Raw genomic sequence first — 71,824 nt, forward strand, 5'->3', positions numbered from 1 at the left:
GGAGGCAGAATAGTAGTGGCCAAGAAGGACTGCCAGATTTCTGGTTTGGGCCATTTCTTGAGAAACAAAACATTGGAGGAGTACCAATGGTGGGTACTCCTGACATAAATTCAATGGACATGTTGGAGGTAGGGCACCTACAAGCCATGTAAGTGGACAGCAGGCAGTTGAACACAGAGACCTGGCGCTCAGAGAAGCTTGGGTTAGGGGTGTACATCTGAGAGTCATAGGTGTGGAGATGGTATGTGAGAAGTGGCTGGGATTGCCTAGCAAAAGGAAAGTGTGTGGGGTGGGAGGGTGGCAGGAGAGAGAGGGCCTAGGATCGGACCTGATGTAGTCCCACATTGGAAGTTAAGTAGAGGAGGAATGGACTTGGCAACAGAATCTCTGAACAAGAGGCTGGGGAGAATCTTGAAGCCCTTCAATGTTCATGAAGGTCAAAAAAGATGAGTTCTGAAAAACGTTGATTTGGAGCCTGCATTATGGGAGGTAAGGCTAAGAAGGGCTTTGGTAAGGTTACAAAGAGCTGAGGATCCAAAGTAAGGGATTGGAGTTTCACCCTGTAGGCTGTTTGAAGTCATGGGTGCTTCTGAGGCAGGAGAGTGGTACAAGAGTTTTTCAAAGGCTGACTCTGGGGCAGGCTGGATGATGGCTTGGTTAGGGAGAGCGATATGTGAGGAAAAAAACAGAGGCCAAGGCAATTGCCTCGAGAGAGGATGGTGACTGAAAGTGAAGATTGAGAGTGGTTATGAGAAGGGAAAAAAATGGATTCAAGAGACAGCTGAGCAGTATTACAGGTTTTCCAGCCAGCCCTCTTGGTTGTGGCCCAAGGGGACTCCCCTGATGAGGAATCAAGCTGGGGTGTTGGGTATTTTAAACATTGGGAGGAAGGGCAGTGTGGAATCTCCCCCACATGGGTGGGGGACGGGCAGCTGTTTTCGTCTTTGTGACATGAGCGTGTGCAGCGGGGGAGCCTCTGAGAGGGTGGGTAGGTTATAGGTGGGCCCAGTTGTTCAGGGAAGGTGGGGATTTTCATAGAGCTAGAGGAGCATTAGGAAAAAATGCAGATTTTTGAGAAGCCAGTGAAGGGTGGGCTGATTCAGAGTAACCAGCTCAATAGGAAAACTTAAAAGGTAAGAGGAGGAGGAAACAGGAAGCAGAGAGCTGCTGGGTGGAACCCAGGCTGGGTGGGACTGAGGTAGAAGTTCAGCCGCAGAGCTGAGTGACAGGGCACGAGGCCAGGCAAGCCAGCTAAGCCACGGGCTTGTGGTGGGCTGGGGGGCCGCCTGGGGCAGGGTCATAACCACTTGCATTTATAGCATTTGGCAATGGGAGAACTTGTCCACATGGGTTCCATTGTAATCTCACAACAGGGTAGAAAGGCAGGCAGGGCAGGGGTCCCAGCCTTCACCTTCATGTGAGAGGTAAAGAAAGAGAGGCTCAAGGAATGCAGGTGACACATTCATGGTTATGCAGCTAGTACATGGCTGAGTTGGACAGTGAACCCGGGGTACCTTGGTCCAGGCCAGTGCTCTCTCTGCTTCAGCGTGCTGATTAAAATGAGCAGGGTGCAGACTTGGAAGGCCCCACTCCTCCAGGGGTACAGATGGACAAAAGAGAGAGTGCCTGCTCGTCTGAAGCAGCAGCAGCAAGGAGAAGAATCCCAGAAGCTGGGCTCTGGAGCTCAGGAGAAACGAAGACAGACGTGTGAGTCATTATGGAGATACAGAGATAGCTGGTGGAATCAAAGTGTAGGAACGCAGGGGGGCCTCTCCAAGGAGACATGGGAACCTGGAACCTGAAGCTGTTAGGAACCCCAAAGGCAGTCTCTCTTCCTCTCTCCCAATACCCCATCCCCTAATCTCTCCCCGTCACCCCCAGCCCATGTCAAGCTCTGTCTCTGTCTCAGGCCTTACCTCCTTCTTTCTCTCTGCACATCTGCTTTACCCACTGTTTCCTTGGCTTCTGTGTATGTGTGTATGTGGGCTGCACAAATGGGTGCACCCTGTGGCTCTAGAGGCCACGTCACAGCTCTACCTGAGAACAGACCAGACCACTATTAGAATCTCCGGGGCAATAGGATCCAATAGGCCGAGGGAGAGCAAACACAACTGCCACCCCTGTGACTCCTAGAACAGGGGATCACTGTGAGCTGGGGCCTGAGAACTGGAGGCCACAGCAGGGAGTATAAGAGACTGATGCCATACAGAACAGTGACTCATCTGGCCAGGCCTGCTCCTGGCCTCAGGTCTTTTCACTTGCAGTGTTCACTCCCTGGAATGCACTTCCCAGATGTCCCTGTGGTTCTGCCCCTCAGGTCTTTGCTATCTTTTCCTATGTATCTTTTCCTATGACACCTTTTATGAACACCCGCCTAGAATTGCACTCCTAACCCCATTCAGCATTCCTTATGCCCTGCCTCATTTTTTCCTGTTAAATATCACTATCATTTTTTTTTTAATTGTCTATTCCCTTCTTCTAGAATGTAAGCACCACAAAGGCAGGGATTTTCAACGGTTTTGTTTACTTTTGTATACCCAGTGCTTAAGCATATAGTAGGTGCTCAATGAAGATTTGCTGAATGAATTAATAAATAAAATATCTCTTGTCTTTCCAAACGTCCTCTCCCTGGAAAAGTTAATGTAAAATGACTGTCTTGTGAGTGGGGTTCCCTGAATGAAAAAAATAAGAAACATTATGAGCCCAGGGACAGATCTTTAGAGAGGAAATCTTTCCTTTTCTGATTCTTATGGGTTGGCAGAATTAGCTAATGGTTTGGGAATGAAAACAAATAGAGACTTTCTAGGTAAAATAAGAATAATTAGAGATGTGACAAACTCCATGAAATGGAAGAAGTGGTGTAAATGTTATCAGTGAGGGCTGCCATGGGGAGGGGTGCACCATGGCCCTTCCAGTGCCACCCCATAGGCAAACACCTAGCCTTTTTATGACTAACGTTGGCTTCCCTCAGCCCAGACTCCTTCCCTTAGTAACACAAAGCGTGCTACCAGATGAGGAACTCTTGGCCTCAGGTGTCATTGCTCAGATGCCAGGAAGAACCAGGTCAAGACTCGGGCAGGGCCAGGCCTAGGGTAAGGCAAGCCAGGTGCCCAGGACACAAAATTTAAGGAGGCACCTGCTCTGGAGTCAGTCACAGTGCAGGGTCAGTCCTTCCAGGGACCTGAAAATGAGAGCCTCCTTAAATCCCGTGCTCATAATAGGATCTTACTCTTAGGGCAGGATCCATGAGGACTTCCTTAAAAAATATGTATTACAAATTGTATTTCTGAATTGCATTGATATAGAGACAAATATCATCCAAGCCAGATTATATTCACTTTCTTTCTTCTGATTTTAAAATAAATTAAAACTCTTCATGGCCCCTAACATTGTCCTGGACCCCAGGCACTGTGCTCACTGTGTGAGCCCTGGGGAGGGGGTCGCACAAACCTGAGAATGAGGCCTCCGTTTTGTACCCTGGATGCCTCACTTGCCTCACCTTGGTTCCCGCCCTGGGCACAGGAATATTTACAGTCCCTAAATTAGCAACCTCCATTGGGTGATTTCATTTCCTTCATTCTCTGAGTTTCAGTATCCTCATGGTTAAATTGGTTATAATTGAGTCAAGAGTTATTTGTCGCAACATAAATAGGAGAATGTAATAAAATCACCGTATGATCCAGAAATCACACTCCTGGTAAAACCCAAAAGAATTGAAAGCAGGAACTCAAACAGATACTTATACACCCATGTTCATAGTATTATTATTCACAATAGCCGAAAGGTAGAACTAACCAAAATGTCCAAAAACCAATGAAGAGGCAAAATGCAGTACTATATACGTACAAGAGAATATTATGCAGCCATAAAAAGGAATGAAATTCTGATACAGGCTACAACAGAGATGAATCCGAAAACATTTTGCTAAGTGAAACAAACCATACACAAAAGGACACATACTATATGATTCCACTTATATGAAGCACCTAGAAGAGGCAAATTCATAGAGATAAAAAGTAGTTCTATGTTTCTGATTGGGATGATGAAAAAGTTCTAGAAATAGATAGTGATGATGGTTGCACAATATTATAAATGTACTTAATGCCACTGAATCGGACACTTAAAAATCGTTAAAATGGTACATTTTATATATATTTTACCAAGTACAAAAAAGAATATACGCATACACACTTTACACAGGGTAAAATGTCATGCAAATGTAAGAAATCGTTATTATCATTATTGATAATTACTGTGCTGCTTGGCACACAAGCGCTTCAAAGTTCCCAGACAGACAGGCGGGCATAAAACTGCTTCGTAAACACAGACTTCTCCAGCCTAGACCTGTTCCTCACCGCCCGCAGATTTAATGGCCAAGTCGGAGAGTGAATGGACAACAGCCGAGATTCTAGAAGCACTGGGTATCACAGCGTGCACTTTCATCCTGGAAACCTGTCTTTCTTTGCCCTCCATTAGCATTCCCTTTGGGGGACCAGGGATTATGGGCTTGGCCAAGATATCTAAGATAGTCTTGGTGCTGGTGGCACGGGGAGTGACCTGGGAGAGGCCAGGCCCTGAGAGTGAGCACTTTGTGCTGAGCTTGGCCTGATCCGATTTCCCGGTGTGGAAAGAATGTCCTGGTCTCTGAATGAGCTAAAAGGGGAGCTCTGGGGGCGTTATGACCTGGGACAGGGAGGGACCCAGAGGCCTCAGTGTCGGAGCAGCTTCTCTTTCCACTGGCAACCCCTATTGGCCCAGATGAAATTTTAGAAAACACACAAAAGAGGTGAAGTGGGAGAGGGATCCCCAGGAGAGGAGGAGACTTCGCAAAAAATCCACCCGGGGTTTTGCAGATAACAAGTCTGTCCAGTACGATTTGGGGTCCAGGACACCCCGCCTCTCAGGGGAGCCTGTGAATTTCCTGGAATGTGTAAGCAATATGTGGTGTTTGAGGGGAGAAAGTCTATAGCTTCCCTCAGATTCTCAAAAGAGTGTATGGCCCCCAAAATGCCACTGTTTCTGTGAATTTATAATGTGATCTTAGAGATCAGTGTTTAACTTCTAGCCAGTTTTCAGGGGGCGTATTGAATTTTTCAAATGTCTTAGATGCACACATCTGGAGTCAGAAGAGGTACAATGCTTGGGGTGGGGGGCAGAGACTGCTCAATCCTTCCACTCTCTTCTCCTAAGGGAAGCAACTGGTTTTTAAACGAGCAAGCTTTACATCTGTGCACAAATGCTCACCCCAAGGGACAGCACATTTCCTTAACACGATTCCTCCCGACTTTTGTACCTGTGTGTAAATGACACGCCCAAATCACCAATCAGACCAGAGCACTGAGCCCATAAAAGAATGACCCTCCATGCGCCACTGATCCCTTTCATAACTCTTTGAGGTCTATGTTAAGTTCCCCCAAACAGATCTTAGTTGATCCGTAGGGACTTTTGTCCAGGCTAGCAAGTGCCAGGCAAAATCCCGCTGGCAGGGCCCTGTACTTTCCTGCACAGGGAGGAGAAGGGTCGTATCGAATGGGTACTTTACAGGCTCTAAAGAGTGACTCAGACATTCCAATGGGGCTTTTATTTTTCCTTTTTGTTAATGTGTGAATGTAATCGTAGTAATTTTTTCCAACAAGTTGAGTTGATAAATAGTGATTATGGCAGCTTGTGAGCTGGAGACATCACCATGAATGAGTCCATGGGCCAACATTCTTCTCTCTCCTACCCCCACACCTAAGATAACCACCCCACGCCTGAGGCTAGAAGTTTCTTGGCCCCAGGAAGTTTAGCAATGGTGCAGGCTGCCAATGTCAGAGGAGGCTCTCTGGGAAGGGTGGCCATAGAGGAGGGTTGGATGCTTGTGAGCTCAGGCCTGACCTCCAGCACCCCCCCTACACACACACACACACACACACACACACACACACACACACCTTTTTTTACCAGGGATGAAGGAAACGTGGATAAATGGCTTGTTCTACATCAGAGAGATGGTCATCAAGAAAGGGACAGGAGACACAACATTTGGTGAGCACCTTCTGTGGGCCAGGAGCTCAGCTAATAGACCCTTTTCACATGCATCTTTTCATGTAATCCTCACAGCAGTAAAGAATTGTTTAAACCTGAATGCATACTAGATGCCAAACATTATATATACCTGATCTTTGCAATAATTACCCCCACTCAATTATTACCATCTCCTTCTAATTTGCAGACAAGGAAACTGAAACACGGAGAATTAAGTCACATGGCCTGTGAGTGCGTGCTGGGGGAATCGGGATCTGAACCCAGGTCTGTTTAACTCTAAAACCCATCCTCTTGCCACTGCACACGGCTGGCCCCCCTTCTGAGAGCTGGCCTTGCTGGCCCATGATGTCCCTGCGTGCCCAGCTGTGGCAATTTGTTAGCACCTTCCAAAGAGGTCATGACGTGTAGCTGCTCATGTTTCCCTCCTACCAACCACAGAGACACAGTCTCCCAAAGAGCACCTGCTTTTCTCCTCACTGGTCCTGGTTAACAGACCTGCTAAGGAATAACAATGGGCAAAACTAGCTGGGGCGTCCTGCAGGGTGACATTGCTATCTGCTGTCATTTCTCCTGCCCTAGGGGAAGGGGCAGGAGAGCAGTTCCTTAAATTGGTATCACAATGCCAGGGACATAGCCCTCATCACCGTGGAGAAAGTCTCTTTGGTGGCAGGACTGTTGGGGGACCCTCAGGCCAGGACTCCATTACCCCAACTAGCCAGTGGTGTTGGTGGGGGGCGCGCTGTTTAAGGGCATTCGAGCTGGATGGCTCTGTCTAACCTTCTTGGTGAGCCGCCCTGACATAGCAGTGGGGTCAGGCTAGTGGGGAGAGATGAAAGGGGCATTTGGGAAGGAAGTGTTGGTGAAGGTTTGACGGGGCCAAGCAAGGAATCAGGGGACTCAGAAGTGAGCACAAGGTCTGAGGCAGAGATTAGAAAAGTGGCAGGACCTTTGGCTAGTGAAGTTTGTACTAAAGACTGGGTGAGGTTTGGACCTCCACGGTCAATTTTTAATTAGATCCAAAAGCTTAATACTCACAATTTTACACACAGATGGGTAGGGAGGGGCAGGTGATTTAGTCAAGAGAGTCTTGGTGCTTTGGAGTTAAAACTGGCAGTAGCACTGTGAGTCTCTGCGCTGCTGTTTCTCGTCATCAAAATAGGGTTACCACTCCTCCAAGGTGGAGTTTTTTGGGGGTCTAGAGGTGGTTCAAGAGTCACTTTAATATTAATTCCACTGGAGTTACTATTTTTTTTTCTTTCTGGCTGCTTTTAGGATTTCTTCTTTGCCTTAGGTTTTCTATATTTTAATTTGTTGTGTTAGGTATGTATTTCTCTTTATCTCTTTGAGGAGATTCAGCAGCCTTCTCAAATCTGTGGAGTGTTGTAGCTAACCACGTATGACAAGTTCTCATCCATTTTCTTGTTAACTATCATATCCCTTTCATTCTCTTTCTCATCTCGTTTGGAAGCCCCACTGGATGTACATTAGATATTCTTTCTCTGCTCTCTGTGTCTATATTCAATGGTTTCATATTTTTAACCTCTTTATTTCTCTACCCTCAAAGTTGTTGACAACATCTGGCCCATGGGAAGCACATGATAAATCATTGTACCCTTTCCTAGTAAAGGTGGGTAAATATAAAATTATTTGGGTGGGTGATTGAGCCTTATGTTTAAGAGACCAAGTGAAAGACGCATCATTGCAAAATATACTTATCTGAAGAAGCTTTGGGGCGGCAGAAGGACAGGGGCAGAATGGTCCTTTGTGTCTTTGCTCCTCAAGATATATTTCCTAGACCTCACCAGTAACACTGGCATCTCCAGGCAGGTTTGCAGAAGTGCAGAATCTCAGGCCACATCCCAGACCCTCTGGAATAGATTCTGCATTTGTGACAAGAGCCCCAGAAGATTCCTATGTAAAGTTTGAGAGGCGCTCTGCTTTACAAACTTGGGTAAGAATATTGGAACCGCCCGAGGAGTTTTAAAAACTACTGGCGCTTGGGTCTCCCTCCCAGAAACACTGATTTCCCTGGTCTGGGGTGAGGCCTGGGCTCTGAGATTTTTTTTAAGCTTGCCTGTGATTCTGATGTGCAGCAAGTGTTGAGAACCACAGCTCTGCCGCCCTGTAATTTCAGGCTCCAAGGGGCATCTGGTGGGGGAGGAAGAGAAAATGCTTGTGCAGCCTTTCCCAGGCAAAACCCTCCTGGACTGAGAGTCAGCCTTGACTTTTGCCCCAAGGAGGCAGCAGGGCTTAAAGGAAGGATGATGCCCTGGGATTCTGGGTTCTAATTCCAATTCACCTCTCCGAACAGGCTGTGTCCCTGAGCCCATTCACTGCTGGTCAAATGACGGATCTGAACTGTGCCTCTCTGAATCCTGGAATGAAGATTCAGGATTCAAATGAGTCTCACTTGAAAATGAGGCTATTTATTCCCTCCAGCCATGAGGCCTAATGTTTCCCTACATTCTCTGTCCCGTCCTGTGTCATGATCTTGCTGAAGGGGACTTCTCCCAGCCGGGCTGTCAACACTGAGACCATTAGCAGCTTCTGGCGTATTCATATAAATGGACATGATTCCATTTATATGAAGGTGGCTGGGGTCAGAACAGTGTTACCCTTCGGAGGAGTAATTGACAGTGAAGGCACACTTGGAAGCCTTCTGGGGAGTGCTAACATTCTATATCTAGACCTGGGTGGTGGTTTTATGGGTGTATAAGCCTTCAGTGAGCTATTCACATGGGAATTGAGCTCTTTATGTAAATGATGCCTCAATTAAAAACAAAGAGAAAGTAGAGCTCTACAGGCACCCAGGAGAATGAAAAGTTCAAATCACTTGACAGCCAGGAGCTGGAGACTTCTGCTAGCTTGGGAGCTAAAGCAGAAGTTGGGTAAAAGGGGAGAGAGTGAGAGTCAGAGACGTGTATACACAGAGATGGACAAACAGACAGAGAAGGTACTTATGGGAATAAGTTGACCCAAATCCTAGGCAGTTGAATTAGTCCTAGGTAAAATGGGCAGGGGGGCTTCCCATGATCCCTAGTTTTACCACCAAAGTCTGGGAAACGTCTCAGGCCAAAGCAGCTTATCACCATAATCCCAGGCCAGGGACCATGGCTGGTAGGGAAATGGAGCAGGCCCAGGGAGAGATGACCCTACCCAGGGCCCCACGACTTTTCAAGAGAAGCCATCAAGGGGTTAAGTACCTGGGCTCTTTCCTCCTGGGTCAGAGGTGACTGTGAATTCACCGAATCTGAAATGAGGCAGTGGCTCCCTGCTTTGTGGCCCTCTCAGGTATTCCCCAACTATGTCTGTCTATACAGCTCTCCACCTGCACAGCACCCACCAGGTTAGTTTGCAGTTGTTTATTTGCTTATGGGTTTTTTGTCTTGGCTTTGAGCCCCTGGGGGTATGGGTGAGGCTTCCTTGCTTTTGCACTCTCTACTCCAGCTCTGCTCAGGCCCCAGCACCAGTCTCAGGGGGGTTTTAATCTTTTTGTGCAGTGGATCCTTTCAGCAACTTGAAGGAGTTTTAGCCCTCTTCTCAGAACAATGCTTTAAATGCATAAAATAAAATGCAGAGCGTTGCAAAGATGATGAGACCCAGCTATTAAAATATTTTTAAAAAACACATTTGTGATAACTCATAATAAGTGTCCTCCTTTATTAATGCTTTACCTAATGCAGCCCAGTAGCAGGTATGATGTGGAGATAGCAGTGACTGAATGGCAATTCGTGACACCTGCCACAAGCGTACTGGGAAGACAAAAATCGGTGTGGCTCTTTTGGTGACAATCACAGGTACTACAGACACCACTGTGCTTTGTTCTCTACGTTCCTAATAGCAGGAAATGTTAAATTTCACTTCGTAGTTAATGAAAATGTAGATGTGATTTTTGCCCAACCAGATTCACACACACACCTCAATTCTACCCATGTGCCAGGTGAAAAAAATGCTGTGTAAGCTTTTGCAAACTGGAGCACAGTGTTCTTGTGAATACGGTGCGTCCTCCAGGGGTGTGGGTGCTTCTCAGATAGGCAGGGGGTGCTGAAAAGCAGACTAACACCAGATTACTAGCCTGCAAACTGGGAGGCCAGAAACAAACAGGGGAGCCCAGGCTCTGTGTTTCCAGATCTGGCTGCTGATCCTCACTATGCTTTGTTGTGGTAAAAATAATACTTGGCGTGACCCTTGCCTCCTCCCTCCATTTCCCAGTGTGAGGGAGGATGGATGGCTTGCAGAGCTCGAGCACTGAGGGAGCCTGTCTCTTTCTCCTGGAGAGGGGCCTTCGGGGAACAGCTGGAGGTGCTTTGGGGTCAGCCCAGGGTCAGTAGCCAAGGAAGAGGCTTTGAGGGCTACTGGGAAGACCTCCATCCTCACAGGGCCCTGAACATACCCGTGTGAGACAAGCTCCGGGGGTAGGCCCTCCTGGGACCCTCTTTTAGGATGAAAGCCCATCTGGGAGAGGTGATGCATTCAGAACGTAAGGTCTTAGCATGAATGATTTTTCATATCCCCCTGTGCAAGAGAGCAGAAGAGCAGAAATCCTGGGGGCAAGGGGCCCCACTCCTGGCACCAGCCCACATGACCTCCAGCTGAAAAACTGCCCTCTAATTAGCAATCAGGAAATCAAGGCATAGCACAGCACCAAGCAGCATGACCCCAGCCATAGCCTGGGGACATTTCGGCCCTCAGGACAGCATACCCCTGCCCCTGCATGGCAGAGCTGCAGACCCCATGGGTTATTTTTGTCTAATGGCACTATTGTTGGTTGTCTGGTACTGCTGTGGTGGGTTCCAGCAGCCGTGAGCTTGCAGCCAGGATTTCCTGTGCAGCTTCCTCCTCCTCCCTCATGCAATGTTCCCTCCCTCCTCCAGTGCTCATGAGGCAACCCAGAGCTGCCTGGAGCCTACCCCTGGCGGTGGGGGAGACCAAGGGCATCAGTCTTCCATGGCTCAACCCCCTCCCCGCCCACACACACTGGCCACACAGGCTCTGCCCTTGGGTGCCCCAGCCCCATTTCCTCGCAGAGAGGGGTATAAAGTTACTTTTTCTAGTTGCCTCTCCCACCCCACAGCTCTTTACAGTAAAAGCGCTGCTTTCTAGAAAGCTAGGTTCACCAAGTCAGTGACTCTCAAACTATTTGGACTGTGACCTATACAGAAAAGTATCTGTTTTTTTCATGACCCAGTACACACATCCATACATGTGTAGGAATGAAACAAAGGTTTCAGGGAATAACACGTAATCTTCTCATGTCTGCTGCACTCTGATTTTTTCCTGTTCTATTCTAGTCTTTTCTATTTGTTTTCTTTCTTTTAAAAATTCTAGTTGCAATCCACAAATAAATCAATTTCACAACCCAGCAAGTACTCATGGTTCATTTTGAAAAAAATACGGTACCAGACACTTCGTCCTAGAGGATTTCTCTTTTCTGACTGGAGGAAGGGCATTCGAGTTTATAGAGGCCTCTGAACTAGGCACTGCCCTGGTTTTGGAGTTACATCCATTTTACAGAAAGGGATGTTAAAACTCAGACAGGCTGAGTAGTTTGCCCATGAAGTCAGCCATGGTGGGAGTACTTATACTACAGAAACTGGCAAATGCTACAAATGAGGGCTTGCTTTTTTTCCTTCTTTTTTTTCTTCTTTTTTTGTGCCCCTCAGAGAGACAGCTCTTACACATTTACCAGCCCTTTCTGGTTCCAAAGTTGGTATATTTTGAAGCCCTCTGACCTCAGCTTATTCATCTGTAAAAAAAAACATTTAAAATGCCAGCTTCATGGGGAAAAATATATTCATTCAGTACATTCTGGTAAGAGGGACAATGACTGGAAGGAAACAAAAATGCAAATAATTGGTTGCTACTGAGATAGGATTTGAAAGATGAAGTCCCCAAATTTCATCATCTTGTATGATTTCCGTCGTTGCTAAATGTAGTTTGTGCAAAAAACAAAAAAAAATCTATACATGAAAAACCACACTTTGCCAAACTGTTGTGAATTTTTTAAAAAGGAATGTAAACCTATAGCCCAGTGCTCCATAAATGGTAGCCAATGTTGGAAAAGAGTGAATTCATGTTTTTTAATTGGAAATGGCAAAGGAAGTATTGCAAATGAATGGCATTTCAAAGTAGGACCTTCTATCGACGTAAACGGAGAGAAGGGAGTATTGTGAGGAATATTCTGATGCATAGACCATCCAGATGAACATATCACACATCAATTATTAATTTTTAAAATTCTAGAATAAGGGCTTTACAGCCTCAAATTTATCCAGTCCCGTGCCGTAGTTCTCCCTTCATCTGACAGATACCTTTGCCTGGTGACACCCAGAGAAGAAGCTGAGCTTTAGGAAAGTGTGGCCCCCCCTGCCTGGAACCCACTCCGATTCGCTGCCACTCTGCTGTCTGAAGCCACACAGGAAAACTGTATCATCATCAACATCAACATCTCCATAGTTATGACAACAATGGTTGTATGCATTTCCTATTTTGTCTGTAACAAATTGCCATATAGTTAATGACTTAAAACATAAATTTATTATCTTACGGTTCTCGAAGTTAGAAGTCTGAAATGGGGTCACGGGGATAAAACCAAGGTGTTTTCAGGTTGGCTTCCCTTCTGGGGGCTTTAGGGAGGATTGCTTCCTTGCCTTTTCCAGCTCCTAGGGGTGCCTGCATTCCTTGGCCAGTAGCCCCTTCCTCCATTTTAAAGCCAGCAGTATCTCATCTTCAAATCTCTCTGACACTCATTCTTCTGCCCCCCCTTTCAATATATTGGGCTCACCTGGATAATCCAGGCTCTCCCCAAGCCAAGGTCAGCTGATTGGCAAACTTAATTCCACCTGCAACTTAATTTCCACTTGCTATGTAATAAATCATATTCACATGTTGCTGAGATTAGGATGTGGGCATCTTGGGGAGTGGGGAGCATTATTCTGCCTATTACAATGGCTAACATTACTTGGGCACTTACTATGTGCCCGGTACGGTTCTAAGAATGTTGCTTGTAATAATGCATTTAAACCTCACCACAACTCATGTGGGGACAGAGTCCCAGAGAGCAGTTTCCAGGCTCTCGGCCTCATGTGGAAAGGTGCTGGCTCGGGTAGTAGATGGCCGTCAGCTGTGGCTAGTTGGCCGTCAGCTGTACCCAGTTGGCCGTCAGCTGTAGCCAGTTAGCCAGTTGGCCACTGATATAACTGCCCCGGCTGCGCTGGTTGGTGAGTCGAGTCGAGGGGAGTCGGTCTGTTGGCAGAAAAGCGGACAGCAGGTCGCACGTTGTGTGAATCCAGCCCCCAGCGAGACTATAGTGGTATGATTCCCCTACCTATGGCTCCGTGGGTGTTCCTTTTTGGCCTCGCCATGTCCTGCGTTCTTATGTGGGGAGCGGGAGCGGAGACCCTGCAGGCCGCCCCGCACAACAACTCATTTAACAGATGAGGAAAGTGAGATACAAAGAAGAAAAGTAACTGTCATGCAGGGTGGCATGCGGGGTCTCTGGTCCCGCTCCCCACATAACGCAGGACATGGTTAGGCCAAAAAGGAACACCCCCAGAGCCATAGACAGGGGAGTCATACCACTATATTCTCGCTGGCGGCTGGGTTGGAGACACAGGAAGCAGGAGCCGCACTATCTGCAACCTGCCGTCCACTTCTCTCTGCCACTCTCTCTCTCTGCCAACCTCACTTGCTGGCTGCAATCCGCCGTGCTAACTGCAATCCGCGCTTGCTAGCTCAGCCACCATCTTCTTGCTAGCTCCCATTCTTCTGCTAGTGTAGCCACGACAGTTATATTAGTGGCTCACTGGTTGCAGCCAACGGCCAACTAGCCACAGCTGATGGCCATCCAATCACAGTTGATGGCCATTTGCTACCTGAGCCAGCACATTTCCACATGAGGCCGAGAGCCTGGAAATTGCACTCCTGGCTCTGTCCCCACAGTAACTTTCCCAAGTAACACAACTGGTAAGGGACAGGACTGAGCTACACATTCCAGAGTCTGATCTCAGAACTCATTCTGTTAGCCACAACCACCCTTCAGTAATTGGAGGACAGATGTACAAACAGAACTCCGTTTGATTTAATCCTTCTTTGATGACCCAGAAGCCCCTTCAGGATATGACAGTGCATCAGGGCCATCAATGCTAACTGTCATCTGTCAGGAGTCAGACAAATGGATGGACTGACCAGTAGACTTCCAGGGGCTGGGATGCTTGATGAACCTGCTTCTTTCCCCAGAGGGCTTCTCACAATGGGTAATAGTGATTCTCTGTGGTATCTGACCGCAGCTACTCCTATTTCCTTGCACTCCAGCCATGCCAGCTTCACAGATATTGCTCAAAAAGGTCGATTTCCACCGCAGAGCTTTGCACTGGGTTTCACCCCCACCTGAAATCTCTCCGCAATCTACACAAAGCTCAACCATCACTTCCAATTGGTCTCTGCCTAAGGATTACCTCTTTAAAATAGGAGCCAGGCATCTGGCCTACCTTGATGGGAGATATCTTCTTCTTCCCTCTCTAATATTTTAGTGGACAGAAGGCATTAAAATTCCCTTTTTCTCCCTGCTCTCCAACCCCCAACCACCTGCAGTGATGAACAAAAGGGGCAGACTAAAGGAGTTGTGTCTGCAGGTAGGGAGGTCTCTTTACCTTGAGGCGCCCCTTGACTCTGGTGTGCACAAAAGACCCAGAGCAAAAGGCAGGGCAGAGAAGGCAGGAGTTAGTTCCATAGACACTAGATCTTCAAGGGAAAGAGAACAAACCCTGCCTCGTGGAGCACCTACTGAGTGCTCAATCTTCACACCCCTGGGTAGGAGGTACTAGTCTTATCTCTGTTTCATGAAGAACACTGAGGATCCTGGACATTAAGAAATCGGCCCCAAATCACCCATGGAGGGGCAGAGCAGGACTTGAATGCAAGTCAGCCTAAATAACATGGCAAAGTTCACCAGTTGTCACCCAATGCTCCTCCTTTAGGGAGAGAGGAGGTGACCTGGTGTGGAATCAGAACAGTATTAAAGCAATTGGCTAACCAGGAAAAAGGAATTTTTTTCTAAATGAATAATTATTCTATTTAGAAAATCACATGGAGGAAGCTGGTTTGCTCAGTGGTTAGAGAGAGATGGTCATAACTCCAAGGTTACCGGTTCGATTCCCACATGGGCCAGTGAGCTGCGCCCTCCACAACTAGATTGAAAACAACGACTTGACTTGGAGCTGATGGGTCCTGAAAAAACATGCTGTTCCCCAATATTCCCCAATAAAAATTAAAAAGAAAAATCACATGGAAACAATAGAAGACAGAAGTGAAGACTCATGTTTCCACCCTAGGTGCTTGTTGCATATGGATATCCAATTGTTTCAGCACCATTTGTTGAAAAGAATATCCTTTCTCCACTGACTTTTCTTGCCACCTTTGTCAAAAATCAATTGACCATATATGTGTGGATTTATATTTGGACTCTCTATTCTGTCCTATGTATCTATTTGTTTATCTTGATGCCAATACTACACTGTTTTAATTACTGTAGCTTTGTAATAAGGTTTGAAATTGAGTTCTTTGTTCTTTTTCAAACTTCATTCTTTTTCAAAGTTGTTTTGACTATTTTAGATCCTTACATTTCCATATAAATTTCAGAATCAGATTGTCAATTTCTACAAAAAAGCTTGCTGGGCTTTTGATTGTGTTGAATTTATAGTTTGAAAAGACCTGATGTCATAACATCATGTCTTCAGATCCATGAACGTGGTATGGCTTTCTGTTTAGTAGGTCTTATGTAATTTCTCTCCACAGTGTTTTGTAGTTTTCATTGAAGAGGTTTTGCACTTCTTTTGTCAGATTTATCCCTAAACAGTTTATATTTTTTGATGCAAATGTAAGTGGTATTTTAAATTTCAATTTCCAATTGTTTATTGCTACTACATAGAAATATAGTCAATTTTTGTACATTGATCTTAGATCCTGAGACCATGCCAAACCCACATGTCAGTTCTAATAGCTTTTTAAGAAAGATTTCATAGGATTTTCTACATAGATGATGTTATTTACCTGTTAATAAAGACAGTTTTCTGAGGGACTATATTCAAGGACCCTGGGTTCTAATAAACTCCATCCTTAGGCTATTGGAGGAAAATAAAGGGACAATCCAAATTGAGGGTAGTCAAAGCCTGCAAGTTATCCTCAGGGAAGCAGAGCCATAGATGTAATGGTTTAAGTTAGGCTAATGTTAAAATAGATTGATATTCTATTAATACTGGGGACACTCTCAGCACAGATCAGTTGATTATCTATTCTCATGAGGGTCACGAGCCCAGATGTAGGCTGAGTGAAGGCACAAATATCCAGTCTCAGCTTAGAAAAATGTCCAAAAGCCCCTTGCACGAAGCACCACCCTCATTCTGACCTCCATGAAACCTCCTTCCTGGTCTCCGGGCCTTCCATATTGCCCCCTCCAATCCCATCTCCACAGAGCCAGTCTGCGTAAAAATGTAAAATACCATTCGAGGCCCTGGACTTAGAGTAAAATCCAAACTATTCACCCAGGCCTAAGCAGCCCTGCTTGCACTATTTCCTCCTCCCCACCTCCATTAGTCCAGCTCATTCCAAGGCTGCTCTCTGCCAGAAGCACTCTCTCCATGCACCTAGTCCCCCACTTCCACTCTGTCACTTCTTCAGATGCCCTTCCTGACCTCTCCAACAAATACTCACTCTCAGAGCACCCTCTTGTCCTTTCTCCTGCCTTGCACTCATCATATTTGTCCTTTAATTTTACTCTAAAGCAGTGCATTCAGGGCTGCAGCCACTGCTATTTTGTGTACCCCAAACTCTTAACAATGCCCGATACGTGGACGGCACTCATGAAGGGTCTGGATGGGTGCTGAGCTCTCTGCACACACACCCCTCTACTCACCCCCAGTCTTTGTGAACGAACTTACAACATATCTTGGGTACTTCTCTTCCCTTAGAAAAGTAGTCTAAACCATGGCTGTGTGTTAACATCTCTCCAGGAGATTCTAAAAATATTAATGCTTCCACTTCACCCCGCCCATTGAAATCAATCCTTGGGGTGTGGGACTCGGGTATTTGCATATATTTTGAAAGGTCGCTTGGTGAATCTGATGTGTATCCAGAGTTGAAAACAACTGACCCAGAAGAAAAGTCTGCTTTCATGTAGCCAAGTGATTAAAAATTAAAAAGAAAATTTGAAAACATGGACGGGCTCACCCCGGAAAGGCCAGCAGGTAAGATGTGTAAGGAACCTCCCACGAGGCTCCCCCTAACCCAGCCTCCTATGAGAGTCACAGCTTGGTTTCTTTTGTGCTCTCTCCATTCCAATGGAGCAGGAAGAAAGAAGGAAACCAGACCAGAGTGGAAAGCATTTTCAAACTTTATTTACAACTGTCACAGTGACAAAAAGTAGTTTGGAAAAAAAAAAAATGCTAGATTCTCCCTGAGCCTCAAAAAAGAACAGATAGAAGTTACAGGAGGGTCATCTTACAACAGGCATTTTTACTGAAATACTAAGGGTTTTTTTTTCCAATACGATCAGTTAGAAATACACACAAGATACTTAAAAAAAAAAAAAAAAAAAAAAGAGGAGGCCGGACAGGAGGCTCAGCCACTTGTCCAAGAGCAGCTGGGTCCCCCCAACAAGCTCACTGCTGAGGGTCCTGACGTTAGCTGGTTAGCCTCTGGCCTGCTCAGACTCCAAACGGTCATACAAAGGGGTCTAGCGACCAGCAAAAACAATAAACCACCCCCATAAACACACAAATACACAAAGTAGATCTGTTATGCAGTTTACAAGCACGTTCCCATCACACGGACAGATGATACAGGGGCGCAGATGAGAGGCGGACACGGAAACACAGAATTTTAAAAGGCAAGACCCCATCCACAAGGGAGGCACAGGATGAGAAATGCTGCTGTGAGGGAATGAGAGTCAGGAGGAAAGGCTCTCTGCAGCCAAAACCGAAGGAAAGGGAGAGCAAGAGAGAGAAACACCCAGCAGTGCAGGCTGCAGGCCTCTCCCACTTCCTCAAGGAGCTGGAAGAAGTTATTGCCATCAGTGTGTGTAACACAAGCAGACAACACAGAGGAAGGGAGCAGTGGGGCAGAAGGGAGGAAGGGGGAGAGGCAACTTCCCAAAACCAAATCCTGCTCATGTGTCAACAGCACACACTGGTCCTACTGCCCAACGTTCCCGAGAGCCACACAAACCTTGAGGTATTAAATACAACTCCACACTCCAGTCCAAAACCAGGGTCAACCTGGACTGACCAGAAACCCAAGGGGGCACGTGGGTGCCTTGGTTGGGCCAGTTCAGCCCCAGGGAGGCTCTCGAACCTCTTGGTGGCATAATCTGTTCTGAGCTGGAGATGGTTTGAAGAGTTTGTCCTGCAACCTGCTGCTCCTCGTGGTTCTGAACTATGAGAAGCAGCTCTCAGTCCAAGGCTCTTTCTCACGCAACTGTGCCCTTGCAGGGGACAGGTGGGGCAGGTGGGAAGGGAGGAGGACAACTGCTCCACGCTCCCTCACCACACCGTCCCCCCACCTGCATCCAGGAACACGCGGGGAGAAGCCAAGGATCTCATGACGCCCTTCAGTTTTAAACTTGATCCCCAGGCTGCTGCACGCGAGCCTCCTCACCCTCGTCTAACAATTCCCAGGCTTTGCCAGCTCTTGGGACCTGCAGTAAAGCTCACCTCCCCACAAGAAACAGAAAAAGCTTCCTCTGGTCTCCACTCAGCTCTCACCAGAAAAACAGGCCAAGAGCCCCCATGGGAGCGGGTACTGTGGCTGGTCGGGCTGGCTGGAACCCACTGCATGGCTGGGAGCCACCTTTTCCTGATGGCTGTGCCTGGGGGTGGGGGGCGAGGGGTGGGAAGGAGAAGGAAGGGCCAGCCGAGGATTGCCTGCCAGCTCTGCTAAGACAGAAAGCAAGTCTGGGAGGAACAATTGGGAAGGAACCTTCATGTCCAAGCGTCCACCTCGGTCCTCCAACAAGGGCAGGAAGTATTCTCACTACTCTCAAAAGGGCTAGGGGGCAAAAAGGATAAATCAGGGGAAAGAAGCTCAAAAGCCCTGCCTCTTAAAAGAAAATCTCCAGATTACCGCTGGTATGTGAACCTGCTAGAGCCGAGAGCAGAGGGTCCGTGGAAAAGGAATGGGAGGCCTTTTCCTTTCCCGAGCATCTCCTCCAGCTGGCTTTGCAGGCAGTGAGCTTCTACTGCACTGCTTTACCCGCGTCCCCTGAAACAGACAACACACCTGGAATAAAAGCAAAGGCTAGTGGTGGGGGAAGCCCGGGAGAGAGATGAAGATTTTGTTGTCTGACGCCCCAGCAGCCAGAGTGAATGCTCACTGAGCAGTACTTCCTGGCTGTACTTCTCTGCTCAATGTTTTCTTTAAAACGTGTATTTTCTCTTTCATCTCATGTTTGTGTTCTTACCTCAAATGTTCCTTGTTCGCCGTGCACATTCCCCCCGCCCCCCCACCCCCAGAGCCCACTGGAATCCCACCACGGCCTCGAGTTGCTTGAGTTCAGATAATGATCTCAAAGACGCACAGTTTCCCACCCCCCACCCCTGCTCGAAGCAGCTTCCTTTCTCAGAAGGCCTTGCAAAGTGTCCCAGAGGGCTCCACAGCCCAACACAGTTCAAGAAAAGAAAAGAAAAGAAAAGAAGACCAACTCAGTGATTTGCAGGTGCAAAAACGAAAGCCATTGTCTGACATTTCAGAACGCTTGTGGCTCACTCTCTTCTTCCATCACAATGGGAAAGAACACAGTTCAGGTACAAATGCTGTCTGCTGTGACCTGCCAGGCGTCAGCGAGGACTCTACTGCTCCTTGTTCTCTGGCGCTGTCTCTTCACAGTTGTCCTGCTCATCCTCCTGGACCAGGAACTCCTCGGGGGGCCATCGGAGCTCCCCACTCTCCACCTCCCCCTCTGTGGGCTCCACCACTATAGAGGGCAGACGGTCCTTCAGTTTGCAGCAACGGTCGAAATCTGACGGGTCGGGAAAGATCTGAAATAAAAGCAGAGCAAGCACCTAGTCACATACCGGTCTGAAAAGAGAAATTCCATTCCTTCATTTCACACACACATGCAGGACTGAGCACCTACTACATGCCCCGGACTGTGCTCCTCCTGGGGATCCTGCTTAGGGGTGGAAGGCAGGAGCCAGGGAGCAAATCTGGAGGCAACATGGGAAACCTCCCTCGAGGCAGTGCCATCAAGTCTAAAAGGTGGGGTGGCTCTGTTTGCACTTTTTGTTTCATTTTATTTTTAGATAAAAAGATTCAAAATCATGTCATCCATAGTACTGCGTTTCCCTGAAAATAAGACCGGGTCTTATATTAAGTTGTGCTCCAAAAGACGCATTAGGGCTTATGCTCAGGGGATGTCATCCAAAATCACATTAGGGCTTATTTTCCGGGGAGGTCTTATTTTCGGCGAAACACGGTAAGTCACATCTCTATCTGCAGCAAGCATTTAACTGCAGCAGCCCGAAGCATAGCCTGGAAATGGGTGCTGAAAGGAGAGTCAGACCCCCAGTTTGACTCCCAGGTCCCAATACCACCTGCCCTTCCAGTAGATGGTTCTCATCTCAGTGCAACTGTAAAGTCAAGGCCAAATAAGGGTTGAGGGTGGTCCCCAACCACAGGCAAGCTGGGAACAAAATCCCAGGCTTTTCCACTTGTAAACAACTCCTGATTCCTTGACAGCTCTACATCTGAGTTTATTTCTCTTTCTAGAGTCCCATCAATGAGGCTTTTTTGCATGCCTACTGTGTGTTCTGCCTGGAGTTGGAAGAAACCTCAAACTCTGGGCCCTCCGGCTATAAAGTCAAGGGCCACATCTGGCTCTGTGGATTCCCTTTGCTCACACTGCCCTGTGACTACAGGTGACCCAGTTCTATGCCCAGAAGCTTAAGTACTTAATTCGATGGGCTGCTGGTCCCTTGCCATTCACAGCCCTCGGTGACCCACCAGAGAGCCAGAAAGAAGAACCTCTGTCTGGGACACTGGGGCTCACAGAATCACAGGGCACCTTCAAGGCCATCTCTTCCAACCTCTCTATTTGATAGATGAGGAAACTGAGGCCCAGAGGGGTCAGGAGACTTGCTCGAGGTCACACAGCTTGTTAATGGTGAAAGAAAGGAAAGCAAAACCCGGAGTGGGTGGAGACGTACATTTGAAGAGATCCTGGGGAGTGCCCATACCTGGCGGAGACCCAGACAAGCCCATGGCAGCAGACCGGTGTCCTCTGTTCCCCAGAGGTAGAAGTGCTCGCCTACAAACTCAGGCCTTCCCAACTTCCGTGCTGTTATGAGGGTGCTTCATCTTACTGCACCCCAACCCCAAGCAGTGCTGTCCCAGTCAAATCACTGACCATGTCACAGGTCACCTGGGGCTGCTGGGAATCACGGGCCTCAACAAAACCTCCCCAATTCCTGCAGACAAGTGATTATTAACCATTTATCCAATAAAGCCCTATTGCTGAGGATTAAGTCTTAAGCCAGCTGCACAACCAGGCATCATTAAAGACTTAACAAGCTTTAAGAAAAGTATCATAATGGCAGCCAGGAGGAGAACAAGGCAGGGGAGGGGCTTAGGTGAAGGGGGATGAAAGAAGGCGTGGGGAAGGTTGACCGCCACTGCGGGCTTTGTCTTCTTGACGTGGCCAGACCTACAGTTCTGCCCTTGGACTGCGCTGTGCACACAGACCCACATGTACCGAGCAGGGAGAGGGCCGAGTGGCCTCCTTGGGCCTCTTGCCACGACTCCTCATGTGGAGCTGGAGCTCTTCCCTGTAGGTGACGAAACAAGGTGTCCCTCCAAGCATGAGCTTGGGATGTGAGCAAGGGGATCCCCAATGAGTGCAAAGCATGCTACAGTTTATACAGCTCTTTCAGACAGCATCTCCCTTGGGCCTCACCACCCCCTAGGAGCAGTGAGACTCTGAGGCTCTGAGAGTCACACGGAAGAGCCAGGATTCAAACCTGGATCTGCTTTTCCAGTGCCAGTGCCTTTTGAAAAATGAATGGATGCTACTGGGTCAACATTCCCATTTCACAGACAAAAAAAAAAAAACTGACCAGGGAGTGTGGGCAAGACTCTGGGCTTTAACTGCCTATTCAGCTGCTGGAGGCCCCAAGGTGACCCTCTGAGTGGCCAGGTCCAGAAGCTGAGCTTGCCAGTCAGAACAGTTATTCTAAATCTTCAGCACCTGAGACAAATATCAAGCGGAGATGGACACCTGGCCCAGGACAGACTTGGGCCCCGGTGTCCACCCTCTGACCTCAAGCCCAGGGCTGTGCCTCTCTTGTGACTCCCCAACTGAAGAAGGTGCCAGCTGGATTCTAACTATCTTGATCACCCAAGCTGAGGAAGAGTGAAAGGGACAAGCCAGCAGCAAGGCCAACAGGAGGAGGAGGAGGTCGGTAAAGGTGGAGAGCATGGAATTTTGTTTTGACCTGGGAATAGGTCTTTAACTAAAATTGGGGGGTGGGCGGATGTTAAAATATTGATGATAATGGATGCTATGCCGGGCATATTTGTTGAGCAGAATCTCAATCTTCACAGTAATCCTATGAAGTGTGTAATGGTATGAGCCCTGTTTTACAGAGGAAGAAACTGAAGCACAGAGAGGGCAAGTGACTTACTCGAGACCACAAAGCTAGGAAGTGGCTGGTAGGGAACCCAAACCCAGCCCTAAAGGACTTCAAGTGAGGTGTTCATTTGATAACACATTGTGTCAAGCCACAGACCCCAGATTCTCACTATGTCCTTGACATCACTTATAGAACCCTAGCCAAGTCCTCTCAATCACCTGTGCCTCAGTTTCTCCTTTTGAGAAGCATAGTGACCTTCTTAGCTCATTAGATGGGTACAAGGTCTTGGCAAATACAAAGATGATAAAATGCTTTGAGGACATACGCTAAATTTAAATTGGAATGTCCTTTTTGGAACAGTTTCAACAGGACTATGGTAAATATTCAATCTCTAAGCAAGAGGCAGCAATACTAACACAGTAATTAAAATAACAAAACAATGCCTTTCATACCAAGAGCTGCACAATTAAGTCTTTTAAGTCCTTGGGGGAAGTCTGAGCGTTGAACTTCTGATTCTGCTTAGTTGCCAGAGAACTTTGCTCCCTGAATTGTTCAAAGCAAGTACCATCCAAAAAAAAAAAAAAAAAAAAAAAAAAAATTTAACAAAGCCTGTTAATTACATTTTTTAAAAAATCACTATAATAATCTAACGCTTCCACCAGAAATTTTACTTTATTATCAGATAACACCAATTTATGCCTCTGAAAATTTTAGTTCTCTCCAAAGACAAACAAAAGGCACCCAGAAGCAAACAGCTTCTCATTTCCTTACACACAGACAGAAAGCCTTGAAAAGTATTGCTCAGTATTTTGCCAGCACAATCTTATCTACAACAGCTGCTTAAGAGGCTGACCCTAAAGAGGTCAAGATTTTTCCACTAAGTCATGCTTTTTAATCATCTAGGCAGCAGAAAAATGAGAGGTTGCAACTGTAATTTGACAGGGTGGGGAAGGCAGTGGAAAAAAGGACTCAAGTCAGACTTGCCAAGCACATGACAGGTACGGTTGAGGCAGCAGGCCAGCTTGGCATGCTGTTTGCCTGCAGGAACTGGCAGGGAATAAGGAACTGCCCCATTCCAAAAAGAAACTGCTTCTGGTTCAACCTCTTACCCCAAAGTGCCCCTTCTCTCGGACAAGAAAAAGGCAAAAAAAAAAAAAAAAAAAAGTCCTTTTCATTCTGTAGCAAAGGCTCTTGTTCAAGAAGTTGAGAAAGGATAATGGGGAGGGTCTGATCGGCATTTCTCACCCTCACCCCTAGGACAGGGCAGACCTAGAAGCATCCATGCCCAGCTGTGATTCTTTCAGCTCTGCCCCTTTCTCCCTCTGCCAGTACTGGATTCCACATCCAGCTGTCACATTTGGCGGTCAGAGCTGATGGCCTGGATGAAACTAATAGACAGCAAGTTCCCTCCTTTGTAAATGGAGTGAAGTTTTGAAGATCACACACACCAAGAATATTCCAGGTCCCATATGTCCCACTGTGTAGAAATAGCAGGCATTCGAACTTGGTAATGGTACATTTTATAGGAGACACATTTTCAGAGGTAATGCCAACAGGCCCTGACGTTTTGGGAACTCAAATGGTTTCACTTGAAAGGTCTTGGGAACTTTAGGAACTTCTACGAGAAAGAAACAGCCTGTGAAATGTAGTTTGGATGCCAATATACTAGAACCGTGTTTCCCCGAAAATAAGACCTAGCCGGACAATCAGCTCTAATGCATCTTTTGGAGCAAAAGTTAATATAAGACCCGGTCTTATATAATGTAATATAATATAATATAATATAACATAACATAACATAACATAACATAACATAATACCTGGTCTTATTTTACTACAAGACCCAGTATAATATAATATAATATAATATAATATAATATAATATAATATAAAGACCGGGTCTTATATTAACTTTTGCTCCAAAAGACGCATTAGAGCTGATTGTCCAGCTAGGTCTTATTTTTGGGGAAACACGGAATTTCTGGTTGTGTAGATCAGAGCTGTCCAATAGAACTTTCTGTGATAATGGAAATGTTTTCCATCTGTGCTGCCCAACAGTAGCCACTAGCCACGTGTGACTATTGAGCAATTGAAATGAGACTTAAAATTTTAATTTTCTTTCATTTTTATTAATATAAATTTAGGATATATGTAAACATAATATAAATTTAAATAGCTATATGTGGCTAGTGGCTACTGCATTGGACAACACAAACATAAATGTTTAAATATGAGGACAATGAAAGCAGGACTGTCCAGGAAAACTCAGGCTGTTTGGCTGATGGACCAAAACGGGCAGCCTCCAAGCAGAAGTCTGGGGTTGAGGGTGAGCCCCTTGGAGATGAGGAATTAGCAGGTTTTTTGCTGAAGTATAAAAGGTGCCTTAGTCAGCTCCCATTCTAGCCATGGATGGGAACTGAAAGGCAATACCAGGGCTCCAAAGGCCCCAAATTTGGGGGCCTAGCTATCAACTGTCTTCCTCTAAGCCAGGTGACCTAAACCTGGCTATCTGTGGTGGGGGGGGAGGAGAGGAGAGAGATGTCTGGCACACAGGATGGAAAATGTGAGTGATTCTGGTTGAGCAGCCCTCCCCTGTGTGCGTGCGTCCCTTAGCCATCATCCCCGACAAACAAGCTGAGCTGGCCACAAAGAGGGCGGAGGGCTCAGCAAAGAGCTGAGAGATGCTAATAAGGAAAGCGGACACCAGCAGGTGGAGGAGATGAAAGGCGGTTAACTGGACACAAAGGGCTAATTACCAGCTCCGCAAGCTGAGACTTTGGGAGCTTGGACACCCTGCTCCTCTCTGCTGGGATGGAACAGAAGAAAGAGGCGTGCTGGGGTGGGGTGCACAGGGGAGGTAGGGCAGAGGGCCTGAGATGAATAACCAGGCAGCTCCCCGAGGCACCGGGAGAGGTCTGCTTCAGTGTACAAAACTACGCAGTTACCTCCCCCTCTCTGGTTACAGACGGGGGAGAACAATCAACCTCCAACCTGCTATGGAAAATTGCCACTCCCACAGGTAGACCAGGAGTCTGAAAGATCTGGCTCTGACTTAGCCCCCATGTCATATTGTCTCCATGACCACGGTCAACTCAGTGTAACTTCTCTGAGTCTCAGTTGCCTCCTGAGTAAAATGAGGAAGGACTTTCCACTTTACAGTATTGTTGGAAGGATTCCCTGATACTGCATGTTGAGGGCCAGCACAGTCAGGCTCAAAGATGTGGCGGTCCATTCCCCTCCCCTCTACCCCCATGCAGCTATACAGTGGGATTAATGCGCATTCCTACCTTATAGGGATGGGAATTAAATACAGGTACGTGTAAACGTGTTCTGTAAACTTTCAATGCCTAGTGATCGTTCTTATTAGGTAAACCTGGGGTCTCCAAGGAGCATTTGGAGTGAGGGACTGGAAAATCAATAGTTATGGCTTGTGACAGGAGCAAGTGAGGAGCTGTCTTGGGCTTGCACGCACCAATTCTAGGAGAAGTGGGTTGACTTCATCACTTCCCTTCCAGTGCCTCTGTTTTCCAAGGGCATGGATTTGGCCGGCTGGGATGTTCGCCACGGCCAGTGCAGACCCTAGTCTTTCAGCGGAAGCCCCTGCAGCCGGAGGTCCTCCCATTATGCCCTCCCCCTGAGCCTACTGCAGGGCAAGTCAGACCCCTCCGGCCCCTCAACTTCCCAAAGTCTGAGTTTCTTATTCTTCCTGGAGAACAACAATGAATTGGCCCTGTGTGTTTATTCCTTGCAAGGAGGGGCTGGTTTATAACAATCGGCAGATCTCTACCAGCATCCTGCTTTCCAAGGGCCGAATGAATGAGTAGCAACCAATTCAAATAAAAAGTACACGTTGTTTTTTACGCCCCAAGAGTAAGTGAAGGCAAGAAATATGTTCTTCGAAATACTTGACTCCTGCCATCTTATCATCATCATCTTTTGCATTTTAATGACTTTTCAAAATGAAATGTGGCTGGTAAAACCAGAAAGAACTATACAAAGGGGCAGAGTGGCTATTGATTGGATTCAGAGAGAGAATAACATTCTCCAGTCTCCATTCAGATTTGAGTTCCCTAGTTCTTCACCCTGGAGACTCTCATGTCGCTCAAATATCCCCTGGACTGGGGCTGTGGAATACCCACCTCGCCATCTCCTGCTCTTCTCTGGTATCTTTAATCCTACAGGAGACTTGAGCAGAGATTTGAGGCTTTGTAACAACTGTTGGATCTCCTTCCTTTAGATTAAAGATTCTTAAGTCTCTGGCCTTGAAACTTAAAAGAAAAGGAAATCCTCTGGATAAGCACATCTTTCATAAACATCTCTCAAACACACACCCATCCTGCAAGTCAAGAGTTCCAAATTCCAATTAATTAGCACTAATTAGTGCTGACAATTCTGGGACTGGTCAGCTGATGGGGATTTTGGGAAGTTCAAGAATGCTTCTCAAAGTTCTCCAGGGTGAGAAAAGACGGCAGTTACTGGCACAGATGATTCAAATACCTGCAACCTACAACTATGTCATCATTGCCCTTTGGAAAGAAGACATGCTTCCCAGCCGCCTCTGGGGAGGACAGATCCCTCTCTCTATCCTTCTCCATTGATGCTACCCACATGTCCCACAGACACACCTCCACTCAGAAAGCCCAGACTGACATGCCCGCCATTTTTAACCATTCCCTCATTCTACATCTTGGCTGAGCAAATGAAGATTCAAGATATCAAATCTTGAATCTTTAGCCTGGTTCCACAGCCATCTCATCCTTTTCTGAAGTTCCCTTCCTAACCCGTACCACACGGCTTCCAAACATGGAAACAACTCTTCCAAGTGTCTAGGACTTCCTTACAGCCCTGCCCCATGGCCTTTGCTCAGCCTTCAGTCACCACCACCTCTGCAGCACATGGCCAGGCCAGTGAGCCTGCTTTGGGCCTTACGCTCTCTCCTGATGCTCGTGACCTTGCTCAGGTTCACCTGACCTATCTAGACTCGGTGTCATCCTAGGGTTTTCTCCAGACTCAGGCAGCTTCCTGTCTTCACCTGTATACCTCAGGGTGAGAATTCTCTAGTCTACTGTTGCATTTCCACCTTCCCACCATCTGTGAAATATCTCCACTTGGATGAGATCCATCACCTCCCATTCACCTTGTCCCAAAGTGAGGTCATCAGCAAATTTACCTGTCTTTCTTTAAGTTAAAAACTTTTTTTCCTCCCAAACAGGAAGACTTGCTTGATAGTAGGTCCTATAAAAGAAGCCTGGAGATTATAGTTGATCACAACTGCAGTACTGATGCTAAAAAAACTGAAGCAAACAGGGCTATATTCCTAGTGGTCACTCATATCATGGGGGCTGTCTAAGCTAACAGGGAGATAGGGTCCTGCTGTCCTCTGAAAAGACATGTTCTGGTCAGCCTAGTGCAGTGCTTCTCAAAGCTCAAGTCCCAAGGTCCTTTCAGAGAGGAGGTGTCCATGGAGTTAGATATTTTCTTAATAATACTAAGATGTTATTTGCTTTTTTTACTGTGTGTTGACACTTGCCATTAATGTTATAAAAATCAATGGTGGGTAAAATTGCTGGCACCTTGGCGAAAATTAATGAATGCAGCGGCAGCAGACTATACTCGTATCATTATCTTCATTCCCACCTCACGCTCAAGGTTAAAAAAAACCACTTAATATTCGTGATGAAGCAGTAAAAATTAATTTTTATAAATAATGACTCTTAAGTGCATGTTGTCTTCAGATTCTTTGTGATGAAATGGAAAGTCAGCAAAAAACACTTGTGTTGCGTATCGAAGCACAGTGATTACCTCGAGGAAAATAAAGCACTTACGTGACTGAGTTGCAAGCTGAACTAGCCAGTTTTTCCGTGTAATACCATTTTTACTTAAGAGAATGACCACTAAACTATGGTTATTCAGACTTGGGTATTTGGCAGACATGCTCTCAAAAATGAGTAAAACGAGCCTGTCACTTCAAAGAAAATGAGTGACGGTATTTGTTATCAATGATAAAAATAGAGCTTTCAAGCAAAAATCAGAAATTTGGAAAACTTGTATCAACCACGGTAAGCTTGACAGTTTCCTAATACTTGAGGAATTTCTGATGAGACCAGCGGAGATATTAACAAATATGATCTTTTTTTATATTATATAATGAAATGTGTCAACATCTGGAAGATCTGCATAATTCAGTGAACATGTATTTTCCAAATGATCAATGCACCACATTATGAAACCAAGCGTGGGTAAAAGATTTATTCAAAGTGCAAGACAGACTAATAGATTTTAATGTAAGAGTACAGGAAGTTCATTGATAAGGTTTCAGATTCCACATTGCCACTAACCTTTAAGAAACTACTATTTGCTGAGTTTTGGTGAAATACCAAAGAAAATATATGAAAAGGCTATTGAAATATTTCTTCTTTTTCTAACTGCCTACCTGCAATAGCCCAGACTTTCTTCATTCATTTCAACCAACACATACCACAACAGACTGAATGCAGAAGCAAATATGAGACTCCAGCTGTCTTCTTTTAAGACAGATATCAACCAGATTTGCAAAAATGTAAAACAATGCCTTTCTTCTCACTAAACTTTTCTTGTTTTGGAATATAGGATTGTTGTTATTATAAACTGTTATTTATATTAACATGTAATGGTTTTATTATTTTTAAAGGAATTGATAAATAAAAATTTTAGAAGGTATAATCCATAAAAGATATAATCAAAAGACATAATCCACATAAACAAATATCTCTGGGGGTCCTAAAACATTTTTAAGAATGTAAAAGGGACTGAGACCAAAAAGTTTGAGAATCGCTAGCCTAGAGAAAAAAACACCCTCAGGATGATGGTAAGTCAAGGTTGAAGGTCAACGTATTTTAAAACTGGAAAAGATTTGAGGGGAACATAAAAACTGCTGTCAATATCTGAAAGGCGGACATAAGGAAGAGAGATTTTTAAACTCCAGGGGCCAATCTAGGATCAGCATGGAGAATTTCACCTCATTATACAAAGTTCTAACAAAAATGGTACAAGCAACTCTCCCTTACAGACGGGGACATCAAGGCCCAAAGAGGTGATGTGAGTTGCCTGATTAGGATAAACCCAAGATTAGAAACCAGTTACCCAAATCCGTGGTCCATAATCCTGCTGTGGTGAGAGGATCTGAGCTCCGTGTCACTGGCAGCGTCCAAAGAACAACTAGGTGACCCAATGCCCTGCTACTAGAGGGCATTCTCACATCTGATAGGGGACAATCTCCAAGGTGCCCTTCCATCCTGAGATGCTCTGGTGCCACAGTTTTGATTCCAAAAAAAGTGTGTATGTCCCAGGTCTCCAAACTTTTTGTTTGTGTACTCCCTAAAGGAATTTTGAAAAACTGTGTCTCCTTTCACATGTTTTTAAACTGATATCCTTCTGATACATTATAAATATTAACATTTTAAAATAAGACTTTTATACCATTCTTTTCAAAGGACTCAGAGGCTTATCAATGTCATAGTGATTTGATATCAACATCACCTATTAAAAAAAAAAAGACGCACAAACAAGCTCTTAAGTCAAATCTGATTCCTTTCTTTATCTGAAACTGTATTTCTAGTGTACTTCCCTATAGGATTTTTCCTCATGTATTTTTATGTTTGAAAGTGTTTAGTCATTAGCTTTCCATACTTCTCTGTAATAAAAAGATGTGTGTATGTCTGTATGTATGCATGTATATATGTATGTATATAAATTGACATTTATAGTTTTATGTCTCATGACCCTAAGGCTTGTTAAAAACAAACAAACTCTGGATTGGCTTATTGTAGCTATTACTACATAACCAATCAATAAACATACCACAAATAATTATGAAACACAATGGTCCATTTTCTGAGATTGGTTTCTTAATGTGATCAATGGGTGGGATTTATGGAGCTTTCTAGACAGTAACATCTTCAATGGTCCATTTGATGTCCCCAAAGTTTCTATATCCTGGGAAAAAGCACTTTAAAAGATTCAGGGAGGCAAGAGGCAGGTCCTTCTCTGATAAGAGGGAGGAGGGCAATTGTGACAGGAAAGGTACGAGCAGAAAAGTGGTGAAGCCTGCCTTCAGGAAATGCAATTTTAGAAAAGCAACAGAAGGAAGTTGAAGATGTGGAAATTGATTTTCCAAAAGTGCTCTCTGCTGTCATATCCCTTGGAAAGTTTCCGTGAACCCTAGGGGCAGCTGTCCTCCGGTTTTAACACTTTGTTAAAACGTGAAGTAGTATATACATAGAACTTATTAAAAAGTAATTTGGCACGAATACCTCCAATAGTAGGATGCCAAGAATACAGACAGGAAGGATCCTCAGCTGCCATATCCAAGTGGGCAAATGACCAAAGAAATACAGATACCGTAATTTAGTACTTGCTAATCTTTAAGAACACTTCTATCCAAGAGGATACATTCAACTCTTGAAGAAAAAACACTCCTTCATGGTAACAACAGTGACGTCAGCCTCTGGAAGTCGAACACCACGGTCATCCTTCCTTCACACCCAAGCACACATTATGGCTCAATTATATTTTTCCTTTACTCACTTGCTTAAAACATTTTTTTTTAAATGAAACTATCACTACATAAATGGAAAACTAATATTACTTATCATAGGTAGTAACCATAAAAACACACTAACGTTTGTACAGCCTGTCTGTGTAACACCTCAATTAACTTTTTCATCTGTCAGAAGTATGTGGACCCTCCTGGAACAATGGCCTGGGCTGTTGACGTGTGGTAAAGCACCTGGAGCCTTGCAGAGTTGTTGGGTAGAAGACCCTTGAGCCCTGGGCCCAAGACTTCCATCACGTTCAGATCTACTTCCAAGAGCCCTGTAGCCTTGATTTCAGGGAAGCAATATTTTTAAACCATGACCATTCCATAAGCCAGACCTGGAACCCCAGGAAAACCAAGATGGCTCAGGGGACTAAACGTGCATCTGTCCAACCTTCATGGGTCTCTAGGTTGAGGCGACTTCACTGGTCTTCCTTAAGGTCACACGATGCTCCAATGTCATTAATAGAATAAAGGAGATAAGTAGGGAACCATATATATATATATATATATATATATATATAAAATACATATAAATGTACATTTGTAATCCACAGAGTATGTCAACATACCCACTGTAGAACAAGAATACGATCACCAGCTATTTTGTAATGCTGGCTAATTGCCTAAACATCACCAATTGTTATCATCTCAAAATAAGCAATTAACAAACTAGAAGAGATGTACAACATCTCCTAACCACTTTAAAATAACCCAACACCTTTCTGACTCAATCTACGAGGCTCCTCCATTATTCCATCTCTATGGGCTTTATACCCCTGAGAGTCTATTTGCTAGAGCTTTCAATGCTGGGAGCTTATATTTTGATACTCTTTTATTTGTTTTCTGTTTTTAAGATAAGAAATAATCAAGAGGCTTAATGAGGTTGAATCTCTTTAAATCAGTAACTCCACTTCCAGTAATTTATTCCAAGGAAACGAAGCAGACCTGTGTGGAGATTTACATAAAATGAGGCTCAGAGCAGTATTCTTTGTAAGAACAAAATATGCCACATCCTAAATATTCAGCAATAAAAAGTGGTATATAACAAAATGAAACGTCACTTTACAAAGCAAACCAAATGACAGGAACAGAGTCACAATATTATAGCAAGTGAAAAAAAGATTCACTATGGCATAGACAGTGTTATCGCAATTTAATCTTTTAAAATATAAATGCATAGAAATACACTGGGAGTAAACATACCAAAATGTTCAGTGATAGGAACATGGGGTTTTTTTCCCTTTGTACTTTTCTGTATTTTCCTAAGTTTCTAAAAGGAATAAATATTACCATTGTAATTATCACACACACACACACACACACACACACACACACACACACACACACCTTTGGGAAAGCCAAGGGTGCCTCTCAAATCTAGGCTGAGCAAGTGTTTCCACTCTCCAAAGCAAAGGCAGCGGGTGAATTCAAGGTATACTATTAATTCTGCCTGGGAACCACCTTCAGATGCAAGTTTGGAGAAAGCCAGACCTGGAGACCAAGCACCTCTGGACTGAGGTGTGTGAATGCCCTCCTTGCTCAGGACAATTCTACTGTGAGGGATCCAGAACCTTCTTTTCCATTGGCTCCAATAAAATTCCTGATCGAGACGCAAGCAGTCGATGCTGCTTCAGCTAAATGCTTGGGTGCCTCTTCTGTACAGTTTACCCAAAAAAAGCTCCTGACAGAGGCAATTAATCCTAGTGGAGACGGGGCTAAGAGAGCTCCCAAACATCCCTTGAGGTCAAAGTGCTAATTGGACAACAGTCTGGAGAAACTTTTGGCTAATTTTATTATTTTTTCAAAGGCAGATCTGTGCGATAAGGGGCCGTTCCCTAGCCAAGGAATGAAGCAGCAGACACAGGACTTGATTTACTGAGAAAGAACCCTCCTGAGCTGGGCTCAGGGACAAGGAAAGGTGGCGAAGTGAGAGGCAGGAGGTGGCACAGCAGCTCAGAGACTAGGAAGGAGTAAAGCCCCGTCAACTGAGCTCTGTATGAATGAGGGCCTGTTTTCATATCCTCCGAAGATTATTTCAGGACTTGGGCCTGAAAGATCATTTCAGGACATTCCCTAGACACCCAGGAATAGCTCTTGGCTCCGGTCACAAGATTCACCACCCAAACTCATCCCGTTTCCTAATGGTACAATTCACCTTTCTATCCAACTTGGGAGACTGGGTTGACATAGAGAAAATACTGATCCTACAAAAATCTACACCAACGATAGTCAAGGTAGAGGTATCGTTCTCCGTGCAGGAAAGGGCAGGAGGAAGCGTCCAACAACGTGGCTCAGCACTCAGGGAGCAACTATTGTGGGACATTGTGTCCAGCATTGTAGGAACAAAGCACAGCCTAAGGCACAGACCCTGCCCTGGGAGTGATGAACACACAAGTGCTTGAGAGGCATCAGGCCTAACACAGGCCCTTTGAGAAAACTCGGGTTGTATGGTCCTAGTGTGTAATGTGTTGGCTAAGAAAGTGAAGAAAGCTTGTTCTCTCCCTGGCGGGGCTACAGACTCACTGCTGTGACCACGGTGTGTGTGCTGGGGGGGAATCCCCACAGGAATAATTCCAGCCCTCCGCAGGCCCTAACCCAGGGGCATTCCGAAATGGTGAACACAATGTTTGTGTCAAGGCTTTGGGCCTGGGAAGGAAGGTGCTGGATCCCTCATACAAAGTAGACTTGATCCGCACAAAGCATACACTAACGCAAAAGGAGGCAGTGTGTGCAGACCAGCGCCACTCAAAGAAACAAACTCCTTGTGCTTCTTCTGAACCACATGGCCCTAACTGTCTGTTTTGTATCATATGATTATGATTTGTACCAAGGAGGGAGCGGGGTGAAGGGAGAAGGGGCAGGAGAAAGAAAACTTGTGATTCCAGTAACATGTCGTGTCCAGGGCTAGACGTCTCCTGCCAAGCACTTTGGAATTTTAGTTTTATGTCTCTCCGGGGACAACTGAGGCTTTTTAAGTCTGATGTTGTGAAAGATGGTTTCCTGGTGACCCTGGGACTTCCATGCGGCCGCTCAGCAGAATATGTTGGGTACCACAGCCGGGGGGTAACCAATGGGACAAGGCGCGCGAGAAGGAAGAGACGAAGGTAATTGATGAGTGAGGACCAGCATGGCCTCGCGAGCAGGGGCTTGTGGGAGATGGTGGCAGGGACACAGAGCAGGAACCTCTCTGAGCGCTTAACCCGGGGAAGGAAACTCAACCCATCACTTATTTCAACACGTGCATTTCCATAGGTGGGAACTGCACAGGGAAAGCCAGGCTCAGGGCATGTTCGCTGAGGAAGGCTCTGCATAGATGGGAGTGAAGACCAAATGCCGCCTGACTTCAGTGATCAAACCGAGCCTGTTCTTTGACCGAGGAGTTACTACTTCTGATAATGAGTGGGAACGGGGAGAGAAAGGAGCTGGCTACTGTTGGGCCGGGGAGCTAGAAGAGGCTGAGAGACCCTGCCCAGGGAGAGGTTAGCTCTCAGCTAGCACAGTGCTTTGGACCTGTCCTGAAGCAGAGCTAGAACCAAGACCCTTGTCCTGCCAGAAACAAATGGCAGGACTGTGGCAAGCAGCGGTCACCCTCCACTGTCCCTCCTCCCGACTGCATAAAACGCCAGGAGATGCCTCCCTCCTGTCCTGGGAAATGCGGGGGAAGACGCAGGGAAGCTCTGAGCTCTGTGGATCAAAGGGAAGGCACGGGGCAGGAGGCACAGTGGCACGTGAAGCCCGAGCTCCGTCTGGTTTCTAGCACGTCCTCTCTGGCTTTCCTGAGAAGCAGAGCCCGCTGCTGTGTGACTGGTAGAGGAACGTCAGATGGTAGGCGTACGTGACCGAGAACAGCAGAAGGAATACAAAGGGCAGCCCATGAGGGACATGTGTGCTGCTCAGAAAGGAATTTAAAGAGCCTAGGGAAGGATGAAGTTATCAGATCTTGGTCTAGATGCTTTAGAAAGGACAGTTTTAAATGCAAACCAAGGAGCCGTATCTCTATCTAGAACTTAGCGAGGGCGATAAAACTGCAGAAGCGTCAGCATGCTGTGCTGGGGCCCTTGGGTTGTGGCATCGTCAGTGTCCCCAGGCAAATAAATGCCCAGGACTCTTCCCCATTCAGGATCCAGGCCAATCAGGGGCAGCATTCAATCAAGGAGACCCAGTCAGAGAGGCATTCCAAATGCCACATTCTTAGAACCCCTGGAACCAAGGGAGAGCCCTGCAAGGCAGCCACTGACCTGCTTCCTTGAATCAGGAAAAGGAAGAAGTCCTTAGGCGGCAGATATTCCTGTCCCAAGGGCAGGAGAACAGGAGGCCCCCAGGTGCAGTGTGGCGAGAGAGCTATAGCCATCAGAGCCCTAAATGTCCTCACGGAGACCTCCCACTCAGCTCCAGGGAGCTGGCTGCCACCCACAGCCCGCCCAAAGTGTACTCAGACTTTCTAGTAACCATTTACTCACCCACTCGGCGGGTGTTATAATTCATGCCAAGGGAGTGTGCAGACATGGATTTCATGTACTGATTCTCTAAATAAATGTTAAGACAAAACAAGGCATTGGCTCTGTTGATTTTTATACAGGCTCACAAAATGCACTAACTTCCTAAGCACAAGAGACAGGGCTTACCTGGGTCTTTCAGGGAATAAAAAGGCATCTATGTGAAGCTGTGACAGGCATGAGCCTAAGGAGGCCCTTCACAGACCCTACAGCAGAGGTGAAAGTGGCCAGCTTTAGAATCAGGAGGCTGGACTTCCCTGAAACCACCGCCATCACTGAGGGCCTGCTCTGTGACGGTCCTGAGCCAGCAGGCACATTGGGTTGGGGAGGGGTGCGACAGGGGTGATGGCTGATGGGCACAAAGAGGGTAAGAAGAAATGTCCTGCCCTCGGAGACCTGGGCAGGGAGAAGGTAAGGCAGGACCCAAAGCCTCCACACCTAGCACAGCATCATTTCAGAGCACAAAATGTCACAGGTGTTGAAAGAGGTCACATCTGGGGCAGAGAAATCAGGAAAGCTTCACCCTTGGCAGGTCTGGACGGTGGGGAATGACCAACAAAGTCCAGTGTGCCTATTTATTTTACGACCTCGTTTCAAGGTCAAACGACAAGCCTGAGATTCTATTCCATCTGCAAAGTTGGGACTGATGTCTCCTTCCCACTTTTGGTTCCTTGGAAAAGCAGGTCTCGGGAAAAAGCCATGTACTATTATTACCCTCAGGCAGAACGCCAAGAACAGAGCTCTGAGCTCTCCCGTCCCCAGATCTGCGCCCAGCCTGAGCATGCACAGCGGACGGGCTCCAGCCAATCCCCAGAGCTCTGGTGGGAATGTGTTTAATTGGATGGCACTAGCTTTGAGTGAGTATCAGTCCTACGGCAATAGTCAGGCCAGTTCTCTGCAGAGCCCTGCACCTGAGCCAAGAGGGATCTGAAGGAGGTGCCCTGTCACAGTCCTAATTTTCTTTCAAGTCCCAGCCCCAGTTTGACCTCCTCCCAAGCTTTCTCCTTGCCACCCATACCTGGATTGACCACGGCGTTTGCATCGCTCCACCAGACTGCCTGTGTGCCAGTTGTTAGGTACCTGCTGACTTCGCACATGAGCCCGGAACCCAAGCTGTGCAGACACCAAGCACAGCACACCACGCATAGCAAGTGGCCAACGAATGCTGCTTGGTTAAAGATTACAGCCTCTCCCTTCTCCTCTTCAGGCAACCAGAAGAGCTTTCTGAAATCTTGTGACAGATTGCTTTGAAGTTGCAGGTGAGATGTTTTGGAATCGGATAGTGGCTCCAAGCCAGGCAGCAGGGACAAGATTCCTGAGGGGCTCTGAGAAGTGGGGGGACCCTCAGCCCAGCACCACAGGGAAGATTTGAGAGCCTCTTTCTCAGGCAGCACTGAGAAATTTCAGGAGCCCAGAGGTGATTTTATTTAGCTCCTGCCACTGCAGCCCCAAATCAGCTTTCCTCACCGTGCAGTGCTACATGCAGCCCCTTCCTCCATTGTCACCTGCCCTCCCACTCAGACCCAGCAAAGCAGCCTGAAGGACTTGAAGGGCTGAGAAAAGTGCTCTGTAGGACCTGGCCCTTTATCCTGGGACATATTCAAAAGGAGAATATAAAAAGCACACATAGCACATACCGACGACTGTGTTTGGAAAGGTTCTGTGATAGAAATCTAAAACTCAGAAGTGAAAGAAAATCTCACCTATAACCACAAAGAGATTCAGTCTGATTCAGTGGCTTGGAAACTGGTATCTAAAAACACCCCAGCCGGTGAGCCAGGAAACTTCTAACCCCCCACAGGCTGTGGAGCCTTCAATTGTCTCACTCAGACCCACTCTGGGCATGGAGAGAATAAAACTACCAGGAAAGGGTATTCCCCTCTCCCCTGATACCCCCTCAAGCTACCAGAATATTTATTTCCAGCCAGCAAAAGGGGTTTGACTACACTGACACAAAACAAAGGGGCCTTCTTGATCCTCCCAAGCATGTCTGTGGGTGACTCTTTTGTCACCTGCCAAGCTACCTTACCCAACCTTAGCTTTCATCTAGGCAGTCTTGGATCCCCTCCCTCACTGCACCCACGTGGCTTTCTAGTTGTTTCTTCCTTTACAAAATAAATGCCTCTGGAATGGGTCTAAAGAATGACTAACCAGAGCAAGTCTAGATTCTAGCCAAGAACCAACCCAACGTATAGACCCTTGATCCGTCATAAGAGCAAGGCTTTGTAGTTCGAGACTCAAGTCACCTACTCAGTCTGAGTCTGTTTCCTCATCCAGGGAACAGAGCAAGAATTCCTACCTCAGAGCTATGGTCCAGTGAATGTGAACCATCTGTAAAGTGTGTGGCCCACAGCAGACATTCAGTTAACATCTGCAGAATGGGTGCATCACACGACCATTTTTCTTCCCCAGGCCAGCCACCCTACACAATTTCCTTAGCCCCAACATCTTCCCTAAAAACAAACTCCTTCTTCCCCCAAATGTAATAACCTAGGAACTCTCCTTGGAAACCTTAAACAGTTCACTGCCCCACAGGTAACTGAAGGTGTTCTGAAGCCGTCTGCAGGCAGTGGAAGAGCAGCACGTCAGGCCAGAAAGAGCGCAGTGCTAAGAATCTAAAGCTCTTACTTAGGTCACTTTTTTTTCTTGGTCCTTTATGGATTTGGCATCTACCGCACAGGACAATTTCTAAGCTAGAGGTAGCCTCTCTTTGGGGAAAGCTCTCCTCAACTCTAAGTAATTTGAACATTAACTGTTGGAATTAGTTGGTCAACTCTCAACGTGAGGAAGAAAGCAGTATTTGACAGAACTATTCCTCCACCATACCACCCTTCCCCATAAGCCGCACCTCAGAGCAATGTTCCCACTGCCCAAGTGGCTGGGAAGGGAAGTTATGTCTGAACTGACAGGACAAATTACTTCCTCCTTAGCAGCCATGAATGGGAGAGTCCACAACCACCAGGATGACGAATTAATAGCAGCGGCTCCTGTTTGCTGAATCCTTAATGTGTCCCAGGGACTATGAATACCTTCTACACATCCTTTCATCATGCTGAATCTTCACCATGATTCAATGCAGTAAGGAGTATTGTTACTCCATTTTACAGATGAGGAAACTGAGGCTTACTAGGACTTTCTCAAGGTCACACAGCTCTTGTAAGGGGCCACAGAACCAAGTCTGCCTCCAGCCCCAGTAAAAGCCACTAGGCTGTAAAGGGCCAGAAGGAACCCAACACTGAACTCACCTGATAGGAAAGGCCATCCTTTCGGGGGTTGAGGCCAATCTCTTCCATGGATGGGGTGCTCATCATCACCTCAGTCATCTCGGCCGATCTCAGATAGTCAGGGCTGTCAAGAAACCCAGACCCAAAGTTAACAAACATATGCATTTTCACATTCCTACTCTTGGTGTGCTCTGCTGTTAGATCAGGGGACTGTCTGGAGGCAGGATGAGAGGTGTTCAAAACAGAACACGCAGAAAAACAAGCTTACACCCGGAGGAAGTGCCTTCTAAGCCCAGAACATAGGGCTGTCAACCTCAATCAACAAAGGCCATTGTCTGAAAACCTCTCTGGCAAACCTCCTCTTCCCTCCTCTCCTGTACTAGTCTGCACTGGCACAGAGTGACTCTGGATTTTCTTTTAAGTGACAGAACTAGAAAAAAAAACAAAACAGTAGGTAGCTGAGTCCGTCTGTCTATATTAAAACCGATTCAACTCTTCTCAGGGAACTGCATATTATTATTATTACATAATAATAACAGGTCAACCTCAGGGAAACCTAATCTAATAATGCTGCCTTCCTAAATTTCTCTCTGTCTCTCTAGTGTTCCTTTTTGCAAAATGTCCCACTTAAACGCCCCAAAGGGTCAGCTTTCTACAAGCTTCACATCTGCCATCCAACGCCCTTCTCTAGCCCCAGCCACAGCAGCTGCAAGCTCACAGCTTGAAAAACATCCCCTGGATTAAACGCCTTAAGGATACCCGGACTCTGATTGCAAAGGAAATTTCCAGAGGGGCCAAGCTGGCCCACCAATGGCTGACATGTGAAAGTGCTTTGTACTCTGTAAGCAGGATACAAACGTTCCATTATCCTCACACAAGCCATGGGCACATACAAGGTCCCAAAAGCATAATGCCACATGGTACATACCAAAGTCAATGTTCTCACTACACAACACCCAATGTTTTCACCATCATACCTTTATACATGGTTTAAAAAAAAAACAAAGTGGTGCAGGCTTTATAAAGAGTATGTCTCAGGAAACAGGGGTAGCAAACTCTTCTTCATTTTGTGCTTACTATAGAATAGAGATGGCACTGGGTTTGGAAATGGAAGCTATAGGTTCTGGTCCAAGCTCTGCCACGCAAGAGCTGTGTGATGTTGAACAAGTCACATAATTTCTCTGAGCCACAGGTGCCCTGTTTGTGGGTTACCATGGTGCTAATAATGCATATGTCACACTTATGCTAAAAAAAAAGGCTAATCTGGGGTGGGGGTCGGAGAGGAAGTGTTACAAACTATGAAGTGCTAATCAACTATAAAATGACCCCAAACCTTAATTTCTCTGGGGATAATAACCCCGATGGGCTCTAACACCCACCTTGGCAACTTGTGAGTGGCCAGGAACACAAAGCCTCCAATCCATATGGCACCTGGCTGTCCACACCCCACGGAGGTGGGAGGCAAGGGGCACCCAGAAGGAGAAAGGTATGCAAGCCTCGGGGGTGGGGGAATTTTTACTTTGTTTTTAGAGTTCAGTCTCTTCTCTAAACAAAGCCAGGCTGGGATGAGGGGAGGGGAGACTAAGAGAAGATGCTGGGTTTCGGGGCAAGTTTCCGGCCCGGAGCCGGGACTCCAAAGGCAGTTTCCTCCCGGGTCAAGGAAAGGCTGCCGCCAACCCCGCAAAGAATTGGGCCAGGAGAGCGCGCACAGAGCTCTCACCAGGCTCTTCGACTGATGTAGGGGCGCTCGCTCCTCGCTCGGGGCTGTGGCGCGGGCCAGAAAAGTTGAAGCGAGAAGCATTAACTTTCCGGTGCCTGAGCCGAACGAACAGGACCGCGCCGAGCTAGAGCCTGCGTGGACCGGCTCTCGGCGCCCGCACCTGAGCGCGCTCCGGAGCCGCCAGCGCTCGTCCCTCGGCCGCTCCTCCTCTTCCCCGGAGCAGGAAGGAAGCAGCCGCCGGCGCGCTATCCCCAGCGGCCTGGGGCCTCGCTCCACAACGAGCCGGGCGCCGTGGCGCATCCCTCTGAGCCCCGATCCCCGGTAGGGTGCAAACCTCCTCGGCCCCCTGCCCGGCCCAGGCTCCTTGCAGCCTCGGGGGCGGCTCCGCCCGAGCACAGGCCCCCACAAAGGCGCGTCGGTTTTGGAGGGGCTATGGAAAGGGAAGGGGTCGGGAGGGTGCAGCGTGTGCCTGTGCTGCTGCTTGTGGCTTCAGACCCGTTACGTTGGGGAGAGCGTTTTTTCCCCACCCCTTGGAAATCTGTAAACGCCGCCGCTGCACCAGCTCAGCCCCACTGCCTCCGGCCTCCACGCCGAGACATGCATACAAACAAAAAGAAAAAGGGGAGGGGCTCGAGGAGAGCAGGAGTCCGTCCCCCCACCCCCCGGTGCCAGGCGGGGCCCACGCCTCCTGCAGCCCTCCGCATTAGGGGGTTAGAGGGGTTCAGGCGTGACCCCTGGTTCTCCCCCACCCCATCATCATATACCTTCCCAGCGGTCCCTGAAGTGAGGGCTTTGAGTTCACTTCCTTTGTCTGGATGCTCTCAGCACCACCTCCCCCACCCCCACCTTTGCAACCTTGACGTTGACTCCTGCACCGGCTAGGGTTACTGCCCGGCGCCCGTGCTGCCTCCTGCCCTCGCACCCAAGCTGGCACGAGCAGGCGCCAGAGTCCCGCAGCCACTGCCGAGAGATGGATGCCCGCCGAGGGCGCAGGATACTCACCAGTGAATGGGGAAATATACAGACATGAAGTCCTAGGGGAGGCTGACCCACGCCCTTGTGATTTAAAAACGGTCACTGAGTCCCGAGTAAGGATGTCACGGACGCAGACCAGCGCGGCAGGCAAGGAGCAGGAGTCCGAGTGCCGGCACTGGGCGTTCGCCCGTCCGCCTTCCGGAGACAGCCCCACTGCCAGCTGCGTCCGCAAAGCAGACGGAGCTCTTGGTTCTCCACCGAGCTCGCGGCCCCACAAAGAGCCCGGGAAGCCGTATTTATAGGGGCGGGGCGGGGCTCGGCCCCGGGAGGCCCCGCCCTCCCTCGCCCACTCTTGGAATAACGTCACCAAAATCATGAATGGCTTCAACGATCGCAGATCCTGCGGGCGGCGGCTCGGGGACGCGCTCAGCTCTGGTACCGGAGAGCCGCGGTTTGTTACAGCTTCTAGCCCGGCCCCCTCCCCACGATTCACACACGCAGGCACGCGCGTGGATTCGCACGCACCGGGGCTGGAGTTCAATGTCAATGCCGCTTCGCGCTTACAAACCCGCCAGCGTCGGAGCCCCGCTCCCTGCACGCACCTCCGCGGACTCGCGGGTGGAGGCCCGTGGGCATGAAGAGGGTACTGGGCCGGTTCCGGACGTGAACGCTTCAGGCTGCGCTGCGGCGGGGTGGGGCGCCATGCTTCGACCCTAGTCCCTTGGTGCCCGAGCCCTCCTTTGCACCCACTCGCTTTCACCCATTCGCTTTCACTAGCCCACAACTCGGGACCCCGCTTCACCTTTTATTTCTCAAACTAGGCCTCTCCCTGGCATCCTCGCCTGCGGCACCTCGATCGCTGCGCGGGAGGTGCGTCCCCTCTATATCCTGCAAGCTGCGTGGAAATGGGAGCACCGCTAAAAAAGAAGCGTTGGGAAGACGGGAGGAGCTGGAAGGACCGAGAGCCTGCGGGGGTCTCTTTAGCTTGCGAGGGGCTAGTCTGCATCCCTGAGATCTATGGAGGGTTTTATTTGTGTGAGAAAGGAAGTGGTGTCGTCTTAGGGTTTTTCCACTGGACACATACGCACACTCCCGCGGATCAGGGCAGGCGTGCGGCTGTGCGCCGCTCATGCACACCCCACCAGCCTTGGCTCCTAGATCTGCTCCAAGGAGAAGAAACAAAGAGCTTCAGCCGAACCCCTCCCACACTGCTCAGGAATTGCAACTTTGGAGGTCTGTCCAGGCGGTCAGGCTGCACAGCCCCCAGAGCCTGGATAGGAGTCTGCCCCTCTGTGGCTGGAGTGCGTTGCTTCACACCTCTGCTTCAAAACTCCTGTGAATTGTCCTCACAACCCTGACCAAAGTGTGTACTGGGGTCGGATGAAGTGTGTGTGGGGGTGGGAAGTGGAGGAGGGTATGAAAAACTTGGCAAAATTGAATGTGCTTTGAAGTCAGTCAGCTCTTTGAAAGGTAGTGAATGTATAGAATCCATTTTTATGTGCTTAAAAGTGGAAATGCCTAATCCTATCTTAAGTAAAGGATGGTAAGGTTCATGGTGAGGGTTTAACAGAGGCCCCCATAATTTTCATCAGCATTCCTAAGCCAACCGAAATAAAAATAATCGGTAAGAATTGACAAGGATAATTAAATTTAAAACAATTTTGCTATTTTTACTCATTCATATATACAACCTGAGTAACAACAGTGTATTTCCTAGGAAAATGCAGCTTCAAGACAAGCCCCTAGTTGCTCCCTCCAAGTAGGGAAATTCAAAAGCTTCTCCCCACCCCTACTCCACAAAATAAATCAGAAATTAATGTGTGCTGCCAAGTACCACCTTCACTCTGATCCTTTGGAGGTACTGTCCTGATGGAGGTCAATGCTTCTACAGACAGGAGCTGATAGGGGATACTCCAGGTTGGGGGTTACTGCTAATGTGGGGGGCTGTTTGTGCCTTTTGCATAAGGTAGGATAGCTTCTCAAAGGCTGGCTGTGACATGTTGTTATTTTCGAAGCCAAAGGAGAAGTCAATGCTTAGAAAGCTGGTTTCTAGGCTGGGACATTTAGGGGCCTGAGGTAGGTCCTGGGCAAGCAGAACTGATACCTTCTGCCACTGCTCCCTCCCTAAGAGTAATCCCTGGAAAGACCTGGATGAAAGGACTATCTCACCACTTTTACATACTAACAGCCCTGCATTACATATTTGTGATCATTGCTTTGTGAAACTCTCAAAACTCAAATAGCCACCCTTTCTCCCCTCCGCACTCACCTTAAGTATCAAAATGGCCTCATTTTGGAGAAGAGATGGGACACCAGGCCTCCGAGAGCAGATATCTGGCCTCCAGGAGAACTCCCTACACTGGCCAACACCGAGGTGATTACCTGGTGCCTACTCTTGAGGAAACGTATTAATGCCCATTTTAACTAAATTTCAACTCTTGTCAGTAACTTGGAGTGGAAAGTAAGCCCTGGGATGTGACCCCAAATCTACACTTACCGTCTTCTGTCTTCTCTCTGGAACTACAATAATACGTTCATTTCATTTGAAAATATCGGAGGCATGGGGCTAAACTTTGATACAACAATAACAAGTATGCCATTGCTCAATCACAACACTTTACATAGTGCCTTGCAGTTTTGCAAAGCATTTCATTATCTCAGCTTTCAAAAAATGTAATAAGAGTAACATAGCACAACTTACAGTTCCCGGTTAACAAATATGCAAACTGAGGCTGAAAGAAATTAGGGGATTTGCCAAAGTTCCCCTAATATGCCTATATTTCTTTCAGATCTCTAAAGACACATAGTATTTGTCATGCAGACTGACCATTTCTTTTTAATATCCTATGAGATGGCTTTCTTTCTGCACTACCTTTGAATAAATGAAGAAACAGAAACACAAGCAAGTGAAGCTACTTAGAGCCCCAGAACCTTAGAGCTGAAAGAGACCTTCCAAATCACCTAGTCCAGTCTCCTCGTTTTACAGGTGAGAAGACACTTAAGAGATTAAATAGCATGTCCAAGGTCAGCAGGCTATTAAGTGGTGTAGATGGAACCTGAACACAGTCCTTCAGACTGATGGTCAAATGTTCTTTCCACTACAACCCTATGCCTTGCACTGCACTTGCCAAGAAGTCAGTAGCAGAAGTCAAATACATGACCTGGCCTCTCTAAACCACCCCAGTTCATCAATAACATTTATTGAGCATCTACTATGTGCAGATCAGTGATCTAAATACCCGTTCAGAGGCTTCTGTGCTTCCTCCCGTCTCCCACCTTTGTCCCCAGGAACTAAAGGGTTGAATTGCAATTCTGCTTCAATAAAAATCCAAGTGTACCAGAACTGCCTTGCTTTCCAACATTATATAAATCCAGGTTTACAGTTCCTTCTCTCCCTCACCTAAATTAAGGATTAAAAAAAGAATGAAGGTACTGAGCTTTATGTCTTACAGGCACCACTGTGCCATGCATGCAGGACATATAGCTAATTATTCATCAAGTGAAAAAAAGGCTCCACCTAAGTTCATTTAGCAACACATTCCCACACTTTATCTCCCTTCTGGCTTGCCAAAAGGCAGAATTGCATTTAATTTGCCTAGTCATGGTGAAAGTGTTCCTTTGGTTAGCTGTAAGGGACTTCACAAAGTAGCTGTCTGATGAGTGAGGTACGCTCATATCTGTTGGCACACTTATGCCTCATGACAACTTTAAGACATAGGCACTATTGCCCCATTTTACAGATGAAGAAAGAGAGGCTCTCAGATGTTACGTAATTTGGGCATGGCCACCTGACTCTCAGATGACTGATCCAGAATTTGACTCTGGGGCTTGTTGGTTCCAAAGCTTATGTTTTCCCCACAATGCTACACTTATCCTGGCCTCTGGTTTTGTTTGTTTGTTTTAACAGCTGAAGTATAAACTAAATACAAAAATGTTGGTTCCAGTAGCAAAGTCCAGGACTACAAGTGTCCATCCAGGGGGGCAGGGCTGGCAGAATAAATAAATTTTCCTCCCTGGGAATCTGGGAGCTTCTTGAAGATATCAGTCAGAGGCTTGGGGTTTAACAAAAACGAAAAAAAAAGTGAGTAGGAGAAAGGGAGTTTCTAGCCAATTTTTTGGTGAAACTAGTTTGAGTACATAAGAAATGTGAAAGGCAAGAATTTGTGTGGGTTGATGTGAGGCTGAAATGAGATAATGTTATGAAAACACTCGGTAAGTTGGAAAGCACTGAGCAGACACATGGCTTGTTTTTAAGGTGTTTGGGGGGAAAAGGGGAGTTTCATCAGAGTTGATTGCATCTGCTTCAGTTTTTCACTCATTTCAACCACAGACTGCCCCATTTTCCCCTGGAGCCCCTTGACTGAAGTTTCCAGCTTTTGGGAGGCAGAGGCAAGCAGTGAAGCTCTGCCTGGTGGGCACGGCTGTGATTCCAGGGTCCCACCATCTCCCCTCACACCCCGCAGTTCCTCCCGTCTTTGGGGGAACTCCCACAGGCGGCCAGCTGCCCACACGACGAATGTGCTACGCCTCAGAGTGTGGCCATGCTTTCCCACATCAGCAGTTAGGGAATTAGCAGTCCACAACACGAGCAACCCAAACCCACCAGCCAGAAATCCTCTCGTCTTTGATTGGCTATGCTGTAAGTCTTCAGGCAGGTTGCATGACCTCTCTGTGTCTCAGACTCCTGAAGCAATAAAGCAGGCAATAGACGTTCCTTTTTAGCTCTCAGGGTGCTAGTAAGGCTGAGAGAAATTGCTTCTGTAAATGCTCAAGAGGAAAATGCTTTGCATCCTATCATCAGGGCTCTGCGGCCCAATATAAGGCCTGTGGGTACTCTCACCGTGTGCCATCTCAGCAGAACCCTCCTTCTTTATGCCCAGAACTCTCTCACCCCCAAAAGAAGCCTGGGATCTGGCAACTCAGGAACTCTTCTTGCCTTCCCAAATATCAAAGAGATTCAGCCCTGGCTTTTTCTTTATTTTTATCAAGGGGCCTTTGAACCAAAGGGATTTTTCAGAGAAAGAAAACTCTATGGAATCTTTAGGGTCCAGGCTCTTAAAAGAAAACACGAAAACTGGAAGCAGTCCAAGGCTCTTGTGTCCAATTAAGGAAATACTCACACTGCTGTCCTAGCTCTGACTCTAGCATGCTTTCTCTCTTTCCACAGCTACACAGGAATGCACTTTAACAGCCAGAAAAGAGGTTACTATCACCAGGACACATATCGCATAGCAGAGGGCTTCTTGGCATAGGCTCCGGCAGGCTGATCCCTTCCCCAGATCAGACAAAGAGCATGGGCCACGGAACTGTCCAAATTTCCTTCATAGTAACGCTGTCCTCCCCCAACCCCCATGCCATTTCACCCACAACTCTGGACCAGAGAAACTCCATTGTATCTGTGGGGTTATGAAAAAAAGAGGAAAACACTTACAGTAGTTTCTTGTGAAGAAAAGCACTTTCAGTTTTCTTTTCAAATATACAGGATGTCTGCTAGCTTCCTCCAGGGGCAGCTGTGTCCCTGCTGATTTCACACCCACTGCCCCTCCTTGGAGGAGCAAGCAGTGAATTATGCACAGAGGAGCAGCTCCTCTGACCGCCTCTGCCAGCTCAGTAACCTGAGCTCACACCAGCTCGCGGGAGTCCCAGGTGTGTTTCACACCCACATGGTGCCCAGCCTTGGGATCAGATAGCTGGGTCCATATTACACCTTCCTGCCCTTTCAACAATTGTACCAACAGGTATTAAGGACCTACTATGTGTCAGATGGTGGTGGTTCCGAGGAATCACCTTAGGAGAACTTTGGTTCTCTCCCGTCTCCATCACCCCCAAAACTACCCCAAATCAACACACAGTCTAAGTGATAGACCAACACAACTTTAAGACAAATTCCCTAAATTGCTTTAGTGATCCCCTACATAATCATAAAGCTGAGTGAAAATGGCACACATGCTATACATTGCAGTTTGCCTAGAAGACTCCTAGCCTCTGCCCTTCCCGCCAGATTTGCTTCTCCTGAGTTCTTTTCTAAAGAAATCAGGGGCTGCCTCTCGCGCCTGGCATGGTGTCCGATACTGCGGACACTGGGAGAACCAGAAGCCAGCCCCATCTAAGACCATATGATAACTGCTGCAAGTAGAGTCATGTAACCATGGGGGTGATCACTCTTATCTTGGGGAGAGGAGTGCTGACCACTAGATTAGAAATTCTGGAAAGGTAAGGATTGAGTCTCTTTTCTTTACTGCGGTACCTCCACCACCTGGAACAGTGCCTCCACATTGTAGGCACTCAAGAAATATTTGTCGAATGTATGAATGAATGAATGAATGAATGGTATCAGGAGAAGCTAAAGGGAAAGGATGCTGTTGAGCCGGCCTCGAAGAATGAATAGAAGCCAGAGAAGGGCCATCCTAGCAATAAGCACGCCATAAACAAAGGCCCAGGGTGAGAAAGTGCCAGGGGTGTGTTGGCAACGAAGAGTGAGCAGAAGAATCTAGATCTTGAGATGGGGCACTGGACCCCTCCCCCCCCACACACACACACACAACTCCAAGTCTGCATGCTAAATGGAATACTTATTTGTTCGTAAAGGGCCTTGGGCTCTGCTGAATGGACTGTGCACAGAATTCCCAGCAGGAAAAAACAGTGGTCACTTCTGTTTACGAAACCAATCCAGTTTCCCACCCCTCTACCTCCTTTGAGTTAACATCAACATTTCTCCTGCAGTTAGGTGGGGCCTAAGCCCAAGTGTTAAGTAGGTCAAATCGAGGTCATGTGAGATGAGGCTTCTGAGACTGCCCCTTTCCATTCCCTCTTCTTTCACACCTCTCTTTGACCGGGCCCAGACACCCACTGATCTCAAAACACTGATGCTCCCTGCATAACAGCTTTCGAAACTCCAAACCCAGCCTTTTCTTTTCCATTGAAATGTTCATCCTTCAGCTCCCTCATCTCAGGCAGCTGCCAGGCAAGCAAACTTGATCTGACAAAGAAATTCACAGGATTGTGAGAATGACATGCTCGCAATACCTCGCAGGCCTCCGTCCAATAGTGGCATTTCAGGCAGGGTAAGTGGGCGAAAGGGAAGCTCTCTGTGGTCACGAAAGCTGATGATGGTTAGTGGTTGATGGTCGAAGTATGAGAGAAAACCAAGCCATGGTAAAACAGAGAAGGGCTGGGGTGGGTGCAACCAGAGAGCACATAGCATATAAAATGACTTTCCCCACTGGTCCCAGCCCTTCTGGAGGGATATGATTGGAATCCTTGACCTCAGCTCTAATCTGATGACAACATTTTCATTCATTAACTCCAGTGACCAAGGGGAGGTGGCGTGGAAAAAGTCTCAGCAGACCCTTTTCTTCCTTCCTTTTCAGTAAGAAGGGACAGAGCTTCAGACTGAAGGAGACTCCTACAAATGGTCCCCGGGCCCCAGGCACCCTTGCCCAGGCCTAGGCCAGGCCGAGCAGCCCAGGTGTGCACCAGGAGAGGTGGCCTTGACCTCACTGCAGAAGTCTTGCGCCACCTGAGTAAAGCTGATGACAGGTCATGATGGTGAGAAAGGCCTAATGCCTTTTCACGTGCTTAATGGGGCCCTACGGGTGGCAGAGGCTTCCATGAAGGGCTCCTAAGCCTAGTGAGCAGATGGTGTGGCACATCTGGGGCTCGGAGAGAGTCAGTGATGTGACTGCTTGCCAGCTCCTGAGGACAGTGGGGCATCTGGCCGCCCACACCTCCAGCCCTGACTTCTGAGGCCTGTGTGACTGCAGGAAACTTGCCTTGCACTGCCCACCTGCCCTCTCAGCTAGTACCTGGCTGCCTTGTTCCTCCTTATCCACGCCTCATTTTAGGAAAGGAAACCAGAAAGATGGAAGGTGACTCTCCTGAGGCTGTTTTCTAACTTCATTCTTTAAAGCCTCCGATGTTACTATTGAAAAAAGCTAGATCATTATGTGTGTTTGAGTCCTTCTGGACGTTGGGGGCCATGCCCCACTCCTATCCACCCCAATCTTTTTTATTTGGGCGTGGTTGGAGAGTGCACTAATGAAAGCCCTGACTCATTTTGCTTCCAGTTCCACAGTAGAGAGCGTCCCCTTCACACAAACTCCCCAGGGTTATTCTCCTGTTACTGCCTCATCTCCAGGCCCCTAGCCTTCCACAACGCTTATTCATTTCTCCATTTAAAAAGAAAAAACATGAAGACTAATGAATCACACACCAGATATGCTGTCTAACATTCTTATTAAGAGAACAAATAGTTCTCTTCACTTGTCTAGCCTCAGTTTACTTTTCTGTAAAATGGGCCTGATATTCCCAACCCTCAGCTCATCACACAAGAAGGGAGCAATAGTGGAAAGCACTTGGCTTCCTTGACAGAAAGGTACAGTGTTAAATTATCGTCTGTTAGATCTGCTTGAAGATGCACAGTAAAGAAGGAAAGTGAAACCAACATCGATTATTTCATTTTGTTGCTTGTTACAGGAAAACACAGCAGAGGAAGCAACCTTCTCTTGTTTTCTGAGAAAGACCAAGCCAGTTCTCTTAGAAGAGAATGATGCCAAATACAATGGTTGATATCCCATCTCTCCCTCTTCCTGGCACATTTCTTGGAGTGTTTGCCCTGGGTCTCACCCTTGCCAACACATTGGCTGGAAGCACACAGGTGTGTGACTTGCTGCCTTCCCATGGCAGTCCAGGGTGATTACACTAGCCCTCGTTGGCAGGCATACAGACTCCCACCTTCACAGCCTGCCCTTCCACATATGGGGACATGGGCATCTTAAAGCTATTTGTTCAACAAGGAACATTAAGAAATACCCTAGTATCGGGTGCCAGCAAGTAACCCTACTCTTTTGTTCTTGGGACCTCCACATGTCCACACAAGCACATACACTTGTATGCCAGGGGCATCACGGCAGTTGAACAAGTGCTCTGTTTTCTGGATCTAAGTTAGGGAAATAACTCTGACCTCAATCCCAATGAAAACAGAAACTTCTCATCCAATTCACATTGCTTTACCACCTTTGTTTGTGTTTGGATATTTGTCATAAGCAGCCACGAATGCCTCCCAGTGACTTCAGGGGAAACAGGTGTGAGAGACTGGTGTGACTCCAATAGATCTAGCATTCTCTTCCTTCTGTAGAGCAATGACAGGGAGCAGCAGGAGGCATCTCTGTGACAGGAGCCCACACTGGGATAACCATCTGACATAAGAAAGGCGGGGGTGAACAGGAGAGAGGGAAGTCAGTGAGGGGGCAGCTGCGATGGCCTGAGAGGGAGGTAGTGCTGGTAGGAGGTGCGGGTGATGGTGATTGACAATGCAAATGTGGAGGCTTCAGAACTTTGCAACTGTTTAGATGTCGGAGTGGGAGGGAGAGGGAATTGGAGAAGGCTTGGAGTTCTTGAGCTTGGGTGACTAGAAAACTGGCACCATTCACGGGGGAAAAAGCAAAGTATAGAGGAGCTGGTTGGGGGAGAATAGGGTCGTGTCTGTTTTAGACGGCTGGGCCTCCAGGTGAAAACTGCCCGTTGAGTTGCAGCTGTGGCTCCAAGTGCTGTCATACCATTCATGCTAATTGTTTCTCTTGCTCGTGGGTCCAGGTGGCTAAGGCTTCTGTTCTGAAGGGCATGTGCCTGGCAAGTCTCTGTGCCCTGAGTGCTGGGCCTGTTGCAGATTGGGTTCTTCAGAGGCAGATGCAGAGATAGGGTTTGGGACCAAGATCAATGAAAGAAAGGGGAAGAAGCAGGCTTGGGACGAGAAAGAAACCTAACTGAGATGTGGGTTCAACAAATCTCAGCCAAGCCTGGAGGGAGGGGGGCGGAAGGGGGCGGCAAATATTACCTGTCAGCGTGTCCTGCATCGTGACAAAATGCCTGGGCCTACCACAGACCCCGAAGTTCACCTTTCTTGCACCCCTGGTGCTCCTTTCTTGCCTTCCTTCTGTTTGCCATGCATTGTGGAGGGCTGTGGCTGGTAGAATCCTCAGGGAAGGGGCAGGCTACATGCTAGTCCATCTTCTCCATTTTGCAGGCAATGGAACTAAAGGCCTCTAGAGAGAAGTTGCCTTTCCTCACTTCTTACAGTCAGTAAGTGGCGAGCTCAAGACCAACACTTGGTCCGCTGGCTCCCTGGCCTGCGCTTGACCCCCAGAAAGGAGACTGCTTTGTGCTCAGTGGGTCATGCTGGGAAGATCATTGCTCCGAGCCTGTCGATGGGCCACATGTTGTACCTTTTGGTTTACCTTTCAATGTCTTCAGGTTTGCTGGGAGCACTACAGACTCACACCCCGAGTCATTGAGCAAGGGTGGAGACTTGGGGAGAAGACTGAATTCACATTCCCAGAGAGGTAGGGTTGGTGGGAAAGGGAACTTAAAAATTGGCTCTCCAGATTCCTAAAGCAGTTCCTTACCTTTGATTTTCCTCCTGGGATTAAGTCAGCTCAGCAGGGGGCATGCTGGAGTCTTCCATCATTTCTCTTGACGGAGGGCATAGGCTTTGGCATGGCCATCAGCCTGCACTGGGGTGTTATGAGAAGCATCCCCGTGAAATGACCGACGGGTTTTCCCACAGAGCTGGTGTGAAGGACACTCTTCATGACATTCCATGGTGTCTTCCAATTGACCCTTGATTGTCCCTTATGAGGCTGCACCAGGAGCCTCAGCATCGTTTTTGGTATCAGGTACAGTGAGCGCCGTACACGATTTTCTTGCACTTTTGCTTTTTAGGTTAGGAAGTCACAGCTTGGTTTGAAGCTACATTAGTCCAAATACAAGGACATTATAGTATTACCTGGTATGGTAATAACCATACCAGGCTTTGTTCTCTTTTACCTTTTATTTTCCCTTAACCTAATTCTATTTTTAAAATATCTTTGCTCTATTTTATGTGATTTCTGTAAACTCCCTCAAATACTTTCCAGAATGATGTAATATATAAATAAAAAATTAAAGATACGTTCTTCAGAGGCCTTCAATTTGCCCTGGGACTTGTTGCCCTAAGTATGTTCTCCCAGGGATGGAGTTGTGATGGAGCCCCAAACAGGACTGTACAAATCATGGTCTCATCTTGTAACCATAGTGAATGAGGCTCAAATGCTGACGGAGTCCTGGATCAGGCCCACTTGTGGAGTGGTCACCGGAATTCAGGTCTTCCAAGGGTGGCAGGGGAGTCTCATGATTTCCCCACTTGGCCCTGTGTGTAGCGGAGGGCCACGCCCAGCCAGTCAGGCCACCTTACTCCTTGCGATCCAGACGTGATGCAAGTTCATACCTGGAAGCTGTCTGGGTTTTGCAAGAGCACATCACAGTTCTTCGAGGTACTTAATTATCTCCAGGTGGGTCACTTGGTTATCATTCCCTTCACTTTGCTGTCGCCAAAAGCTGGGGCATTTTTCTTTCTCTCCTGAAGTCCTGAATGGCCCTTAAGAGGCATTCTTTCCAAGCTGACTCATCAAAGCATCTCCACCTGGTACTAAGGATCTCAAATAGCATGTCCTAGGGGTGAACACATCCGCACTAGAGGGATTTGAAAACCTGACTTGTCCACCTTTCTGAGCAACTCTCTCTGTTGAGGCCAGGGCTTACTGGGTCAAACATTGATTCTAGAAGTCCTGAATTCCTGTGCTTGGGCCCCAGGATGCCGTGCGAAAGGAATTACTCATTCTCGGGTGTCAAGAGGGCCAATTGCCATAAGCAGACAACCCCAGCCCTACCGTGGGGTGTTTATTATCCTTTGTCTTTGGGTTATTTCATATCACTAGGCAAGGGAGGGAAGGTAGCAATAAAATCTCTTGGAAGTATCACATATGTAGCACAAATTAATCTCCTTTAGCTTCAATCTCCTTGCCTGCCAAAAAGGGGGCAGGGACAATAACACCCACCTTGCAGAGCTGGTGTGAAGAGTAAATGAGCGAGGTGACAGAAAACACCTGGTACAGCACCTGTCACAGAGGCAGATGGAGCCCCTTACACAATAACTATTTTGACTGTGTGAAATGGACACGGTCACCTGAACGTTAAGACTTGGCTAGCTCACAGTGTGGCCCTTAGACCAGCACCGTCAGTGTCACCGGGCAGCTTGTTAGAAATGCAATTTCTCATCCCTGCCCCAACCTGCTGAATCAGACGCTGCGTTTTAATGAGATCCCCAGGTGACCATGTGCATAGTACAGTTTGAGAATCATCAAATTAAGGGATGGCCATTTTACCTGTGAATCCGGTGGACTTGATGGCATTTCTCTTGGCAACCAACAGTCAGTAAATGAGTCCATCCATCAAATCTAGGCAATATTTACCCAACACAGCCTGCTCCCAGGCCTGGCTGTCTCTGCAGTAGCTCTGGCCAGCCCTCAGCTCACCCTGCTCACCTGCCTCCGGTGGTCACCTGCTCAGTGGCCAAGGCTCCAGGGAGATTGAGGGCTCCTTGTTTCCTGGGCAAGCACAGATAAGGTTTCTCACAGCCCCACCTGAGCGCCTGTGCCAAGGTAAACTTGCTCTCCAGAATTGCTCCCTGACTGGAAAATGTGTCAGTCTATTTATTTCTCACTCCCACTGGAAAAAAGGTGGGGTCGGGGGGGAGTGCTTGGTCATGATGTCATTCTTTCCACGGAACTTCTCAAAGCATCACATTTCACGGTAACTTCCAGGCACCTCTTGTGTTTCGCTGCAAAGTACCCAACTGAACTGGCCAAGAGCTTGGAGTTTCTCTTTCTTCTCCCAGCACTCTGACCCCTCTTGCCACCTCTTTCTGGGGTTTTTACTCCCTGAGGGTTTTGCAAGCAGCCTAGGAAAGGAGCCTGGAAGCCAAGAGGTGTGGGAAAGTTTTCTTAGCATTTCTTAACAAAGGTGACTTGAATCTAGGTTAATAGTCACTGGATGGTGGGAATGGAGGGGAGGTGCTGGCTCTGGGAGAACAAGGAAGAGACTCCCTGGGGGCCAGCCTACTGCTTTCTGATACATCAGAGCATTGGGAACAAAGGGGGAAACATCTCTCTAAAAGGCTCAGAAAGAGTCAGCAACAGTTGGAGCCAGTGAATTTATCACAATCCTTGTGTACATTTCTCTGGAGAAGAGCTAAGACTTTCTAGTTGGGTTTCTGGCTCCCACATGCTGATGGCTAGCACTGCAGGAAACCTGGACTTGTGCTGGGAGTGTGAACCCATCATTCATTCCTCTGATGAAGATGCTCCTGTAGTTCAATTCTGTTTCCATCCCAAGTTTGAAGTAGTTAAGAAAACAAACGTTAATAAAATAAGAGAAGGGCCTTGCACAGACCAGTCAAGATAATGTGCCATGAACTGAGAAGTATGACTAATCCAGTCCAATTTTAAAACTGTTTTAAATTTTTATTTGTAGCATTTTAACATGTAGGTAAAACCAGAGACTCATACAGTGAACCCTGTGGACCCACTTCCCTGTTGTATTAGTCAGAACAGACTTGGTTGTGCTGTGGTAACAAACATCACCAAATCTCAGGGACGGACAGCAACAAGGGTTCACTTCTCACTCATCCACCTGTCCTCCATGGATTGCCTAAGGACAGCATGCCTGCTCAGGGACCGAGGAGGGGAGAAGCTTTGTCTCTGGGCTGCCAAGTCGGCTAAAGCTTTTGTGCCCTGTTTCATGGGGCCAGAAACACAAGTCACTTCCTCTCCAGTTCATTGGCCAAAGTAAGTCTCTAGGCCATCCCTAACTTCAAGGTCGATGGGAAATGCAATCCTACCATGGGCCTGGAAAGCAGAGAGCCAGAAATATTTGGTGGACAGCATCAATGATGGCCACATCAGCTTTAGCAAATATTAGCATATTGCCTTATTTGCTTCAGGTCTTTTGACTTCAGAGAAAGTAAATATTAAAGATATAACTGAGTTTGCCCCTGTACTCCTCCCTCATTTCCCAGAGCTAAGCACTGTTTTGCTGTGTTAATCATTCTCATGCATGTTTTTATGCATTTTTTGCTATTTTTATTATTTTTATGTATCATAAACATTTTAAAGTATTATTATGTTAGCTTTTACGCTATGTGTGTGTGTGTGTCTAGTATTATATATACAGAGGGTGCCAGAAAAAGTATACACATTTTAAGAAAGGAAAAACTATTAAAATTGTAATATTCAATATATACTGATAACAAAAGATGAATACAAGTCACGTGTGACTTCTGCAATTATAAGAGGTGCTCAAAGTGGTGATCATCAGTGTCCAGACACTTCTGATTACGGCGAACTACTGCTTGAGCAACGTTGACAAAAGTGTCTACTAGTGTACATTTTTTTGCACCCCCAGTATATAGTATAATCTTCTGCAACGTGCATTTCTGCTCTAGCATTACAATTGTGAGATTTTAATCTACGCTGACACATGCTGTATTGTGTAATACAAGCTTGTCATCCATTCTCGTATGGACGGACGTTTAAGTTGTTTCCATGCTGCAACAAACATCTTAATACACATTTCCTTGTGTACACATACAAGACTATATTCCTAGGAGTGGAATTTCTGGATATGACCACCTACAATTTTACTTTCCAAAGTACTGCTATCAACTTCCAGTCCCACCAGCACTGACTGAGGCTCTGTGATTTAACAGATCTTTGCTAACACTTAGCATTGGCTGACATAAGTTTTTGCTGATCTGGTGGGTGTGAATGGTATTTCATTATTGCTTTGATTTGTATTTCTGTGATTTACAGTGAGAGCAAGCATCTTTCTGCATTTTTATTGACCTTCTGGGGTTCCTCTTCTACAAATCGATACTTTATGTTCTTTGCCCATTTCATCTCCCCACCCCGTGTTATCTTTTTCTAATTAATTTGAGAGGTTTCTTTACATGTTATATTCATTGCAAATATCTTCTCCCAGGCTATGGCTTGTTTTGTGTGTGTGTGTTGTTTTTTCTTTTTTTTTTTAAGGAGGGCACAGCTCACAGTGGCCCATGCAGGGATCGAAACAGCAACCCTGGTGTTATTAGCACCACGCTCTAACCAACTGAGCTAACCAGCCATCCCCTATGGGCTTGTTTTTCACTTTGTTATAGTAATCTTTTGTTGTGCACAAGTTAATTTTAATGTAGTCAAATCATCGTGTTTTTTTTTTGCGTGTGTGTTTTTAAAAGAAATCCTTCATCTTAAGATAATGAAGAATTGTCCTATATTTTCATCTTTTGTTTTAAAGTTTTGCCTTTTGTTTTTTGTTGTTTTTTCAAAAGATTTATTGGGGGAATATTGGGGAATGCTGTGTTTCTCCAGGGCCCATTAGCTCTAAGTCGTTGTCCTTCAATCTAGTTGTGGAGGGCGCAGCTCAGCTCCAAGTCCAGTCGCCATTTTCGATCTTTAGTTGCAGGGGGCGCAACCCACCATCCCATAAGGGAATTGAACTTGTTGAAAGTTTGTGCTCTAACCAATTGAGCCATCTGACCACCCCGCCAGCAGCTCGTTGTCTTTAATCTAGTTGTGGAGGGCACAGCTCACTGGCCCAAGTCGGAATCGAACTGACAACTCTGTTGTTCAGAGCTCACACTCTAACCAACTGAGCCATCTAGCCGCCCCTTGCCTTTTGTTTTTAGCTTTTTAATCTACCTGGATTAAATCTATCTGATCTAAGGTAGAAATCTAATTTTGTATTTTCCATATGGATAAAAGTTGTTCCTAGAACTCATTTATTAAATAGACCATCCCTTCCACACTGCTTTGTAACATCCTCTCTGCCTTGTATTGTTTTCACACATGAGTGAGCTCACACATGAGTGAGCTATTGTTCTCCATTGGTCTATCCTTTTTCCCAAACTCCATTGTCTTTATTGTTAAATATTTTCATAATAAGTCTTGATAGGGCAAGTTCTTCCACCTTGTACTTTTTCAAAATTGCATCTCAGTTATTCTTGGTCCTTTGCTCTTCCAAATCAAATTTGGGATCAGATTGTCTAATTCCAAACAAAACAAAACACAACACCCTGTTGGACTTCAATTGAAATTCTATAGATGAAATGGACATCTTTATGATTTCAAATGCTCTGTTGTATTCATTTCCTTTTGTGTGGCGTGTGCTTATAATTTCCAGTCCCTCCATAAGTCCCCTCATTTCCTCCTCTGCTCCCCTCTCCAACCCTCTTTACTTTGACTGAAACATTGCTTGCTTCCTGTTTCTTATTGTAGCTTCAGTTTCTTACAGCAGTTATCTCTTTCAAAGGTCTCCTAATTCTTCCAACGCTTGTCGGTAAAACCCAGACACACAATATAAGGGTATAAGAGATGGTAGAAAAAGCATGAAAAGGTTCTGATAGTCTCCTCTGAGGAGCTATGACAGCATAATTACATATGGGGGGGGAGCATAATCATCTTTTCTGAGCTTCAGAAGGTACAACGGGTAGTGGTTATGAGGCCAGACGGCTGAGTTTGAATACCAGCTCTCTCAATTACCAACTCCAATCTTGGGCAAATTACTTAACCTCTCTGTGCTTCAGTTTTCCCTTCTGTAATACAGAGATGAAACTATTAATTAGCTCATAGCATTACTGTGAGAAATTAATAACCTAATGTATGTAAAGTACTTGGGACGGTTCCTGGTATATTGTGTGTTATCTATTATTGTCATTACTAAGATAGGATTTCCATGGCACACTGGAAATGTGGTTAGTTTGAATGTTCAAACTAGATAATGTCAAAGTAAACCACTCATCTTAACACCAAAGAATTGCTGGTTAGTGTTGTATCTTCTCATTAAGCAGAAGGGCACCAACCACATAGTTGAAGGTTTAATCATGAGTGATCCTCGGTGGTGCTAGTTTAGTGTTAACCGTGTTGCAAATTTCACAGAATCAATCAGTGCAGGGTTGGATGGGGCCCAAGATAATCCAATTTCCCACCTCATACTTGAAACCTCTTAAAATAATGCTATAAAAAGGAAGACTTTTATGAAAGAAGATCAGAAAGGCAGGAATATTGAAAGGGCATCAGATCTATTTTAAAAAAATAAAACTGAGGAGATGGTAGAAAAAGCATGAATTGGTAAAGGTTCAAAGGTTGCTGGGAGGGGCCATTAAAAGAAGCTAAAAGTGAGGCGGTGGTTCTAGAGAGCTGATAGCCTAGGTCCAGGAGAATTTCATCCAGAAAAATGTCTGAGCCTTGGAAACGAAGGCAGTATTTTTCAAGCTTCCATATCACTGTCTAAGTGGGCTATTTGAGAGGCTTACAGACTCTTCTTCCCCTCTCCCTGACACCTGACATTTCTATCACTGGTGCCCCTTTGGATTAAGACTTTGGGTGCCCTATTCGAAGAAAATATATATAACTTAAGAGGAGGAAGCCCATATCATCAACCATCCAGGAGACACTTACACTGAATTCCTCAGCTTAGGCCTGAGAGCAGGGTCACACAGTATATAGCAAAGGAAGTTCTGTTGGACAGAGGGGAAGAGAAATGCTCAGAGGGTGGGGCTGTCTTACAAACAAGGAAGGCTAACACGGGGACTCAATGTAACTAGAGGAAGCGATGATGGCGGGATGGAGCGGGGAAAGATGGTACAAGGGTGTAGGTGAAGGTGGAGGAGAGGGTGAAGTGTGGGCAGAATCACCAATATGGAGTTGCTTCTCCATTGGGATAGCAGCTGACTCTGGTTCCCAGAACTTTCTTCCCAATGATATAAAAAGCCACCAACCTATCGCGAGTCTTGCCAGCTTCTAAGGAAGCAGGATTAGATCAAGGACTCCATATCACCATGTGGGACCTCCCTTCAGAACTCAGACTCCAGGCTAAAAGTTCTTACACGCACTGTGGTACATATCTGACAAGAGCAGCACCTGGTTGTGTGCAGCTCTTCACACTTACAAAGCACTTAAACATCTCTTTTGCTGCTTCTTACATTCCTGGAAGCTGGACAGGGTGTGATATTATCCCCAAGTTATGGAAGAGAAAAGTGAGGGAAAAAGAGGAGGACGACTTGCCATAGGTCCCACAGCTGGACAGGAGGGAGCCAAACAGGCCTGACCTCAGGATCCCCACAGCTGTCAGAATGGAGTTTCAGGCCAGATGGAGAGCTGGTTGAGCAAACAGCAGGTACTCACCCCAGGTCATTATCTCAGAGCAGGGCTGGGCTGGGCTGTCTGCCTAGGTGCTAACTCCCACAGGGAGGGATGTGCTAAAGGGGCTGCCACCCTGATGGAGGTCATGCACCTGGACACACAGGACTGTCATGCTGCGTGGTTGCTGCCCTGGCCTCATAGCACCTCCTGCTCCAGGCCTGTGGCCACCCCACTCCTCCATGCTTAGTTCACTCATTCATTCATTCAACATGCAGTGGGCACTGATGCACGAGAAACACAGAGACAAAATAGGACCCTATCACTGCCTTTTGCGATGTGGTGGAGGGAGACAGTACCTAAACAGACAAGGGCTATAAAATGTTGATTCTCTTTTCAGAGAGGGAGAGTGGTATAGTGGTCAGGATCACAGGCTTTGGAACCAGAATGAAAATGAATTACAGAGAGAGGATATATTTGAAGGTATAATGACTGAGAATTTCTTAGAAATAAAGAAAATATAAAACTTCAGATTGAAAGGATTCAGTGTTAAATAAGATAGAAACTCACACCTAGTTATAGTGTAGTAAAATTTAAGAACATTAATGACAAAGAGAAAATTCTCTAAACATTTGTAAAGAAAAAGAAGATCAACTATAATAAAGGAAAAAGAATCAGAATGGCATGACACCTCAATAACACAGCTGGATACAAGAAGACAATGAAGTTATTTAAAGGTTTGGTTGAAAAGGATTTCAAACCTAGAATCTAATATCCAGCCAAACTATCATTTAAATAAAAGTACAATAAAAATGGTATCAGACATATAAGGGTATATAAGGCTTCAGATGGCTTATCTCCAAACTGCTTTTTAAAAAACATTCTTGAAGTTAAGTTTTCAATGCAGGAAGAAACCTAGAAAAAAGCTCCAAAATAAGCTTAAAAAAAAAGAAAAGCAGAAGATGAAGAAGAAAGGAAAACATATATAAGGTCAGCAAAGAAATAGAGTGCAGCAACAACAAGAAATTAAACAAGCTGGTTTTCTGAAAAGGTTATAAAATATACAAATACATGACAAAATTAAACGAGAAAAGGAAGAAAATGTAAACATGCAATTAATACGGAAAGAAACACAAACACACAAAAAAGTCTTAAACTAACAATAATATTGTGAAGAATTGTAATTTGGAGACTTACTAAAATTGATAGAATTCTGGAAAAATATGAAATTCCAAAATTGGAAGAATAGCAAACTGAGTTGTCAAGTATTCAGTTAAGAATTACAATATAATCAAAGACACCCCCCCCCACCCAAAAACACACATACCTACACTCTTCCTGAAAAGCCCTAGGCTCAGATGGTTTTATAGATAAGTTCATCCACTTGTAAGGATAATTCCCTGACATATATAAAGTGTTCCAGAAAATACAAATCAGTTTCTCCTTTGTTATAAGACTGGTCAAAACTTTATTACAAAGTCAGATAACAATGGTTAAAAAAAAACACTATCATATTTGAATATGGATATGAAAATTCTAATTAAAATATTACCTAACTATATGAAACAATGTATTTAAAAAGCTGTGACCATGTAACGCTTATTTTAGAATATGGGAAAGTTTAATGTGAGAAAAAAACAATTAATGAAATCTTGACCATTAATGAACTGAAAAAAATTTTTTCAGGATTACCTCAAGAATTTTTTAAAAAAGCATTAAATTTAATTAAAATTAAATTAAAATTTAGCTCCTTAGTCACACAAGGCACATTGCAACTGCTCAATAATCACACATTACTAGTGGCTACCACAATGAGCGCAAAATATATAGAACACCTCTGTTATGTTCTGTAATGGACACCACTACTCCATCATTCAACTAGTAAAGAGTATGTCAAACTTGAAAAAAGGATCAAAATGAAAGCAAGAATATCAGTGATTTACTGCCAGCCTTATAAGGAATTCACTCAGACTTTTATGGGATGGTTGAGAATTGACCTAAAGTGATTGATTCTAGACAACACTTTCGCCAACTTGGAGAAGGACTCAAACACAAGTACAGTGAATAAACAAATAATACAAAACAAGTAGGGAAACAACTCCAAGGCGATAATTAACATCCAGAATAAGATAAAACAAATCAGAAGCCAATAAGAATAAAACAAAGTAAGTAATATATTTAGCAAGTAATATATTTAGGGATGGCAGGAGTGGGGGATGAGTAAAGCATATAAGATGGGGAATTACTTGGAGTATAGCAGAAAAAGGACCAGAGGTTAGAGTCCATGAGTTGTGAACAATAACAAAAATGCTTGTTAAAAGCATTATAGACACAGTATTGGTCAGAAATGTATCTGGCTCAAGCCTTTGAATGAATGAGTGAACGAACCAACCAACCAAATTGGAGGGTTGCTCATTTGTGGGGCAAGAAGGGGTATAAAGGAGTGAAAATACAAATTTGGGATGATAGGAAAATGAAATAACTAAATCAAACAGGAGAGGATCTTTGCATAGCTCGATAATGATAACGTGTCCTAAGTTGAAAATGATTCCCTACATATCTATACCAGAAGTTAAAAGAGAGAGAGAGTGAGAGCTGCTGGAGAGATGGAAGATCTCTGTTGGCGGAAACAGTAGTGCAGGGTGGTGATTTTAAGGCCACAGGCCAGGTTCTGAGTTTTTGTTTTTTGTTTTTTGGGGTTTTTTTTTTAGCCACTGTGTGACTTTGGGCAGATCGGCTAAGTTTGCTAAGAGTTTCTTCATCTTAAAAAAAATGGAGTTAAAGTCATATTTGTCCTACCTGCCTCTCAGGATTGCTGGCCTGATGAACCAAATCATGAATGGGACAGAGAGTTGTGCTCCTGGGCAGAACTGTAAACTGTTGTTACCGTGACAAGTGGTGCGTGTGGGGTACCGCGTCTCTCTCGCTCAGCCTCTCCAGCAGCTTTCCAGTTCTGAGTCATCAGGCTGAGAGGGGACTCCGACCACGACCCCTGGGGCTCAGGGAGCTGAGTCACATCGCTGAAACTCAGGCCTCTCAGCTCCTGCCCAGGGAAGGTCAGCGCTCTCCTCTGAGGACACGAGACCTCAGAGGTCAGGCAGCCGTGTGAAGCACAGCACGTTGGGATGGAGTGTCCTGAGGTCAATGTGACTCAGACCAGAGAATGGGGGTGGCAGCACCCCCTTCTCCCTCTGCCTACCACCTTAGTGCCAGCCCCTGCCCTACCCCCAGCCTCCCAGCACAGGTGGCATCTGACCACCTGTCAGCAGCTCATGTGCTAGTGAGATATTAGGGGGAGCACTTTTGAACTCACCTCAACTAACCTTCAGGCACATTTTATAGTTGGCAAAGTGCTTTTACCTAATTATTCCAATACTCCTGGGACATATTTGTTATTATTTTCTTTTCTGTGGATTCAGAAGCAGACGCAGAGAGGGACAGGGACACAAACTAGGCAATGGCAGATTGAGGATCCAAATCTTGTGCTTTCAGCCTTCTGGGTGCAGGCCACAGAGAGGAGGGCTTTCTTCCCATGTCCCTGGCTTTCAGATGCATGCTCCCTGAGTCCGGCCTCCACAGCAGTCCACACTGGCGCTTTCTTGCTTTTTCTTTGGGCTCCTCAGTGAAAAGGTCCTACAAGACTTACTCCCAGATGGACTTGAAAGGATGCAAGCATCTAGAATGGCAGGCGTCTGCCCCCTCCTGGTGACTCATGAGCACTGCCCTGACAGCTAACCCATCCACCCAATTCTCCCAAACCTGAGTCTTCTTCGAGATCATTTTCTTTCGTGAAGATACACATGTACTGTGGATTTTTTTCAGCTCTTACTGTGTCTGAACGGCATACAAATCATGATATCATATCATACTATGAGCATCAGATTGAAAGCCCGGAAACCGGGCTTAAACCACTCGTCTTTTGTGGAATATTGGGCAAATCTTCCAGCTTCTTTGCGCCTCAGTTTCTTTATTTGTAAAATGTGTATAATGTCTACCCCTTGGAGTGATTGTGAGGGCTAAGCGTAGAATGCATTTGAGCGTCACAGAGTGGATTCGAGGAGAGTCCCAGTTAACCTTTGCTCATCGCTCCTCCACTTGAAGGAGACCCTCCTGAATTCAATTCAAATACTTCAAAAACTTGTAGAACTGGAAGGCAGTGAAAGGCAGGCCATCAGGGTTTGTAGAGGGTCCCTGTAAGGCACATTAAAAATAGCCAACATCCGACCCATTGTTCCAATGGTCCTGCCCCAAAACATCATCCCATGTCCTCACACAAGGTTTCCAGTGCGGAAAATCACCATCTCAAAAAGCAGTCCAGATCCTCTCTGGCCAGCGCTGCCTGGGGGCAAGCACTCCTTTCCTTGTGAAACAGGACCCACGTGACCTTACTTGCTGAGGCCCAGAAGTAAAATCAAGGGGCAGGCTGGGGACATGCGCTATTTTTTTGTCAAAATCTATTTGCTTGATTCTGCCGTTGATTAAGTTGGGGCTGCCTGGTGTTGCATTTATTAAACCGTCTCATTCTTGAATCCCCCACACTAGGATGGCTTTTGGAGGAATAGACTCCTATGTGACAGCGCAATGTTCTTGAGCCGGTCTTGGCCATTCCTAGCTCGGTATGGAGTCCAGCCCAGCTCACTGACGCCTGCAGCACAGGTCAGAACTATCACTGGTGAGAGGTAATCTGGGGACAGGTAAGCCTGGATGGGGTGAGGGACATAGAACAGGGAGGGGACGGGCTGAGGCCCTCTGGGAAGAAGGGCACCCGAAGGTGGGGGCTGCTAGAAAAAGAGGTGGGAGGATGGCAGAGAAGATGATTTTAGTTACTTGACAGTTTTGGCAGAGGAGCTGCTGGTGTGGGAAGGTTTCGTATTTCTGAATTAAGATTCACCTAGTCTGGAAGGCTACACACCTTAGCCTCCCAGAGCCTTGCCCATTCCCCCCCAGAATTCAAATCTGAGAGCCAGGTATCTGTCCTGCAACTTCACTGTGTTTCTACTTGATCTGTTTTCTATTCCCTCTGGGAGGAAGGGAGAGGAGAATTAATATGGCAGAGAAGATAAACACAGGTTAGCCCATTCCTTTTTCTTTTATTTGTATTGGCAGGCAACATTACCCTGTTTCACCCTTTGTGGGGCCTCCAGGTAAAATTAATTCTGCGTGTTTTATCTCCCTTGCTAGACTGTGGGAAACTTCGAGATAGAAACTGGGACTGATGTACTCATACCTCTGAAGCCTCACGTGGTTCCTGGCATACAGAAGTGTGTAAAAATGTGGGCTGAATTTAAATGAACAGCAAGTCATCTGAATAGTTTAAAGTTGGAAACTTGACATCATTTAGTCTAGTAGTTCTCAAACCTGGATGTGCCTTAAAATCATCTCGGAAGCTTTAAAAAATAAAATTAGTGCCCCACTCCCTCCTCAGACCAATTAAATCAGAATCTCTGATGGAAAGTTTTCCTAGTTAAATGCCTAGAAAGACTTCATCACCTGAAGACATGCTGCAGTGAAAACTGATTTATAAAACTGCACAATAATGGATAATGCACAATAATTATCCATTCTGTTTGTTATCATATAAGGCATGTTCTTCAAGTTGAGCCCCTGTGTACAATATATATAGAGAGAACTTAATTATTTTTTTTAAGTAACTAGGAAATGTATAAAGGAAAAGGTAGTTTTCACTGGGTATTCAGAGACTTGCCCATTTGTGGAATGGCAAAAAATTCAGCCTAGTATCATAATGATTGAACTGAATTTCATTAAAAAAAGACAAATCAAAGGTATGGAATGGAGTGAAAGGAGGAAGACTTCCCCCCTCCCTACCCCGCCCCCCAATAAAACACTTCATGTGAACTGTTGGGACAGATTCTGGTCCGAAGACACCTTCTTTGGGAATCTGTGTATATCTGAATGACCTTCTGTTTAAAGAGAACAGGAGTCATAAAAGTCTAAGTGTGGGTTTGAATTATTTTCAAGTATCTGCTAAGAGAAGCTTGCTTGGCCAGCATCCTGCCTGCACAGACCCAGCTGCACGAAGCATTTATCAATCACAGCATTTCAGGCCTAGAGCGAGGTAGAGACAGGAAGAAGCTCCACGTCGGTTTCCCTGAGCGTGGTCCTGAACCAGCACAGTGGACCTCATCCGGGAGCTCATTAGACCTACTGAATCTGGATCTGCATGGGAACAAGATCCCTGGGCGATTTTCAAACACACGCAAGATCAAGAAACACTGCCTTAAAGGGCGCTCCACACAGCCCCTTCTGATGACTGCTGCTGGCTCCATGCAGAGAGGGCTACGTCTTTTCCTTCTCAGCCCAGTAGCCAGTATGTAATAACCCTTCCAATATTTTAACAACCTTTCTGAGCCCTCCCGACTTTTTCTCTTTACAGGGAAAATAAAAAAATAAATAAAAAAGAAATGAAATAGCTGTCATCACTGAATTGAGGCCCAGAGAGAGAGAGGAAGACATCGAAAGTCAACATCTGTGATTCTGCAAATAGAAAATGAAACGTTTCCCAGGCAGGCTGGGAAGCAGCTCTCAGGGCTTGGCTGGTCCTCCAGGATCCCATTCAAGGTGGCTGTGCTCGATCCAGAGCCTTTAAAGGAAGGCGCAGGGCTGACCGTCATGGAGCAGTGGGAACGCTCAAACTCCCGGGTCTGCAAAGGCCTGGGTACCAGGAGAGCGGGGCACTGTCAGCCCTTCTGCTCAATGGAGACCTGCAAGATGGAGCGGGATGAAATGTGACCTGGATGTGGGACACTGCCCATTACTCCCTCCTCACCCCAGCTCTGAGTCAGAGCCTCGTCCTTCCGTTCTCTGGAGACCACGACTATCTGGGAAGCAGAAAAGTGATGCAGAGCCCTGAGCCTTCTCTCTGGTGTTCCTGTTAAGTTGTTGCTCTGAGAGAAAAGCCAGAGTGTCGCAGAGTAATCAAGCAGCCCGTGTGCTGGGCTGGGGACAGACATGGGGTTGGGGGAGGTTGTTGGGGTGTGAGGAAATGAGTCCCAGAGACTAATCCCTGTGGTCCATACCTGGATGGGCTTCCCCATCAGAGCTCTTGGAAGAGATGACGGAAGCAAAAGAATGTTATAACAGGCTTTAGTGAGCTTCTCCTGTGGACCAAACATGATGCCAGGTTCTTTGCAACCACCCTCCCCAATAATCCTAACAGGAACCCTCGAAGGCAGGCAGCCCCATTTACAGAAGAGGAAAGCTGAAGTTTCAAGGACATGCGCACCAAGCTCAAAGGATTAATACAAGGCAGAGCTGAACGGGAGCCCAAGGCCTGTGATCTTTTCCCTACTGCAACTGCCTCTGTATCCAGGGATTGAAAAGCAGCCAGTTCTCATCCCAGTTCTTTAATTTATTGGCCCCGTAACGTTAAGCAAGGCCTTTTGTTTCTCTTGGCCTTGGTGTGCTCATTTGTAAAAAGGGGAATATTAATAAGCCTCCCATGTATTGTAAAGCGCCTGGCACATAGCGAATCCTCAGTGGATACTGGTTTCCTCCTTCTTCCTTTTAAAATGGAGGGATGGCCTTGGCCCTGAGATGTAAGTCACAGAGGTTTAAGACGCTGTGACTGACCACCCCCAGGCCAGGACAACTAGCTGGGATTGAAGTTCCCGTGTGAGTCAGCCAGCCCCGTATCTCTGCTCTCCTTCACCATCACACCTGGCTGGCAGCTCTGTGTGCCCTTCTCCTCGAAGCCCAGGGACCTCCAACCAGACAGGTTCACCTTGGCCCAGATGCAGTTTCCTTTTCCCTGCTCTGAATTCCAGCCAAGAGCAAACGTCAGATGCACTGGCCTCAGGAACGTTGGTCCACGGCCCCCTGGCAGTACTCCCAGCCTGGAGGGCTCCTACAAGGAGGGTGCTGGGAGCCAGGTCCAGAGCAGACCCTGTGTTCTGCCATGAGGTGTCATCCCCACCTGCATTTCCTCTCCAGGGTGGGGAGAGCACATGTCGCGCTGCAGAGGGGAGTCCTGGGAGCAATTCAGTACAAGGGGCTCTGAGCACAGTCCCCTGGCACTGCTGGGCTCCTGCCTTAATTACTTAAGCAGCAGAGCTGGGTATCACTGAGCAACTATTCATTTCTGACCCAGTATCAGCCAAACGATCAAAATCAGATGCATTCCTGGCTTGAAGGTTGAGGGTAGAAAGAATACTTTCTTCCTTCAGATATTTTTTTCTAGATGTTTGGGTTATGGTTTCTTTGGGGGAATAAAAGGATAAAACTTTAAACGTTGGTGCTTTTTAACCAATAATTCCATCTTTCTGAGGACATCTTCAGGGATAAGAACCATGATGTCCACATACCGGTATGTATATGACATTGCCACTTAAGATAGTGAAAAATGGAAAATAGCATAAATGTTCAACAGGGAAATGGTTAAATAAATTATGATACAGCTTTATGATGGACAATGATGCCCACTAAAAATGATATTTTCTAAAAATGTTAATGATTAGGAATCTACAAGAATCGTGTTAACTGAGAAAGTGGGATTCGGAACTGTACAAATGCACCTTTGTTCTAAGGAATCGCGTGTCTCACAGACATTCACAATCCAATTCCAAACACATTTATCAATTGCTTAGTACGTGCTGAGCCCCGGGGTGGGAATTAAACACATAGAAGAGCAAGTCTAGGTTTCATCCTTCCAGTTGCTCACACTCTTGCTGGGGCACAAGACCCATGGGTGTGGAATCACAGACTGAAAGGCAGAGCTAGGAGAGGCCTCCCAGGGCTTGCGGGCCTCCCCCCCGCCCCCGTTACAAAAAGGAAACTGAGGCCCAAAGAGGTCAAGAGTACAAGGTCAAGAGCCAGAGTAGGTGGCATAGACTGCATTAAGTGCTGTAGTTAGAGAAAGGAAAGGGACAGGGTGGGGCTATTTAGATCCCCTGTGAGATCTAAATAGAGCTTTGAATGTACAGGAGGCAGCCAAGCAAAGGACAACGGGGGAGGGGCACCCAGGAGGCAGGAGAAGAAACAAACCACCTGGCAACCTTGGTGTTCAGGAAGCGACAAGTCTGGGACCCAACGTCTCTGCTCCTCAGTGTTCTCATTATGAACTGGGAAAACTTGAATTCCTCATATGTCATCGTCGGGCGCTGTGTGTTAAACGAGATGGTGGGTGTCAGAGCACTGGCACAATGGCTGGTGCAGAGCAGACATTCAAATGGTAGCTCTTCATCAAGCCCCTTCAATTTTGCCCTAAGCCCGACGCAGGCTCTGATCAGCTCTGTTTGCTAGCGCAAGGAAACAAGGGACCTGTGAGAGAGTCAGGAGCTGCACCCAGTGTGCCCATCGAGGCAGAGCTGCCTCCACGGCCCACGCTCTCAGTAACCAGGGAAGGTGCTACTGTCCCCATTTCACACACAGGAACTAAGGCTCAGGGTCCCATAGCTCCACAAAGGAGTGGGGTCATCTTTAGACTAAGTCGACAACCAAGAAATGCATGGGAAGTGCCCAGCGTGGCTCCCGGAATGATGAGGAGGCAGGGAAGATGGGGGTGGCGGGGGCGGAGGGGGGGGCGGGCAACCCCCTCTCTGCCCCAGCTCCTCCCTCCCCTGGTTTTGCCACCTTCAAGACACAGTCATTCAAGGCCACTGTGACTTTCCCCTCCCTCATCTCTGTGTCCCTCTCCGCTGTCCAGCCCTCAGCCCTGGGATTCCTGACCCTTTCACCCTCATTTCGGGATGAAACTGACTGACACACACACATCTGCTAAACATCAGTTCACGGAGCACGTGGTGGTATGTGCTCATGATAACAAGTGCCCCCCCTCACACAACATACGTCTTTGTGTTTTCAAATTAAGAAGCACTGGAATGCAGCCAGCATTTCTTCTCTGTCGTGTGGACGTCTCTTTCCCGACACCTGGCCTCAGTGCAATCCCACCTGCTGGCCACCGCAAACAAGAAACAGTTTGGTGACTAGAGAGGGGAGAGCTAGGAGAGGCATTTTTCAATTTCTCAAGAGATGAGCACTAGCATCTCATTTTTTAACAAACAGACTACAAATTCTATAGTTTGGGTTCACAGCAGACCTGAGCAGAAAGTGCAGATGTGCCATCTGCCCTCTGTCCCCCACATGCATACGTCCCGCCACATCAACAGCTCTTCCCAGAGTGGTCCATGTGTTACAATTGATGAACTTACACGGGCGCGGCCTCATTACCCAAAGCCCACAGTTTACATTAGGGTTCACTCTTGGTGGTGTGCATTTTATGGTTTGGACAAATGTATAATGACACATACCCATTGTTGTGGCGTCACACAGAGTATGTTCCCTGCCCGTTCATCCTACCCCCTAATCCCTGGCAACCACTGATCTTATTTCTGTCTCCATCACTTTGCCTTTTCTAGAATGGCATAGAGTTGGAATCATATAGTGTGTAGCCTTTTCAGGTTGACTGCTTTCACTCAGTACTATGCATTTCAGGTTCCTCCATGTCTTTTCATGGCTTGATAGCTCGTTTCTTTCTAGGGCTGAATCACATTGCATTGTTTGGATGTACCACAGTTGATCCATTCACCTACAAAAGAACGTCGCCGTTGCTTCCAAGTTTTAGCTATTATGAATAAAACTACTACATATATCCGTGTGCAGGTTTTTATGTGGACATAAGTTTTCCAGGCACCTCATTTTTAAGAAAGTACAAGGCAGAGGGAGAAAAAGGTTTTATCGTATGTTGTGAGTGAACTGGAGGTGATTCCATAACTTGTGATACCTTTTTCTGGAAATATGGAGACCAAAATTACTTTTTACAAGTGGCAATGAAAAGATGACATAGATTTCCTCCTCTAAAAGCCTTTCCTTGAACTTCCTTCCTGCCATCCCCAGCTCCAGAAACCTCCAGGTCTTTCTCAGCAGGATCAGCTCCTGACAGCTCTCAGGCACTCCTGAGCTTACAACACTCCATCTTCCACGCCAGACTGCGAGGGCTCGAGGTCAGAGACTGTAACTTATTCTCTGTGTGTCCCAGATACTAGCAATTGCTCAAAAAAAATATTTGATGGATACACATAGAAAGGACGGAATTCTGTCTTTCCTTTACTCTAGAAGCTGAATCCCAATTTCCATCTGTCTCTAGAGCTGAATCAGTTTGTGTTTTATTATCTCTGTTCCATGATTCAAAGGGCCTTTTAAAAACGCATCCATTTTTATTCATGCCTCTTAAGGTAGAAGGTGACGGTGTTATTCCCGCAAGGATGCAAAATTCAAGGTCGCAGAACAAGTCCCCAAGCCAGGAAGAGACCTGGGTCTTGTGTCCCCGACCAATCCCCTTCCCCCCAGCTTGAGCCCAATCTTTCTGGAGCATCACTCTCTAGACAAAGAATGAAGTTGTTCTTGACGTCAAGGAGGGACCAACTTCAGCCAACAGCATCATTACTCAACAACATGCCAGCCACTACTGTAGCTTAACTGCAGCTGAAAAGATGAAGAACTGGCCAGCAATGCTCCATGTGACACGGTGAGGTGAAGAGAGAAGAGTAACTCAGAGCCTGCTGCCCTCTCCCAGCCTAGCCTGGTCCATTCCCTTTCCCAGAGTTCAGCCAAGGGGTCCGGACCTAGGAGCTGTACCTGAAGAACCTGGTTTAATCCACACAGTAGGTGAGGTGCTGCTATTATCCTGTTCTGTAGATAATGAATCCAAAGACCAAAGAAGTAGCTTCACGTGCCTGAGGTCATCCTTGTAAATAACAGAAATAAGATTTGGCCCCAGATCTAACAAACTATTAGTTTCCTGTGGCTGCCATCACAAAGTACCACACACTGGGTGGCTTAAAACAATACACAGGTATTCTCACAGGTCTGGAGGCCGGAAGGCTGAAATCAAGGTGTCCGCAGGGGCACCTTGCTCTGAAGGCTCTAGGGAAGAATGCTTGCTTTGCCTCTTTGCGTTTCTGGTGGTGACCAGCAATTCTTGGCGCTCCTTGGCTGGTAGATACATCACCTCCGTCTCTGCCTCAGGCTTATGTGGACATCTCCCCTGTGTGTCCGCATCGCTGTGTCCAAATGTCCCTCTTCTTATAAGGGCACCAGTCCTATGGGGTTTAGGACGCATTCTAATCCTGCATGACTTCATCTTAACTTGATACATCTGTAAGGAACCTGTCTCCAAATAAAGTCACATTCACAGGTTCCAGAACATGTTTTTTGGGGAGA

At 46.5% G+C, this 71,824-nt stretch overlaps 1 protein-coding gene across 2 annotated transcripts; it reads right to left on the reverse strand.

Annotated features, from left to right (window-relative positions):
* Positions 1-17,776: 17,776 nt before the first annotated feature.
* LBH (LBH regulator of WNT signaling pathway) lies at positions 17,777-47,251 on the reverse strand. Of its 2 annotated transcripts, none has more exons than XM_033125239.1 (3): positions 47,071-47,251; positions 38,966-39,068; positions 17,777-20,057 (listed from the first exon to the last, which is right to left on the reverse strand). In XM_033125239.1, the coding sequence occupies exons 2-3, from the start codon at positions 39,041-39,043 to the stop codon at positions 19,869-19,871; spliced, it is 267 nt and encodes an 88-aa protein (XP_032981130.1). In that variant the 5' UTR covers positions 39,044-39,068; positions 47,071-47,251; the 3' UTR covers positions 17,777-19,868. The 2 variants fall into 2 exon arrangements, with proteins under 2 accessions (XP_032981130.1, XP_032981129.1); XM_033125238.1 differs by lacking the exon at positions 47,071-47,251 and adding an exon at positions 41,667-41,925.
* Positions 47,252-71,824: the final 24,573 nt, after the last annotated feature.

Source organism: Rhinolophus ferrumequinum, chromosome 13 (assembly GCF_004115265.2).
Source record: "Rhinolophus ferrumequinum isolate MPI-CBG mRhiFer1 chromosome 13, mRhiFer1_v1.p, whole genome shotgun sequence".
Classification (NCBI taxonomy): Eukaryota; Metazoa; Chordata; class Mammalia; order Chiroptera; family Rhinolophidae; genus Rhinolophus; species Rhinolophus ferrumequinum.

Bases quoted from the DNA above. Each gene is read 5' to 3' on its own strand.
- LBH (XM_033125238.1), bottom strand. From the start codon at position 41,692: ATGTCTGTATATTTCCCCATTCACTG. The intron at 39,069-41,666 runs GTGAGTATCCTG...GTTTCTTGACAG, and splicing joins GTATATTTCCCCATTCACTG to CCCTGACTATCTGAGATCGG. The intron at 20,058-38,965 runs GTGAGTTCAGTG...CTTTTATTTCAG, and splicing joins AGGATGGCCTTTCCTATCAG to ATCTTTCCCGACCCGTCAGA.